This window comes from Talpa occidentalis, unplaced genomic scaffold (assembly GCF_014898055.3).
Source record: "Talpa occidentalis isolate TD23 unplaced genomic scaffold, MPIMG_talOcc4v2.1 talOcc4.5, whole genome shotgun sequence".
NCBI classification, from domain to species: Eukaryota; Metazoa; Chordata; class Mammalia; order Eulipotyphla; family Talpidae; genus Talpa; species Talpa occidentalis.
This window is the reverse complement of record NW_023604861.1, coordinates 98,542,856-98,597,046: the sequence shown is the minus strand read 5'-3', so window position 1 is coordinate 98,597,046 and position 54,191 is coordinate 98,542,856. Positions and strand designations below refer to the sequence as shown.

Sequence of the window (54,191 nt, the reverse complement as noted above, 5' to 3'; positions counted from 1 at the left end):
ACTGGGAAAAGGTCTTTTCAACAAATGGTGCTGGAACAACCTAGTGGGGATACTGAAAGTGGGGGGTGGTATCGGGGGTAAATGGGAAATCTGTACACTTTCTGCTTAATTTTGCTGTGCATGTAAATATTCCATAAAAATAAGCAAATCAAAAGTTCAGTATTGAGGGCCTCCCTGGTGGCGCAGGCAGTTGAGCGCAGCACTGTGAAGCTGTCCACAGCCTCTGAAGCATGGGTTCAATCCCCGCTGGCAGGTGAGAATCCCACATGGCGCAGCAGACCTCTCCTGTCTCGCCTACTGCTCCCCTCAGCAGTGTATCTCATCAGTCTGCCTGTTCTGGTCCCCGCTTTGTCTCTGGTGAATCCTCTCACCCTCCCACACATCTGGCCTGTACCCTGGTTCTTGTGTAAATAAATAAATCTTAAAAAAAAAAGTTCAGAATTGAAAAATACGACCTTTGAAATGACATATGCATTTAATAGGCTTAACAGCTGCTTGGATACAACAGAAAAAAGGATCAGGAAACTCAAAGGCTGGTCAAAATAAATGATCCAAACTGAAGAACTGAAAGAAGCCCAAACCAGCAGAGGAAAGTTTAACAGACTACAGGCCCCAGGGACAAACATGGCCTGTTGCTTGTTATTGTATATAAAGTTTTATTGGAACGCAGACATTCCCATTTGTTTAAGTATTGTCTTTGGCTGCTTTAGTGGCACAATGGCATAGCTTAGAGTAGTTGTGATAGAGACCATATGGTCTGCAAAGATTAACAATCTGGGGCTGCGCCTCCCCGGTGGTGCAGCGGTTGAGCGCTGGGTTGCGAAGCTGCCCACAGCCTCTGCAGGGCCAGTTCGATCCCAGTTCGATCCCGGTTCGATCCCCGGCTGCTCCGCGGCCAATGGCATGCAGACCTCTCCTGCCACCCGCATACCTCGGTCCTTCTGCCTGCTCTGCTCCCCGCACTGGCTCTGGTGAATTCTCTCACCCTCCCGCGCTTCTGACTGTACCTAGTGCTTGTATAAATAATCTTTTTTTTTTTTTTAAAAAAAAACCAATCTGGGGCCTCCCTGGTGGCACAGTGGGTTGAGCGCCGTGCTATGAAGCTGTTCTCTGCAGCACGGGTTCGATTCCTGGCCAGCCAGGAAGATTCCCACATGGCGCGGCAGACTTCTCCTGCCTCACCCGCTGCTCCCCTCAGGAGTGTCTTTGGTCTGTCTGCCTATTCTGCTCCCCATTCTGTTTCTGGTGAATTCTCTCACTCTCCGTGCCTCTGACTATACTCCAGTTCTTGTATAAATAAATAAATCTTAAAAAAAAAAAGATTAACAATCTGGCCATTTAGAGAAAAAGATTGCCAACATTTGGAATAGAGCAGCAAAAATCTATGAAACAATATTACATAGTATGCCACATGTATGATAGGGACTCCAGGAGGAGAGAAGAGAGAATTATTTGAAGAGAGAATGATTATTTTTCAAATTTGATGAAAGAGATCTATCCCTTAGATTTAAGAATCATAACAGACTCAAGCAGGATAAATACAAGGAAGGCTATATAACTAGGTACATCATAACCAAACTAGAAAACAGAGGTAAAGAGAAAATCTTAAATTCACCCAGGAAATACAGTTATTTTATGATCAGAGAAAAAGCAATAAGAAATTTAGCTGACTTCTTAGAACAAAAGAAAGAAGACACTAGAAGGACGACTTTGAAGGACTTAAAGGAAAAAAACCTGTGAACTTAAAAGACTCAATAATAATAATACACTTTAAAAAACTAATGGCCAAAATTAAGACATTTCAGACAAATAAAAGCTTGGGAAATGCATGGCTAGGAGACCTCCACTACAAGAAATATTAAAGGAAGTTCTTCGGGCCAAGGGAAATAATCCCAGATGGAAGCTCAGACCACCAGAAAGAAAGCCCCGGAGAGCACCGGAAACTGCCAACATGCAGACAAGTATAGATGAACTTTTTCACTTAAAAAAAAAAAAAAAAAAAAACTTGACTTTTTAAAAAAATAAGAAGAATGTGGAGTAAAATATATGTAACAGTGTAAAGGACAGAGAGAAATAAATTTTACTGTTGTAAGGCTCCTGTATTACCTTGATGTGTATGATGGCTCAGAGGTACACACGTTTGCAGAGGTCCCATTGCATGTACACTTAAAGACTCGTGTGCATTACTGTATATCAATTGTGTATTTACTAAGCCCTGTTAATATCAAATGGGAGAAATAACAGACATGGCAGAGCTATGTAAGCTGTGCAGCACTCACAGATAAAGCGGATGTTTATGTTTGTTGTGGGGAGTCAGGTCCTGCCCCCTGGAAGAGGCTGTTACAAGCTGAAGATGGAGTTGGGCTGAGGCTCAGCTCACTTCCTGCTCTGCTGACAAAGCAGGAATATGCTTCTGTGACTGACTCCTTCCAGAGCCTGTCTTCCTGCCTCTGTGGAGAGCATGGAGAGGGCCAACCTGACTTGGCCCATGAGACAGAGGACCCCAGACCTGGCCTTCCTGTCCAGGTCCTAATGGAGGGGGGCCTGGCAGTGGAAGACTGTCCCGGTGTTAGGGGGAAAAGGATGTCCTATAACACCCGCACTCCCTGGGACCCTCTCCTGGTGATGGGGGAAAACCCGAACGTCAGCCTGGAAGGGATTTCTGATTTATTCAGTTCGCTGCTGCCATTTTACAGAAATGGGTCTTTGGGCACAGAATGAATAAATTTGAGAAATTGGATTTGGAACCAGGCCTTTTCTTTGTGTCTGTAATTGCTGTCTTGGACCCACTTAAGTTGTGCTCCCTGAACAAAGCCAGAGGATCCATAAATATCCCTTTCTCTGTTCCTTTCTTAAAAACTCTCCTTCTATCAGGATGTTTGTTAGCTCTGGAGAAAGCAGTTGATAAAATGAATTCACACCAAGGTGGAGTGACCGATACCAATTTAAACCTGCCTGGAAGGGCATGCTATTAACCACTTCCGAGAAACACATCCCAAGAGTGTGGCTGCATCCACATGGCAGAGAAGAAAGATTTTGGGGCTGGGGTAGGCAAGGAAGGAGAGAAAAGAATTGCTGGCCAGGAGGCAGGATGGCTTGTCTAGGGCACGTTATTTGATCTCTGTGAAATGAAGGTTGGACACTAGAACAGCTCGGAGACCCTTCATCCCGGTTGTCCTAAACTTTTCACTTACGTAAATTCTTCTGGAGCATTCACTTTACAAGACTGGCTTCATTATCATCTTGGGCTCCTCTTTCTTTTTTATTTTTTTAAGATTTACTTATTTATTTATACAAGCACTGGGTACAGTCAGAAGCGCGGGAGGGTGAGAGAATTCACTAGAGCGGGGAACAGAACAGGCAGACTGATGAAGAGGCACACTCACACACTGCTGAGGAGAGCAGTGGGTGTGGCGGAAGGGGTGGGGGGGAGGGGGTGGGTGGGATCTAACCGGCGCTGAGGAGGCTGTGGGCAGCTTCTCGCAGCCCAGCACTCAACCGCTGCACCACCCAGGGAGGCCCTTGGGCTCCTCTTTAAAAGGCAATTAGCATCTTGAGTATGGGAATCTCCATTTTTCAGGGACCAGGAGGAGGAGGGAGGGGCCTGAACGGGGAGGAAATGGAGTGAGATAGGGGACGAAATAGGGTGGGCTAGGAAGGCCAGGGGGCTGGGCTCTGGGTCCCTTCCTCTCCCCTGAGCTGCCTTAGGTGCTCACTTGGCACATGAGGACAATGGCCGCTCCTTGGACCAGCCCAGCTCAGCAGCACCCTCCCTGGATGTGGGGAGAATGTGGGGAGCTAGTCCCACTTGAGGGCCCAGAGGGAAGTAGGGGACTCAGAGGGGATCTTTCCTCTCAGCTCCCCTCCATCAGTCATTATGTTATAGGACAGGGAGAGGGGCAGCCCAAACCCCGCAAACCTGCCTATTCTAAATGGGTTCTGCCATCCGCCGCATCAGCACAAAACATATGAGACTTTAATGGGAAGGAACTTTAATTAAACTAGGAAATAATACAGGTAAGGCCAAGAGTCTAGTTTCTAAATGAAGCACCCAAAGTTACCCGTCCCCTCGTGGGTAAAAGTCCATCCATATGGGATCGGCCCAGAACAAGGCCCCAAAGCCTGCCACAAGTCTAAAGCATCTTCCAGTGGGGACCCACAGAAAAGGGTCAGAAACTACCAGACAAGCCCGGAAGGAAAAGAGCAAAATCAACATCAAGATAAAAGCTGCCATTGTCACCTCCCCACGGGTCTCACCCACATCTGTGTCACCCCATCCACGACCAAAAGACAAGCGCAGTTTCTTCACGTGTGTCTAGGCTCCATGCGCCTCCTCCAGGTCTCCTGGCTCCATCCTGCTTCCTTCCTCAGTCTCTTTTGCAGCTTCTCCTCTTCCTGCTCAGCTCCACCCTCCCTTGGGTGGGGCAGGGAACCTCCCCCTTTCCTGGGGACCACCCTGTTACAATTAGAGCTGCCTCCTATGTCTTTACCGACTGCCAAATGCCCCTCACCATCTGTGCCTTTGCTCAGGTGCCCCTCCCACCTGGGCTGCCCTTCTTCTCCTCTGCCAGGCACCTTCTCACTGAAGTGGCTCCCCCATGGCTCCCCACAGCCGGTGCACTTCACAGTCACCTCAGTAGTCAGAGATTTTGAACTTATTCAAGGATTTTCTTTATTCCTGGGGAACTGCCTGGGGGAAGAACACTCACTACCTTGTCTCCCTTACCCCCTCACTCCCCATGGGCAGTTGTAAGGTAAATGAGTTAATCAGGCTTTTTCATGCCCTCCCTCCACTAGCCTCTATAACTGGCACCTGCGGTCTGTATTTCTGCCATGATTATGGACACGTGGGCCCAGGGAACATGGGTGTGTGCATGTGTAGGTGTGCACACCTGGGCCTAGAGGGAGGGATAAAAGGGCAGTAGCACTCTGGGTAATTGTGAGATGAGAGGACACAAGACTGGGGGGGGGCGGCGGTAGGGGGTGAGAGAGAGAGAAGATTCATGGGGGGTTGGAAGGCTTTGAGCCTCCCGGCTCCTCTCTCTCCTGGCTTCCCTGCCTCCCAGCCTTCCTGCACAACAGTAGTACCCACACACAGTTGGGGCTCAAGACCTGCATTTTGATCCCTCAGTGAGCTGGCACACATGTGTCTCTAAGCACCCCTGGGGTCCTGGCTTGGCTCAGGAATGGTTTAGGGAGACTGGAAAGGATAAGCTGAGAAGCTACAGAGGCTGAAAAATCTAGATTCATAGGGGTTCACCACACAGGAGCTGGTGAGCTGCGGAAATTTTCCTGTAGCTCCTGAGCCTCATCATAAAATGAGAGCCAGCTCCGGGCCTCCCCGGTGGCGCAGCGGTTGAGCGCTGGGTTGCGAAGCTGCCTGCGGCCTCTGCAGCGCCGGTTCGATCCCCGGCTGCTCCCCGGCCACCAGAGGAGGGTCCCACATGGCACGCAGACCTCTCCTGCCGCCCGCTGCTCCCCTCAGCCGTGTACTTCGGTCCTTCTGCCTGCTCTGTTCCCCGCTCTGGCTCTGGTGAATTCTCTCACCCTCCCGCGCTTCTGACTGTACCCAGTGCATGTATAAACAAAAACAAACAAACAAATAAACATGCCTCTATTTAAAAAAAAAAAAAAAAATGAGAGCCAGCTCCTCTATCACAGGCTTCATGATGAGTAAGCAAAACAGGTATATAAAGGAAAATGCTCAATTAATGACAACTCCACTTACCATTAATACTCCTGTTTCCACCTAAGAGACTCTGAGCAGGCCACTTAACATCCTGTTTTCTCATTGCAAAGGGGAACAGTCCCAGCTCTGCCCGCCTCGACAGACTGTGGTGAAGGTCAGTGGTGGTTGGGTGATGATGATTTCAGGGACCAGGAGGAGGAGTGAAGGGGCTTGAACGGCCTGAGGCAGCTTCCCACAGCCTGGACAGGGGGAGCCGGCCCTGCTGCAGAAGCAGGTGCTGCCCTAACGGTCAACTGGAGTCCAGGGTTGCTGGACTCAGGAGCCTTTGACCTGCCCTGGCACAGGTCCCCTGTGTGAGCCCCAAATTGGTGTGCTCCTCTTTTGCCTTGGGGATTTAAAACTGCTATTTGCAAAATAAAGAGAACAAAGCCACTCTGATGGCAATTATGCGTAATAAAAGGCAGCTTGATGTACTGTCATTAAAAGGTGTGCTCAGGGAATGAGATGAGCAGCTTTGACAGCTGCCTCGGTAAGGACTGTCATGGAATCACAGGCGCCACTCCCTGAGGTCCCTAGGGGCTGGGACAGTAGGAGTCCGCTGCAAGGCATGCCTGCCTGGCCCCTTCCCTGGGCTGCTGATTGTCCTCCAGGGAATGAGGCTCCAGGATGTAAGGGCAGAAATGGGCACAGGGCAGGTTCTCTATGACAGGAGCAGATGGGTGAAGGAGTCCTGGAACCCTCAGTGGCTTTTCAGACTTTTATTGGGATTTACTGGGTACACAGGAGGCAGGGGTGCTGGGGGGCTGGGAGGCCTATCAGCCTTGCAGCCCCCCAGCAAGTCTTCACTCTGTCTGGGCTCTCTGGTGGTCTCTGCTTCTCTGCTCTCCCATTTGTTTTGCTGGCATCCCCCTGACACCGCCCTTATAAGCCCAGTCTCTTAGCCCAGGTGAATCCCATCTACGCATGCTCACACCCTATTCCAGGTGCCCGCCATCAGGCATGCATTCAGGACCGCAGGATTCCGTCATCTACCCTAATGGTGGGGAGGGCAGAAAAGTCTGATACTTTTTCACTTACCCTACACAGGAAAAAAATGCTTGGGAGCAGACATCTGGGGCCACCAGAGGCTGGTCTGGCCTCTAAGAGTGGTTGTGGGGAGCCACTTGCCATCTGCACAGAGAAGCAACCATGTCCTGGGATAGGACCTTACACGCCATCTGAGCCAGGTTTGTCAAATCCTTGGCTGCATGTAACCCTCCTGCACCATCATGCATCTGCTTCTGCTGAACCAAGAAGCACCAGGATCTCCTTATGGTGAAGTAAGTCAGAGGGAGAAAGACAAATACCATGTGATTTTGCCCATGTGGGGAACATAAAGACACAGAGCAAGCATGTAAAACTAAAGCAAACTCTTACGATAGACTAGATTGGTATTTCCCAGAGGGCAAGGGCGTGGGGGTGGGTTAAACAGGCAGAGGGGGTCAATAGTGTGGTGAGGACTGGGGTGGTGTGTGTGGGAGGGGCGCACAGTTGTGAGCTGGAGGCCCTGGCTGAGTGCAGATGGGCTAGGTTGCATTTGGGTTGTTAGTTCAGTGCGTCACAGCTCTGTAAAATGGAGGGAGGCTGCCCTGGAGCTCCACAGGTGCAGAGGAGGAGGGCGAGGTGGAAGGGACTGCACACCCCGCAGTGCCAGGCTTTCTGGCAGGTGCCCCAGTATTCAGTCATGTGACTAAAACCCAGTAGATGTCCCCTGAGCCTGGAAAGCAGGCAGCCCCACGCTGCTCCGAGGCTGGGCCGAGGTGGCCCAGGAGGGGTTCCAGGCATCGAGTTCTCAGGTTGAGGGGTGGGAAGCAATGTCAGGGCTACACTTTCAATCAACAGCAACAGCTGGAGAAGAAGAGTTGGCATGGTGTTCACACTCTGGGTAGCCCTCTGGGTCTGAGGTCAGCCATTTTTGGCTGGGCGGTGACCAACCTATACCAGAGGACCCTTGTCATGTACCAATACGGGGTAACACCAAGGGGTTTTGGGAACCTGCATCCTGAACTCCACTCTGTGCTCTACCTCTCCCCAGAAACCAACTAGGCTGGGCTTCTGGGTTTGTACCCTGTTCTGTTTACTGACCCAGTGTCTCCCTGATGCTCCCCAGCAGTGCTCTAGGCATTGCTAGTGGAGGGAAGATGGAGGAAGAGTGGCAACATTCAGGAAACTGACCAGGGACAGGCCTGCCTACAGGGTGACCTGCTTATTGCATATGGCACCTTAATTTTAAATATTTTATTTTATTTTTTTAAGATTTATTTATTTATGCATACAAGAGCTGGGGTGTAGGCCAGAGGTGCAGGAGGTGAGAGGATTCACCAGAGATAGAGTGGGGAGCAGAACGGGTAGATTGACTGAAATACACTGCTGGCAGGAGCAGTGGACTGAAGAGGTCTGCTGTGCCCTATGTGGGTTACCTCCCTAGCCGGGGATCAAACTCATGCTGCAGTGGCTCTGGATAGCTTCATAGTGCTGAGACTTAACCCCTTCCACCATGAGGGAGGCCCTAGAACATCATTTTGATGGATCATCTCTTCTAAAAGTTTCTTGGGGAAAGGTACAGAAGAGAAAGTTCTTGGATATGTCTTCAGTGTCCCCTTGACACTGAACAGGGAGTTTGCCATGTTCATCCATCCAGATTCTTGTGTCAAATGGCTGTGTCCAGAAAGGATTTGACCACCCTGATAAGTTGACCCTCTCAGCTCCCAGTGGCTAGGACTGCTCCCTTTGCCCTTGCGGGCGTGTCTGGCTCCTGACCTCCCTGTAACATCCTGTTACCCAGAACCCCCACAATCACTGTAAACAAATAAGGCAAATAGGTCAAGGAAACATTAAAAAGTCCCAATTTTAATTACCAGCATGGAGATCACATTCCAGGATGTATTTTAACTGGAGACACCTCCTGGGAAAAAAAAATGAAAATACTAATGAGAAAAAAAGCACCACAACTGTCTCTGCCAAATTCAATTCTAGCAGCAGCTGCCTCCTGTTTGAGAAGACCTACATCTCAGGAATATTAAATTTTTTATTGTTTTCTATTTTTTGGTGGAGAGTATGTTTATTTTATTTTATTTTTTTTTGAACCAGTAGCAGCAGCAGCAGCGGAGAGAGAAATGGAGGAACTGCCAAGCAGGCTGGAGTTGTTCTCCCATCTCGGCTGGGGGAGCATGGATGCATCCTAGCCCCCTTCGCGGGCCTTGCAGGCCACACAGACTCCCATGTCGATGGCATTGCTGTGGGACTTGTGGTATTAGGATGAATGGAGAGATAAAGTGAAGGGGTCAGGGCAAAGTGTGCCCTGCTTGGGGTTCTGGCTGGGGGTTTCTGGCACAGAGCACACAGCTATAGGGTTCATGTCTCATATCGCCATATAGGAGCCATCTGCTAGGAAAGGCACAGAGAAGCAGGTGTGAGCCCCCCCAGCCCAGCCTTCCAAAGACTGGAAGGGACTGAAATGACTTTACCCCTTCATATCCACCCCAGCTCCACACAAGGAGCTTGAGGCTGGTAGCCGACCTGTGGTCACCAGCAGCCAGGCAGGGTGGGCCAGTCCAGCTGCCCCAGGTGCCCACAAAGGCTGCCTGCCTGCCTAGTGACCCAGGGAATGCTCATCCCAGGCGCTCTGACCCATGACCTCTGACTTCTCCTGCTCACAGTGTTCTGGAAATGAAGGTCTGTGCCTTCCTTCCTGTTTGCCAGGGAAATGGGAACCACTCTGGGCCCATCCCAGAGAGAGGGTTAAACAAAGTATGCACGTGACTTGGGGTCTCCCTGGGTGTGCAGGGAGAAACCGCTAAGAGCATTAGGGCAACATTAAGAGGCAGGACCACATGCAGAATATGGCCCCATTTGTATAGAAAATATGCATGAGAAAACATTGAACATCTTATGCCTGTTTATGATTTAACAAATCCAGAGGAGTACCCTAAAAATTGTTAGTAGTGATTGTTTGGGGGAGGGAGACACTTATCTTAGACATTTGGATTGCTGAAATTGTTTACCACATACATGCATATATTTTTTGCATGTATTCTTTTTATTTAAAAAAAAAAAAAACCCAGCTGAAATAGTTACCTCTGGGGACAGAAGCTTGTTTGGGGGAGGAAGATGTAGTTAAGAGATACATTAGCATTGTCTGGAATTTTTAAGTTTTTTTTTTTTTTTTTTAACAAAGAGATATTCTTGAGCAAGTTTTAAAAAATCTTCAAAACCTAGTAAAACTCATGGCTGCAGCTTCTGAGCCCTCTCCCCCAACACCACCTCTACTTCTACCCTGCCTAGGAGGCTCAGATAGGAAGGCAAACCTCTGCCTGCAGCTGGAGGAAAGCCAGCAGATACCTTTGGCTGGACTCCAGCCAGAGTGGTGCTCCAGACCCAGAGAGGGTGCTGTGCAGGCCAGCACTCAGGATGCCAGCCCTGTGAGGGCTCAGAGGTCACAGGCAACTTCAGAGCAACAGGACTGGACCCAGGAGCCCAGATGTAGACGGTGCTCTTGACACTGATCCCTGCTCCTCACCCCTACCCTCAACAGCCAAAGCATCCTTCTAGTCTCCAGAGCCTTTCAGCACTCTCTTGTTGGGTTCCCAAAGTGGCCCTGTCAGAACTCAAGCCCGAAAAAACAGGTTCTACCCCTTTGAGGCTTGACCTAGCACAAGAGGGAGCTTGTGCTTGTGGTCCTGGCCCCTTCCCAGTACTTTCTGCCTTCTCCCTTGCCACCTGCTCTGCTCCTGTGGCTGGTGGGCAGCCTTGTTCAGCACCTGACAGCTCCATCGCTCCCTCAGCTCCTGCCGCCTGCAATGTCATGTCAATTTGAACAGCTGTGATACCAGTTCTGAAACACACCGATTTTCCCCACTTGATCTGCAAAGAGCCCTGGATAAGTCATAGGCCTTCCTTGGGCCTGGGACTCCATATCTGCAGGGCCAAGAAGTTGGCCTCCATCACCCAGAGTTGTAGATGCACAACTCTAGTGGGCTCAACTTCCATTTTCCAGGTGAAGAATCCAAACTTTCATTCTTTCATATACTTGACATTCCACAAATATGTATGATACACTGACTTTCTGCTAACTTCAAGGCACCAGGGTTACCACAGAGTAATCCCTGACTGCACAAGCCCCTTTCCAGGAGACCCACATGCACAGGATGACATCATCAAACAGTCAGGATTTGAGATTGGACTGGCCCATTGTGCCTAAGAGTGGGGCATTTATTGTTTGTGGGGGGTGGTCTCAGAGGGCTGCCCAGCAAGTTGGGCTTGAATATAGTGCCCTTCAGTCCTCTCGGCAGATCTGAAGAGAGAAGCTGTGTTGTAGGATTGCCAGTCGGCTCTGCCAGTCTGGGTCTTGCTCTAGAGCCAGGCAGTGACGGGGAGACTGAAAGCCATTCACCTTGTCAGCATGGGCTGTGCCAGGGCTGCTGGGAAGACAGGCAAAGGCTGTCCCATTGAAGAGCAGCAGGAGAGGGAGCAAGCAGGAGGCACAAGGCAGATCACCTGTGTGCACAGTGCTGGGCGGAAGGCTGTGGCTTCCAGGAATGAACTCCCCACGCACCTCTCCCCAATTGTCCCTGAGTCACCAGCCCCCTTCCCTTCCACTTTGTTTCCTGAGATGCTTCCTGTCCCCCACTGTCCTGTGAGTCACCTCCCACCTTCACCCTCCCACACTGCGTCATCATCATCTTGTCTCCCCAGCTTGCTTCCTGCACACAGTGCATGGATGCTTCCAAAGGGCCCACTGGAGAGAAGAGGGTGGTCATGTGACAGGACCTGCCTCCCCCTCCCAATCCATTTCCCAGGTCTTCTTCTTGGGCCTGGGCCAAGGTGGGGAGACTGAGTTGGAGGGGTGAGGGTGCAAGGCACTGTGTTCCCAAGGCCTCAGACAGACCAGGGGTTTAAAAGGCATGACCCAGCCTGGGGCCTTCCACTCCAGGTCGGCCCCTCCTCAGCCAGCTATGTGCCTCTCTCCCACTACCTAAGGAGTGTTGCTACAGGCACAGCACTGGGTCTCTAAGAGATGAAGAAGCCCCAGGAGGGCTGCTGGGGTTCAGCTTCAGGCCTCTGCCTTGAATTCATTTCTCAGTTACCCCTCAGCTGAACACAGGCCCTGAGGGGCACATGCCTTAAGTGCGCCCCTCCCTGCTGCTCTGTGGCCCCTTTCTGGATCTTGGGGCTCCTTTTACAGCCTGTGGGTGGATGTCCTTTGAGCGCCCTCCAGGACCTGACATCGGAAACTGACACCTGCTTTTGCTCACCGCTCTGTGACTTCAGTCAAATCATTTGAACATCCCAAGCCTCTGTGTCACTTTTTGTAAGGAAATGGAGAGTGAGAGCCCTTGAAGACTGAAGTCTTGATGGGAGAATTGTAACAGCAGAGACTCCGTGGCCCTCGCCATGCATGTGTTACTGTCACACGAAAGATCTCACTGGACCCTCTGAGAAGCCTGTGAGGTGGGTTACTATCATCCCCCGCTTAGAGTTTGAGAAATAGAGGCCCAGCTACAAGGAGAGAGAGGCTTGGGAAGGGGTGAAAGATCACCAGGTGAAAGGCAGGCCAGCTCCCTGGGGAAGACCTCAGGCAGCATCAGGGGAGGTGACCAGGAACATGGGGTGGGCATCTCCGGGAAGCAGATGGGTGGCTGCCTCTCCCCCAGTGCAGGCTTGAGGGGGTAGGGAGATGCTCTGACAGCTGTGCAGATAATCGTCGCTTCTCCATCGCTGCTAATAGCATGTTTAGCTTGCCGACTTCTCTGTTTGCCTGGTGCCTCCCACGGGCCCAGAGCTGGAAGTCTCTGAGCTCCTGCCTGGGGCTGGGCAGCTGTGGTGGAGCTGCCTCCCTCCTCCCTGCTTCCAGGTTCTGGCCATAGCCTGAGACTCTACCCTGGACCTTGACCAGCTCCTACAATTCTTTGCTTTGGCTGCCCCCATCCCCCGGAGCTCCCTCCAGGCTCTGGGAAAATGGAAAGGGGCTCCTGTGAAACCTGGTGCTCCATTGATACCGTAATTTCAGGTTTTCAGGCCTAGTCTCCCAGCCAGGAACGGATCCCAGTCTGCAGAGGCAGCGCTGAGCCCCAGCCACTAGGCCACTGTGGGTTGGTGTTTCACGAAGCCGCAGCAGGAACTTTGCTGATGCTCAGGCAAGCAAGCGAGAAGAGGCAGATTTGCTTAGAGAAAAAAAGGTTATTGAGAAGGAAAGGGATAGAAGTAATGTGGGGCTGCCAGGCTGGTGGAACCAGGCCTGGGAGGGGCAAGGAAGCCCAAGTGGAGTCATGCTTCAGGGAATATAGACCTTCTTTCCCTAGTTAGTCTAAAACCCCACCAGTCTCTCTGTGACTGGTTAGTTCTCGGTGGTCTCACTCACTGCCTAAATGTCTCTGTGCCCAGAACTAAGTCTCTGTGTCCCAGGGCTTATCTTAAGGCTTATCCTTTTTCTTTATCGTCCTTGTCCAGGAATGCCTGTTGCCCCTAGTCCTGGGGTGTTTGATTAGTTCCCTTTGGATTTTTTTTTTTTGTTTTAAAGATTTATTTATTTATGCATACAAGAGCTGGGGTACAGGCCAGAGGTGCGGCATGTTGCTCCCTGGCCGGCTGGGGATCGAACTCGTGCTGTAGTGGCTGCGGATTGCTTTATAGGTAGCATCTTAACCCCATGCGCCACCAGGGTGACCCACCTTTGGAATTTTTTTTTTAAAAGATTTTATTTATTTATGCATACAAGAACTGGGGTACAGGCCAGAGGTGTGGGGGGTGAGAGGATTCACCAGAGACAGAGTGGGGAACAGAACAGGCAGATTGACCGAAATACACTGCTGAGGGGAGCAGCGGGCCAGACAGGAGAGGTCTGCTGTGCCATGTGGGTTGCTCCCTGGCAGGCCGGGGATCGAACTTGTGCTGCAGTGGCTGCGGGTTACTTCATAGGTTGCGTCTTAACCCCTTGTGCCACCAGGGAGGCCCTCCCTTTGGAATTTGTTGCCCTTATCTCCAGAGCCCTCCTTGCTCCTCTGAGGCTTTTCCTATTCTATTCTGACCTTAAGGGCTCTCCACTTGCCCTGTGCCTCACCATCCCTTCCAGGCCTCCATGAAGCTCTTGCTCCCACACAGGGCCAAGTGAAGGAAAATTCTGGGTCTGAATGGCTTCCTTCTGTACAGAGTGGGCCTCATGAAGTGAGCCTTACAGAGTACGCAACCCACCTTCATGTTATGTTTCCATCTCTCCCATGACCACCGTGTCTCCCCTTGCCACGGTGTGACACAACCTACAGCCACATCTGGTCACGCCAGTGGCAGGGCAGACCCCAGCCCCTCAGGAGGAATCATCCCTGAGCCCTCCCTTCAAGGTTAATAGTAAACCTGGGTGACACTATGTGGGGCTGCTTCTCTCCTAGCTTAGCTTTAAACCCCAAGGCTTTAGGTGCTTTCCAAAAAGCCCCGCCACAATTCTCTCCTATAGGGACAAGTCCCTTCAGCTGACTTTGTCTGCTGTCCTTGGCCTGCTGCCTCATACCACAGGTGGCCCTGACTTCCTTGCTCTGGGGCCTAGTTCCTGCCGGACAAAGGTGTCTCACTCGGGGTCTGTGGGCCACCCCCTGTGACCTACCAGCCCAGATAGGGCAGATCCCACAGTGGGCAGCAGAGGGCACCCAGGGGCAAAGAGTACTTGTCTGCCTGTCCCTTCTCTTAGGGAGGCACTTGGCTGCCCATGATGCTCTAGTTCATTGTCTAACACACAGCTCACCCCTGGACTATCCTCTCCAGGAGGACAGGGACTTGGTCCCATTCATCATGAGTGGCCCAGATGGGGTGCTCAGTCACAATTTGCCAACTGAATAAATTTACAAGATTGTGTTCTGTTTTCCCTCAACATTATTACACAGAGAATTTTCCAAGTTTGCCATTTTCCGTTGGCTGCATGGTAAATATTCTGCCTTATTGACACACCATCGTCTTCCCTCTACAACTTGCAAAACATTTGGGCTAATTTCAGTTTTTTACTATTATAAATAATGTTGCTATAAACAGCTGTGCACATATAGCTATTTTTTCCTTTGCAATTATATCTGTGGGAGGAATTCTAAACAGAGGGATCGCTGGGTCAAAGAGCACGGCATATTTATGGCCCTGGGTAGGGTGGGACTGGCTAATCCTCAGGCGGGCCCTAAGGTTTGCCTTAGAGAGAACACTCACAAAAACCCTTTCCTTTGTCGTCTGAAGCCAGCCCTGGTGCCCAGAGGTGCTCTGTCTGGCCCCTGACAAGCCTTGGAGCCAGACACAATGAATGGTAGGCAAGTTGGCGTGTGGGTTTGTGGCAGGGGCAAGAAAGGGGTAGCTGTGGAAGGGTAGGGATGAGGTGGGCCCGTCAGTTCTGGGGCCAGAACCCTATTCTGGGAGCACAGGAAGGTCACCTTCTTTCCTGAACCTTCTTCCTTCTGTGGGGTCAGATTTCTCCTGCCCTGCAAGAAGGAATTATGAGGGGGACAGTCTGATGCCTCAGCTGTTTTAACTTCCTTCCTCTGGGCCCTTCGGTCGGGGGCTGAGTCTGGGGAGAAACAGGAGTTGTTGAAATGGATTTTCAGCAAAATGTCTGTATTACTGCAGAAAATGGATCTGAAGATGTACAATCTCCACCTACGTGCTCTGCCTTCTGCCCCATCCCCTAACTCCATCCCACTTTCTCAGCTTCCTAAGGCTCTTTAACTCATTATTGCCCCCAGATACAGAAGCCTACATGTGGGGATCTACATTAACCCCTTTTGGGCCCTACCCCAGGACTTTCATCCCACTGGGGGAGAAGGTGGCAGATATGTACCCCTCCTGGGCCAACTTCTCCAGTTCTAGAGATTCATTCATAGTGTGGGGGATTGGCCTGCTGAGCAGTGCTGCATTTAAGGGGAGAACCAGAGCTTTGTTGTCAGAGTTTGAGTCACCAACGTAAAGAGCAGTGTGGTGGGCAGAGGGACCTGCTGTTTCTGGAGCAGCCTGCACAAGCAGCAACGGGCTGCAGAGGCACTGGACTCCCATGTTCCTTGAGTGTCCCCTTCAGGGGAAGGAGCAGGTTCTCTCTATTCTTCCTTCTCTAATCCTTTGGGCTTCCAGGCCTCCACTGACCAGAAGTTCTGGGCAGCAGTGCAAAAGGAGCACAGGACTTGGGAGTTCTCATCCAGTTTCTGCCTCTCAGGCCTCAGCTGACTGTCATAACACCGCACTGATACTCCTCAGTGGCTTGGGTAAAGGCCTCAGGTAGCTGATCTGACGCACTGTGGGGTAGGGATCCAGAAGGACCCTGGTCCTGCCTCCCGATGTCGGCCCCTGAGCTGGTGCTAGGAGTCCCTCTAGATTTAGGGGTGAAGCCCCCTTTCTTCAGCTTCCCCCTCCTCTTCCCATGCCCTCTCTGCTTCACAGAGACAGGGAGCTTTTTTTCTGGCTGATGAGGGAAACAATGGCTGTGGGGGCTGTGTGGGTTGTGTGATATTCCTGGACAGGCAGGCATAAGAGGGAGGCGAAATTATTCTGTCTAAAATCTCAGAGATGAGCTCTTCTCCAGAGCTCTCAGAGTGACAGCTTCATGTCTGGGTGGGGAGGCATGAGACAGGCTAGGCCATTTCCAGGGGCAGAGCCAGGCAGGGCAGGGCAGGACCATCCCCAGAGAGGGTCCTGGGAGGCCACCTCAACAAAGTTAACCTTCTGTTTGCCCAGGTGTCACCTTATAAAGAGCCGTGACATCCATTTAACAGCCAGTCCTCACAAGAATCTAGAGGGATCGTCAGCCAGAAGATATTGTAATTAACCCAGTTTACAAATCAGGAAGCTGAGGGGCTGAGGGGTTCATCAATTTACTCATCAGTTAGTGGTAGAACCTGGGCTTGAACCCAGATCTCTGAATCCTGACATCCGGGTCTGCCTGGGACCTCCTCCTAAATGACCACATGGGGGCAATGTTTGCGAAGACTAAGCTGGGGAGGGACCACCCAAGCAAACAGCCACTGCAGTTTATGTTCTGGATCCACAGGCTGAATTTGCCAGTGCCCCTCATCTCACTCCCACCCAACCTCCACCTTCAGGCTGGAGAGGGCAAAGGCTGTCCTTCTGGGACCTCAAGTCCCAGTGGGTGGGCTTAGCAATTCTCTGGGATTTGTAAGGTGTCTCTAGGAATCTGTCGTGCTTCTAGTTCTCTGCCATGATATTTTTTCTTTCCCATTACAGAGGGGCCAGCTAACAATGGCTGGAAACAACCCTCTACAGGCATCTCTACCTCCTTCCCTAGCAACATTTCATTTCCACAGTGGGAATTCTCTAGCGATGGGCTTGTGAGAAGGAGCAGGCAGAGGCTCTTGGTGACCATGGGTGCTACTCACAAAGGCTCAGGTCTCTTTTATCCCAGGCCCATTGTACAAGTTCACATTTACATCCACTTGAATTCAGGTCAAGCCATCTGACTTGCTTTGACCTATAAAATGTGAGTGGGAGAGATATGTGTGTGACTTCTAAGCAGAAACTTTAAGAGCCCCTGTGTGGTCCACTGTGTTCCCTTTCCTTGTTTCTGCAGTCCTGGACATACCTTTGAGATAAAGCCCCCATCAAACTGGGTCACTAAATGACTACAATGCACAGAGCCTTCCTGCTGCCCATGGTAGACATGTTAAATGTGTGAGAAATAAATTTTACTGTTTTAAGTCATTAAGATTTGTGGGCTGTTTGTTACTACAGCATAACTTAGCCTATTCTGACTGATACAGTCGTGAAGCTGGCTATTAAGAACCTTAGCCTGGATTTTAGATTATGACCCAGACCTTTTTAGTAGGCTGGACCCATAATATGTAAACCTGGAAATTTTGTTTTCTACCATGGAATGTGAAAGCAAAGAAATTATTTTTAAAGGGAGAAAAGAAAGCAGATACAGTATAAAAAGTGCTGTCCTCAGCATTCTATTTCCTCCTAAAATCTGGAGGCATACAAATCCCATATCCTTCTACAAAACGTTTCTTTTTTCTATTTTATAAATTTGGGTTAGCTTAGGTTGCTTTCAACCAAGAATCCTAATTCAGAGTGAAAGGGAATTGGAGACAAACCCTCAATTTGTAGTTGAGGCTGATGGGGGATAGGAATAGAAAAAAACTAAAGAAAAGGAGGTGCCACAAGAACAGAAACCTGGCTCACACAAGGAGGTGGGGGCAGAAGAGATTAGCATAACCATAGACACTAGTATACCCAGGCACGGACTGACAGTAGTATTCTGAGGACTGACACTAGTATCCCCAGGCACAGTCTAGAGACAACAAGGTCACTGAGACTCAGCATGGTCATACAGCCACTCAGGACAAATGTTCATCTGCTCCTTTTCTTGGTGAAAAAATCTTTAACTAGTAAAGATTCAATGTAAGTTTTCCTTTCTTGCTCTTCCAATTCCTGTCTCCAAAACAACTACTCTACCAATTTTAAACATTCACAGACTTTCATTATTAAAAATGAGATGATAATTATACTCACTTTTCTATAATTTACTTTTTAATTCACTCATTAGATTGCCCATTGGTGATGTGTCAAGGAGAGAAGTGATGAATGAGGTCCTGGGATGGACTCAAAAGATACATCAGAAAACCCTCCTGGTGGTGGGCCAGGGTGGGTGGGTGGGGGAGAGACTCAGTCAGGCACCTTCCAGGCACCTGGTCCAGCCCCTCCCTGAGGCTGACAGCCCTTCCAGGCAACCAGCTCCTCTGGGCAGCTCTGCACAAGGTGAAGCTTGGCTTTTGTTTACGTTGAAATCTGCTCATCCATGAAGTCCGCCTACATTAATTCCTGGGGCAAACAGCCTTAACAGCCCTCCTGCCCCACAGCGAATCAGGAAGGAGTCAGGCACCTCCAGTATGCTGCAGCCACAATGACCCCTCTGCAAAAGGTGTTTTTTGTTTTTTTTTTTGAAAGATTTATTTATTTATGCATATAAGAACAGGGGTGTAGGCCAGACTTGCGGGGGTGGGGGGAGGAGAGAATTCACCAGAGACAGAGTGGGGAGCAGAACAGGTGGACTGAATGAAATACACTGCTGAGGGGAGGAACGGATGAGACTGGAGAAGTCTGTTGCGGGTGTGGGTTAGCTAGGGATCGAACTCGTGCTGCAATGGCTTTGGATTACTTCACAGTGCTGAGACTTAAGCCCTTGCGCCACCAGGGAGGCCCCCTGCAGAAGGTGTTAACAAATGCCATTGTTGAGCCCTGCATGGAGAGAACCCTGAGGCATAAAAGAAACAGACAGTCAGAGGCAGGCAGGCAATTAAAGTTGGGGGCTGAGTTTTCAATTAACAGGCTCCTCCGCCAGCAGCGGATAATTAATGGATTAGCAAGGCTGTTAGCAAGGCTGTTGCCAGGCAGGATTGGGACAGGCACCCAGAGGTGGGGGAGGACTGGGCTCCAAATTCCACAGGAATGAAAAGGAATCTTTGGGTCTCAGGAAACCCTAAGGCAGCTGAATTGTAGGCTCAGCAGAGGCAAAGTTTGCAGGCTAGAGGGCAGGAGTCAGGCCCAGAAAGGTGGGGGTCATGAAATCAGACTGTCCTCCAGCTGAAAGGATCCTTGTGATGTCATTTTTTTGGATCCAGGTTTCTGGTCTTGTGGCACTGTTACAGGGCAGGGAGAGGGGCACTCCAGGCCCCACAAACTTGACTGCTCAAAACATATGAGACTTTTTTTTTTTTAAAAGATTTATTTATTTATTTATACAAGCACTGGGTACAGTCAGAAGCGTGGGAGGGTGAGAGAATTCACCAGAGCCAGAGCGGGGAACAGAGCAGGCTAGGGATCGAACCGGCGCTGCAGAGGCTGTGGGCAGCTTTGCAGCCCAGCGCTCAACCGCTGCACCACCAGGGGAGGCCCAACACAGGAAAAGCAAAGAATCTAGTTTCTAAATCAAGCACCCAAAGTTACCTGTCCCCTTGTGGGTAAAAATCCACACAAACAGGATTGGCCCAGAGCAAGGCCCCAAAGCCTACCACAGGTCTAAAGCATCTTCCAGTAGGGACCCACAGAAAAGGGTCAGAGACAACCAAACAAGTCTGGGGGGAAAAGAGCAAAATCAAAATCAAGACAAAAACCACCATTGTCACCTCCCCACGGGTCTCTCACCCACATCTGTGTCACCCAGTCCACGACCAAAAGGCAAGTGCAGTTTCTTCACGTGTCTCTCGGCTCCATGTGCCTCCTCCAGGTCTTCTTCTGGCTTCATCCTGCTTCCTTCCTTCCTCCTGCAGCTTCTTCTCTTCTCTTTGCTCAGCTCCACCCTGCCTTGGGTGGGGCAGGGAACCTGGAACCACCCTGTTACAACATGATGCAGAAATGGGAGCTCTGGTGAAACCTTTCCCAGAGTGAACCCAAGGACCCCCACCCTCCAAACCCACTGACTCCAAAAACCACATCTAGAGCTGTTACATTAACATGACCATGCCTCTCTTGGCTATTCCATAGGGGGGCCTTCACATTCCTGATTCATAAATCAGGGGGTAAGAATGACATTCACCAGGAGAGGCTGGAGACTGCTCTCAGCTCCTGGATCCCACACTCCCTCTAATACAGAGGAATGTTGCTGTTATAGAGCAACCCCGATATTAAACGGGTTCCTGGCTGTGGGTCCTCACCCGCGCGCTTTAAAGGGACTTATGAATACTCTACTACAGACACACACAAAAGGGTTAATAAAAGGTTTATTTACAAGAGAAAAAGAAATAAGGAAAATGTACAACTCAGGGAGAAAATAGGGAAATAAAGTCTTTAACGCGTCCTACCCGATCCGACGACCTGGAAACCCAAAGTCACTCTCAGAACTGGCCGGACGCTGCAAGCTGGCGGAGAGCCAAAATGGGGATCCCCCAAAACCCACGTGTCTGCCTTTTATATCCACCTGGCTGCTTAACCCCACCCTCAGGTCCCAGCCACCTTCCCTTGGGTGGTGATGGGATTTGGAGTTCCCAGTGTCTTTGGCTTTGACCTGGGGTGGGGGTGGAGTCCACAAAGCCTATATGGAATTTGCTTTGGGACATCCTTTTCCCCCTAACATTGCCATGGGCCAAAGTCAAAGGCCAGGATATTTGCTTGGCCACAGCTAGAGGTTAGAACTTTTACAGTGCTGAGCAAAGAATCTAAAGGTTGAGCTCATATGGGCATGGGTAAGGTCCATGGACTGCTGGAGGCTTGGCTGTGCCCTCCCAGGGGAGAGGCCAGGCCAGCCCCTCCTTCTCTGGCTTCAACTTTCTTCTGAGCGGTAAAGGCAGAGAGGCTGAGGGCTGTTGCTACCCTTATTGCCCTCCACCAAGGAGCTGGCTGGATCAATGAGTGCTTCTTGTTGAGCTATTGGGTCCCAGAAGGGTTCCCTTGGCTGTTGAAGACCCCAGGCAATGGGAGCTCTTGTGATCTGTCAGGGCATAGATTCTCCCCTTGCCTCTCTCCTGCAGCAGCCCCCAGCTTTGTCTCCTCTCCTGGCCACTCCCTCATCCTATCACCTCCGCATCCTAACCTGTTCCTGTCCAGCCCAACCTGTTCCTTGGCAGGGAGCACACTCCCCCAAGAGAGAAGCAGGGCCAGATCCGGGGAGCAGCTGCGCTTCTCTTTCCCTGGTCTATAGAATCAAACCCAATTTTTTTCAGCTGATCTCATTCCTCCTGCAGTTTCTGATGCCCAAGCAACAGTTTCTGTTCACTTTCCAAATGTGAAGCCCTCTCACCTTTTCTATAGTTGGCTCTCTGATCCGAGCTCACCTGATTTGTTAGAGGCAGAATGTTCCAGGCATAAGCCTTAAAAATGTCCTTCTTAGCCTGTGCACGTTCTACTGGGACTCTTCTCCCTTCAATTCAATTTACTGTTTCCTCCACAAAGTCGCAGCCACAGAGCCTTCTCCAAGCTCACTGTGACTGAGCCTACGGCTCTGGACTCAGATGCAAATCCCATTCGAATGACTTCATGTCCATTGAGGATCCCTGATAAGGGAAGAACTTGACTTTCAATCTATAGCACAGATCAACAGGTTTCTCTCGTCTCTGTCACAAATGAATCTGTTCTGGCTAATGCCAGCTGCTGCCATCCTAACACCCAGATACTGGGCCTCTGCAGTCCAGTGCAGCCACCATGGCCACACGCGGCCGCTGAGCGCTTGAAATGTGGTCAGAAAAACTGGTGTGCTAAGACTATAAAATATATACTGGATTCTGCAGACTTAGGATGAAAAAAGAATGTAAAATAAATCCTTAGTACCTATTAAACACAACAAATAGCTTATTAATTTGTATCACAAAAGATCTCATTAATTTATATTGATCACAAGTTGAAATGATAGTATATTCAAATACTGGGCTATCGAAATTAATTTTACCTGTCATTTTAACTTTTTAAATATTGTTACAGGACAGGGAGAGGAGCACCCCAGAACCCCCAAACTAAATGGGTTCTGCTCTAAATAGGTTTTGCCATCTGCCACATCAAGACAAAACATACAGACCTTTAATGGAAAGGAACTTTAATACAATTAGTGTGCAATACAGACAAGACAAAGAATATAGTTTCCAAATCAAGCACCCAAAGTTACCCATTCATCCCCTCATGGGTAAAGTCCACCGAAACAGGATTGGCCCAAAGCAAGATCGGAAAGCCTGCCATAAGTCTAAAGCGCCTTCTGGCGGGGACCTATAGAAAAGGATCAGAAACAACCAGACAAGTATGGGAAGAAAAGAGCAAAATCAAAATCAAGATAAAAGCTGCCATTAGCTGGGCCTCCCCGGTGGCGCAGCACTTGAGCGCTGGGTTGCGAAGCTGCCCGCGGCCTCTGGGGCGCCGGCTCGATCCCCGGCTGCTCCCCGGCCACCAGAGGAGGGTCCCACATTGCGCGCAGACCTCTCCTGCGGCCCGCTGCTCCCCACAGCAGTGTACTTTGGTCCTTCTGCCTCCTCTGCTCCCCGCTCTGGCTCTGGTGAATTCTCTCACCCTCCCGCGCTTCTGACTGTACCCAGTGCTTGTATAAACAAAACAAACAAACAACCAAACAAATAAATAAAACATGCCTCTATTAAAAAAAAAAAAAAAAGAAAAAAGCTGCCATTAGCTGCTTGTTTTTTTTTTTTTAAAGATTTATTTATTTATGCATACAAGAGCTGGGGTACAGGCCAGAGGTGTGGGGGTAGGGGTAAGAGGATTCACCAGAGACAGAGTGGGGAACAGAACAGGCAGACTAACTGAGGGGAGCAGAGGGCGAAGACAGGAGAGGTCTACTGCGCCATGTGGGTTTCTCCCTGGCTGGCCGGGGATTGAACTCGTGCTGCAGAGGCTGTGGATTGCTTCATAGTGCATTGCTTAACCCCTTGAGCCAACAGGGAGGCCTGAAAAAGCTGCCATTGTTAACCTCCCCACCATCTCTCACCTACATCTGTTTCAACCAGTCCAGGACCAAGAAGCAAGCGCAGCTTCTTCACCTGTCTCTCTGTTCCACCTGCCGCCTCCAGATCTCCTTCTGGCTCTCCATCCAGCTTCCTTCCTTCTCCAGTCTCCTCTTCAGCTTTTTCTCTTGCCTGGTCAGCTCCACCCCCTCTTGGGTGGGGCAGGGAACCTGGAAACTCCCCTTTTCCTGGGGACCACCCTGTTATGATATGGCTACCAGACATTTAGAGTTACACATGCATCATGCATTATATTTCCATTGCACAGAACGCTGTGCAATGCTGGTGCAACGCACCAGGTGGCTCCATCACTCCTGCCACATGGAAGGCTGCCCTTGAAATGCCATGCATTCCTTTCCATTGCTGCAGTAACAACCACCAATTCAGTGGCTTCACACAGCACACATTTATTATCTTTCAGTTCTGGAAGTCAGAAGTCTGACATGGGTGTCACTGAGTTAAAATCAGGATGTCTCCATACCTCTGTTCCTGTCTTGGGGCTGTAATGGAAAAAAACAAAACAAAACAAAAAACAATTGTTACCCCCTTTTCTGGCTTCTCTGAACTGCCGTCATTCCTTAGCTTGTGGCTGCTGTCATCTATGAAGCCATCCGTGAATGCCCAATCTCACTTCAGATCTCTCGGACGCTAACTTCTGCCTCACTCTTCCCCACATGTAAAGGACCTTTGTGATTACATTGGGCAAGTGAATTAATCAGGTTCTTTGTGCCACTAGCCTCGTGTTGATGGAGAAGGCGCTTGGGAATGTGGGCGCAGGGCATGTCTGCCTGATTGTGGACACCTGGAGCATGGGTGTGGGCGTGCGTAAGTGGGCATCCCTGAGCCTGGAGCGAAGATAAAAGCAGCAGCAGCAGCAATGAGAGAAGGAGCGAGCTGTGAGGCTACAGAAGAGGCGAGAGCTCCAACCGATGAGAGAGAACCCAGAGAAAGAGCGCAAACGATTTCCAGGGGCCCCCTGCCTGCCCTGTGCCTGGTTGCCCCCACCACACCAGGTAACCTCACGTATTCATGGGTTGTGACGATTGGGATATGCATATCATTCAGGGCCATTCTTTGTCCTCCCACACACTGGTCCCATATATCTATTTCCTGTCCTCTTCAAACTGGCCAGATCTCAGAGGTGATGGATGTGGGACATCTGCTTCATCTTACCCCCTTTCCTTTTCTACAGCAACCCTGAGAGCTGTTTAGGGATCATGTGACCCCCAAGGAAGATGACCACATTCTGAACTTCCAGGTTGCAGAAGGCAGCAGGAAGCAGTGCCAGATGGAGTCCCAGGTTTCTGACCCAAATGTGATGGCCCATGTGGCTATTGTCTACTCAGCAGCCATTCTCCTTTTCCTCTCCTTCGAAGTCAAGGGCAGTACAATCAATGACATGTCCTCTGGGTGGGGCTTCCCAGACAGCTACTGCTTTCCTCTGGGAGACAGCAGCTTTGCCCTTCATCTTCCTCTTATTTCCCTCTGCGGCAATGAAGCTTTGCCTAAAAGCTACATCATTCACTGTGTGATCACAAGGAAAGTGGCACCTGCTGAGGGTGGCAGAGTGGAAGGCTGAAAGGACACTGTTTCCAGATAACCTCACCCCAATCCCAGTTGCTTAATCACTATGATTTCCCAGCCTCTGGATTTATTAATTGAGAAAAAAAACACACCCCTATTTGCTTAAGAAACTGTTGTTAGGTTTCTGTATATGTAATTGTAACTGATCTTCATCCATATCCTGTGAGAATTCTGGTCACAGAAGGAGTTTTCTGATAGGAAAGGAAAGGGCTCAGGGACTCTCTGATCTCACCATTTTACTCAGGGTCCAATTTCCTCTTCAGTTTGCAAGGAGAGATGGGAGATCAGCAGAACTGGGTCTTTAGTGCTCTGGTGGGTGAATTCTAGGAGGATTCATTCCCTCATCACAGAGGATGAGAGCCCAAAGGAGGATGGTCACTGTTGGAGGCATTCTTTTCATTTTTTTTTTTAAAAGATTTATTTATTTATTTATACAAGCACTGGGTACGGTCAGAAGTGCGGGAGGGTGAGAGAATTCACCAGAGCAAGAGCAGGGAGCAGAACAGGCAGACTGATGAAATACACTGCTGAGGGGAGCAGTGGGCGGCAGGAGAGGTCTGCGCGCCATGCGGGACCCTCCTCCGGTGGCCGGGGATCGAACCGGCACTGCAGAGGCTGCGGGCAGCTTCGCAACCCAGCGCTCAACCGCTGCGCCATCGGGGAGGCCCCGTTCTTTTCATTTTAATGATAAAGAAACTGAGCAATGTGTCAGGGCACAGTTGGCTGCAAATAAAGAAACTAATGGGTGCTTAACTGAACAGGAATTTATTTTACTCACATGACACATGTATATGGTCCCAGGATTGTCCGCAGCCCAAATAAAGAATTAGATTGAAAAGTCTGAGATATTCTTAGTATTTTCTTCATTGTTGCAAGATGGCTGCCATAGCTCCAACATCACATCCTCACTTAATGAACAAAACCGGAAAGAAGGGAGAATGACAGAGGGGAAATACAAGAAAAGGGGCCTTCTTTATAGAGGAAAATCTTTCCCAAAAGGACTTCAGAGATGTCCCTTTTCTTTCTCCTGCCTGGGAAGAGGTCACACGTTTGCTCCCAGTTGCAGTGGAGGTTGCCCAGGCAAGTATTTAATAAAGGGCAGAGACGCTGCCACAACTGATCCATCCTCAGACTGAGCAGGATTAGAACCCCAACCCCCTCTTACTGATCTCTGACTGGGAAGAACCTATGTATTTTGGAATAGTAGAGGCTGCTGGGCATTTAATAGAGTATCAGAATCCTGTGCTAGTTTATGCTCTTCATGTCAGCCATAGTTTTCCTGTGTTCTCTTCTGGAGACTGAGCAAGCTTGTGTGTATTGTTCAATTTTAGTCAGTGAGATATGACAGAAAAGCTGCTGGATGATTCTGAGAAAAGTTCCCTCACTCTAAAAAAAGATGTATCCACGAAGAGGTGATCTCATGTGGCTGCTGTCATGTCTAGATGATGCCTGTGACAGTCATCTTGTGACCATGATGGGAGCTGAACTGAGAGCAGAGTTGGACCACTGGGGAGGGCAGTGTGGTTAGGTGGAGGGGACTCTGTTGATGTCACTGCAGTACTGAACTATTTGGCATTGGACTGTCCTTACCTTGCAGTTTCTTTGTGCAGGACACCCATGTCCCTTAATGTTTAACCCCCTTTGAGTTGGGGCTTCTGTTCCTTACAGCTGAAAATACTCTAACAAACCCATATGGTCCCCTCTACTCCATTTCCTGCTCCAAGGCAGGTGCAGGTCAGTACCAAGCAGCCCCACTCTGGAGGAAATCTTTTCCACAGTTGAAGCTCAGTCTCCTTAGCTGGCTGCTGATTACATAACCACTCTGCCCACCTCAGCCATAAAGCCAAGAACTGAATTCAAAACTCCAGGCAGTGGGGAGGAGTGGCTTGGAGGGAGGCGTTGTGAGGGCTGCATAAAGGAAAGCCATTCCTGACCTCCTGAACCTCTTGTGCTGCTAGCTATGGCCGTACCCAGCCCAACATCACCCGTCTTGGGAGACAATGCTAGCAGTCGCCCAATAGCTGCTGGGGGTGGGAAGAATGGAGGTGGGGTGTAGAAAGCTGGTACTTAGGTGCTGCAAGGGCCTGGAGCTGGCTCAGAATGGGTTTCCATTGAAGGAGTGTCACCATTCTGTCTTCACAGCTTGCCTGGTACAGGATGAATACAGACCAGTTAAGTACTTTTCTGGCAACTGATTATATAGATTTACTTCCATATGAGCTCTCTATTGCAATGACCCCGGACCCCAAGAGGGCCCTCTGCACAGAAATTTGTGTTGAGAACACTCCGAGCATGCTGGTCTTCTTGCTTTCTACGAAAGGGACTCTTTGGCAAGGAGAAGGGCTTAGGAGGAGGCACTTTTTGCAGACTTTTCTTTCTTGGAGGAGATGCTAGAGGGCCTGAATGTCCCCACGTCCCGAAGTTACTCATCTTTAGCTGCCGAGTGAAGTCTGAAAATTGCCGATCTGATCTGCCATCCCCTTGCCCAGAGACTCCAATGGTTCCTGCTGCCCCCAAGATTGCCAAGTCTGAGCCAGGTAGCAAGGAAATGTCCTGTGGTTCCAGCTTCAGGTTGATGAGCTTTTGCTTGTGCTGTTTCTTGTGTCAGAATTCCCTTAATGTGCCCAGGTGCTTATGTGACTCCAATGTGGCCATCAGAGTGAGAGGGATTGGCTCAGGCATGGGCATGTGACTCTGGCTGCAGAGGGTCAGATCTAGGTTTTTGTTGGAACCTCTGGGAAAGGGATATCCACACCCAGGTGAACTGGAAAGTATACAGCTGGCATTGCTGGCGACCCAAGAGGCTAAGAGTGAAAGTAACCCAGAGGAAAACAGATTGGAACAGTATCAAGAGACATCCTGATGACATAATATGAGCACCTGAATCCACCTACACCTGAAACCTACTCTGCACTTTTCACTTATTTGAGTCAATAAATTATCTTTGCTTAAAAACAAAACCAGAATTTGAGCTGGGTTTCCTGTCACTCACAAATAAGTCATTATAAAGGCATGACTCTAGAAGGCAGAATTATTTCTTCTACTGCTCCCCATATGCTATTCTTACCATGCTTACCCACTTTAGCAGTGTTTGCTGTTTCTTTTGCTACCTGCCCAACTGAATTTTCCCCTCATGCATGAGTGGACACTGCTGCAGCCTTGGCTTCCACTGGACCTCAGGTGTGGTTCATGATACATTATTTTTCATGTAACCTGTTACACAAGAATGTGTTCTGAGAAAATAGTGTCCCAAGTGATTTTATGCAAATGTCATAGATTAAAATGACATTGAGCACACCTAGGCTGTGTGGTATAGGCAATTGGAAACACATGTATATGTGTAGAGGCAGGACTGGACACAGTGCAGGTTTTCTTTGATCCCATGTAGACCGGGTAAAGGAGGAGTCAGAGTCCTCAGTGGTTTTGCAGGTTTTTATTGGGATTACCAGGTATACGGCAGACAGCGGGGCTGGGGGGCAGCAGGTCTTCACTCTATGGGCTCTCCGGCGTTCTCTCGGCTTCTGCTTCTCTTGCTTCTCTCTCGGCTTCTGCTTGGCTTCTACTGGTGTCCCTGTGACACGGCCCTTAAAAGCACAGTCTTAGCCCAGGTGAATCCCATCTACCTATGCCCACACCCTACTCCAGGTGCCCGCCATCAGGCATGCATTCAGGACCGCAAGGATCCATCATCTATCCTGATGGCGGGAGGGCAGAAAAGCCTGACATTTTTCCTTACCCTACAATATGCAAGTTCATTGTTGACTGAATCATTGTTAAGCGATGCATGACTGTTCTCAAGTGGAGTTAAACTCCTCAGCACATTATCTTTGACCCACTAAATCTCCCTTTAAAAAAGGATTTTTTATTTATGTATACAGGAACTGGGGTGCAGGCCAGAGTTACAGGGGGTGAGAGGATTCACCAGAGACAGAGTGGGGTGTAGAACAGGCAGATAGACCGAAATATACTGCTGAGGGGAGCAGCAGGCGAGGCAGGAGAGGTCTGCCTCGCCATGTGGGTCAGCTCTCTGGCAGGGGATCAAACTCATGCTGCAGTGGCTGCTGATAGCCTGATAGCACTAACTTTAACCCCTGTGCCACCAGAGAGGCCCTCTCCCTTCTTGTTTTACTTTCTTTCATCTCTGTACTCCACTTCCTCTGCCTTCCACACAGTAATGGTCCCCCCTCCCATTTTATGTATGCTTGCAAGATGGATATTGTCTTTGTGTTTTTTTATTTCTGCAAATGGTAGTCTCCTTGTTTTCAAACTGCTTCTCACTTTTTAAACTCAGCATTGTTTTAAAACCCATCCATGTTGCTGTGTGTGCATTAAATCTCTTCTTGCTGCTGCATAATCCTCCATAGTGTGAACTACTCGCACTTCCTGTTGTCCCAGAGATAGACACCTAGGGTGCCTCCATCAATCCCTGCTCCCAAGCCACCACAGTGAACATGGCAATACACACCCTATGGGCCTGTGTCAATTGCTTTTGTGCCTATAGCTGGAAATGAAATTGCAGTGTTGGTTTGTATGGAACGTGCACTGTTAACTAAGCTACTCCACAATGGCTATGCTGGTCTACTCTCTCACAGGTGTCCTCACCAACGCCCCCACATCTTCACCCAACCCACCCCTTGTCTTTATCCAGTTAAGTTTGACTCGTGTAACAGATACTGGTGTGTAACAAGTTACCACAAACTCAGTGGCTTAAAATAACACATTTTTTCTCTCCCATTTTCTGGGCACAGTTTAACATCCCCTTCTCACTTGATTAGGTTCAACCCACCTAGGAATCTTCCTGGTGCTAAACTTGATGACAACTGCTTAGAGGCTTTAATTACACCAGTCAATTCCCTTCACCTTTTCCATATAGTATAACCCAGTTAAGGGTTGACATCCCATCACCTTTGATACACTGCATCTGTTAGAAGCAGGGTACAAGCCCTGCACGTATCCACGGGGTGAGGCTTACTTAGGGGCTTGGGCACTGGGACTTATCTTAAAATTCTATCTACCGCACAGGTGTAAGATATTTTCCTTTTTAAATTGGGATAAAATATACAACATAACTTACCGTCTTAACTATTTCTAAATGCACAGTTCAATTGTGTCACGAATGTTCACACTGCTGTGAGACCCTCAGCACTCTCCCTCTCAAGACTACTTTTCATTTGCTCATGAAGAGCTCACTCCCTGGCAACCTCTTGCCAGAACCTTGCCCACCTCAGGCGACCCCTCACATCTCCAAGGGCCCCTAGGTACCTGCCGGGCCATGCTGGGAAGAGCACACTAGCAAGTGCACAGGCCCTCACTCATGAGCACTAAAAGCCAATCTCTTCCTGGGCTTCCCCTGGCGGCGCAGCGGTTGAGCGCTGGGCTGCGGGGCTGCCCGCACTGCCGTTAAGGGTCCCACAAAAAAACCAAAAACAAAACAAAAAAACCCCCAAACCAATCCCTTCCTCAGTCAGCTCCCCCTCCCCAGCTCAGGTGGTCAGCCAAGCCCTGGTACGGGTCACGTGGCCACACAGCGTGCTGCGTGGCGGAGGCGGGGCTGGGCACCGTGGGGGCGGGACTTCGGGCCCTGTGTGAGTTCCAATTGGCTGTTAGGGCTGCCTTCCCAGGCTGCTCGTAGAGGCCGCAGGTCTACCTTCCGGTCTGTGTGGCCTGTGCTGCTGCTTGGCGGGAGTTGGTGGCAGGTGTGAGGTAAGGACTGAGGTGCGGCTTTCGGTCTGGCCCAGGATTATCCAGGGCCTTTCCTGCTCAGAGAGCCGGGCTGGCGCCCCTTCCCAGGCCTAGTCGGGGTTGGCCGGAACCCTGTGGGGCCTGTATGCTTGGCGCGAATGAATCCCGCTGGGGCGCTCATGGCCTGAGGGCGGCCTTGGAGAGCCCCGCTTTTCTTTATCCTGTGACTCCTGGCACCCCAGACCCACAGAGGGGCTTCCGGGACATTCACCTTTGCTCAGGGGACGCTCACCGTGGGTCTGGTGAGGTAGAGGTTTCTGAGGGCCCCGGCCCCCATCCCTCACGTGGGCTGGCCGAGGGTGAAGAGGTCACCTTCAACCTGTGGTTCGTTGTGGGGCACGGACATTCCAGATGGAGGTGTGGGTTTGGATGTTACCCTGTGAGCACTCGCAGCAGACGCGGCTGTGCCTCGGGGCCGGGCATGGCGGGAGATGGCTGTGGTGGCAGATGGGAAGGCAAAAACAGCCAGCCGAGCCCTGTGGGGGTGCATGCCAGAGATGCCAAGCTTCAGGTCTGTTTTTTTTTTAAAAAGATTTATTTATTTATTTATTTATACAAGCACTGGGTACAGTCAGAAGGGAGGGAGGGTGAGAGAATTCACCAGAGACAGAGCGGGGCGGGAGGGGGTGGCAGAACAGGCAGAAGGACCGAAGTACACTGCTGAGGGGAGCAGCGGGAGGCAGGAGAGGTCTGCACGCCATGTGGGACCCTCACCTGGTGGCCGGGGATCGAACCGGCGCTGCAGAGGCCGCGGGCAGCTTTGCAGCCCAGCGCTCAACCGCTGCGCCACCGGGGAGGCCCCTCAGGTCTGTTTTTTAACAGTGTCCATTGGAAGCCCAGATTTTTTATGTAATTACTTGTCTAGCTTTAAATGTTAATTTTTAAAAAAAATTTTTTAAAAAAGATTATTTATACAAGAACCAGGGTACAGACCAGATGTGCAGGAGGGTGAGAGGAATCACTGGAGACAGAGCGGGGAACCGAACAGGCAGACTGACGAAATACACTGCTGATGGGAGCAGTGGCTGGACAAGAGAGGTCTGAGCGCCATGTGGGACCCTCCCCTGCTGGCTGGAATCGAACTGGCGCTGCAGAGGCTGTGGACAGCTTCACAGCCCAGCGCTCAACCACCAACGCTACCAGGGGAGGCCCTAAATGTTAATGTTAATTCATCAAGTTTTAGAATATTGCATAACCAAAGAAAATACATATGTGAACTATATTTCATCCTTTGGATGCCACTTTGCCATCTCTGGTAGCAAAGGAAGGGGGCAACTAGGAAGGAACAACAACATGGACAGATCCCCATTTGGGGACTTGGGCGCTAGAAAGTTACACCCCAGAAACTGACCTCTGAATTGTGTGTGCTGAGTAGTTGACTTAGTTGGTGAACAGATGTTACCCTTGGTTTTTGACCTGTTGGGGTTAGCACAGAACTAGTCAGATTAGATTTTGAGAGTGGGGATGATCTGAGGCTGGGGAGCTGACATCTTCCCTGAAAAGCAGGCCGGACTCCCCAAATTGTAGCCTTGACATGGGAGCTTCCTGCGCTAAAGGCCTGTGAATGGGGCTGTGAGAACATTTTCAAAGTGCATGTAGGATGAATCTATCAGAACGAGTGTACTTTAGGAATCGTTGTCCTGGTACCATTTGGCTTCATGGTTCTAAACTGGGCAAATTGGGAGAAGTTGAAACATCCAGAAGAATTCTGAAAAGATGTTACAGTCAGTCATCTAGCACTCCCTGGGTCCCTTCTCCGTGCAGAACAGAATGCAGGCATACAGAAATGAGTCAGTTGTAGCCCTTTCCTCAGGACACTTTAATAGAATGTATGGAAGTGAAATCTCAGTTTAGAAGAGGCTCCTTGGCCAACAAGCTTGGACCAGGGGAACCAAGGAAGACCTGGAGTGTGATCCATAGGTGACATGGGCTTTGGACCATGAGCAGAATTTGGTGGGAAGGCAGGGAAGGAAAGTACTCCTATGTGCGTAGTGTGGTGGGGGTAGCAATAACATAAATAACTGGACCAGCCCACCCATCAGGGACAAGGTGAGAGATCAGGACAGAGGGCTTTTTAGAGCTAAATTTTTGGATCAGGAGGGGCTCAGAACTGTTTTATATAAGAGGGATGTTATTGGTTCAGGGGAATATTGGGGTAGGGGGAGTAGGGGACTGAGGAGATACCAAGTAGGCTATTCTGCAGAAAGTGCTTTGTAAGAGGTAATTGATTGTGGAAAAATCTGTTTTGTCTCCAACTAGATGAGCATTCATTGGGAACACATGTGTGTGATCTATCTGTAATGTGAACTCTCAACTGCCCCTCACCTGGTGTTTGGACCACATTTCTGTAATGATGAGTCGATTAAGGGCTGTCCTTTGGTGTAGAGAAGATCATTAAACAGGACCTGATGGCTTTGTGGCAATGGTTCTGTTCCTCTTTGGTAGTCTTATGCATCCTCATTCCAATCCAGCCATATATTTTTTTTCCCTCTGAAGGGATCTGAGTCTCCCAGCTGTGCTGGGAGATGGCAGTTGGTTATTGATATGACAACCAATCTTCAAGTTAGCCGTTGGGAGCCCTTGAGCTGGACACTGTGAGACCTTTGAAGGATAGGTGGCTCCTTGGTAGGACCATCAGGTTTGGGATGGGGCTTTGATCTGGGTCAGCCCCAGCTTCCAGCCCAGGTTTCCACTACTACTGGCCTGAGTGTTGTCTGTTTCATCCCAGGAACCCCTGGTTGTAGCCCAGACTCCCATTACCCGCTCTAACCTTCTACCTCTTCCCAGGTCCGTTTCCTGTGGAGAAGGAGAGAGGTGAGGTGGCTGGTTCCCAGACCTTGTAGGCCCTTGTGGACACCATGTTGGACTCCAAACCCAGACTCCAAGCCCCGCAGAGGAGTAGTCAGAATAGCCGGGAGGTAGTATAACCCTTCCCATTCCCAGAACACCGTCTGCTTCCTTCCTCCCACCTTGTGCCCTTTACTCTTAGATCTTCCCTTCCTGTGCTAAGGACGTTGAGTCCTCTCATCTCTCCTTATGGCCATTTTCCAGACCAGCCTGTGGTCCTCAGGCTTTGGGATGAAGCTGGAGGCTGTCACCCCATTTTTAGGGAAATACCGCCCCTTTGTGGGTCGTTGTTGCCAGACTTGCACTCCTAAGAGTTGGGTAAGTGATGAAGGCTGTGCCCCCACCCTGGGAAGTGTGGGGTAGCTTGGTCTAGGGATCTGTGACTCTGGGAAACAGCTTCCTTTATATCCTTCCAAGCTCAGCCTTCCCCTGCCCATGCCTCTGCCCTTTCAAGTGATTGGATATACTATATTGGTTGTATTCTTGGCCTGTGGCTGGCCTTCAGGCCTGGGAGAGCTTGGTGGGAAAGTGCAGAGGGATCTGAGAGGAGGTAGGATGTGGCCAGAGGTTTGTGATCTGACCATGTCTACTGCATGAGTCCTGTTGTTCAGTTTTGGGGACTCTGCTCACTCAGCGTCCCCCAGCACTTAACACATGCTTCAGTCCTCTTTTGCATCCATGCCATCTGCTGATATTGATGAGAACCAGGGTTCTGGTGGAGATCCAGGCTGTTTGTTCTCTGCTGTTGACTATTGCATTTCTCAGAAACTTTAATATGCTACCCTGGTGCGGGCAGGGGTACAGTGGGAGCGGGGGGAATTCTCTGTAGAGAATGCGGCCCTTCCGTTATCATGATAGAACATTTCCTCCTGAGCTAGCTTTAGGATTTGGGGTCAATCTTTTGGGAAGGTTGTGTTATAATCCTGTCTTCTAGTAGACTTGATAGTTTATTAGGCAAAGGCCACAGAAGACAGAGCAGGGGTTTTCCTTTGCTAGTTTCAAAGGACCCCCCCAAGGACATGCTGTCTCTACTCCCTCTCGGGCAGGAATCCCTTTTCCACAGAAGCATAACAGATCTAGGCTTCTGCAGTGTGATCCTGGTGAAGGAGGAGAACACCAGGTAGATCAAGGGGAGGGAGGTGTGGGGGGGATGGGGCATGGAGGTGGGCAGGGCCCCTGGGTGCCAGGGGCAGGGCCCCTGGGGCTGGACCCCTGCTTAGTGGTGTCATTTTCTTCCTTGATGGAAAAAGGAAGGGCCTCTGCTCTTTTCTCTTAGCCATAGATGGGGTAAGGCAGGCTTACAACTCTCCTGTAGTTCCTCTTATGAGTATGTATGGCTTACCCGCTGTATGTCAGGCCCTGAACCTGTGCCCTGCTCAGCAGGGAGAGGGGTGGGATTGGGCCTGCTCTATAATAAACCAAGCTCTGGTGTTCTTGGGCTGTGAGCTTGGGGTTCCTGGGCAATGTACCTGGAGTGTGATCCCTTCCTGATGGAACAGCACTCTGTTTGCCCTGGTGGGGGTGGTGGGCCCTCTGGAAGCTCTCCTCCTCCCCTTCCCTGGGAACTCTCCCCAGGTTTCGGGGCTGGCTTGTTCGGAGGCTCTGCTATTTCTTATGGTCACTGGAGCAGCACATACCCCCATGTGATGATGCCCCACAGAAGATCATGGAAAACACTAGGTGAGGAGGCAGGGACTGGGGTTTGGTTGGCACTTCCGGGGTTTCTTGAGGAGATAAGGGCTCCAGGCAGGGTGGGTGAGAGGTCTGGCGGGCTGAGTGTTACTGTTGCCTGGGGCTCTTCTTTAAAGAGGGCGGGTGAAGACTGGAGGCTGGAGACTGTGCCCTGGGTGACCTGCTCCAACCTGTTACTCTTCTCTCACACTAGGGTGCAGAATGTCCTCTCAGGGAGGGCTCCAGGAGGGACTGGTGAAGGCCAGGTGCCCAGCCTTGTGAAGAAAGAGGTGCAGCGCATCCTGGGACATGTCCAGGCCCCATCCCACTCCTTCCTACTTAGGTAACTTTGTGCTGAGGGGCAGACTGAGTCCTCTGCCCTTCTGGAGAGTGGGTGTTGGCTAGGCTAGGGGAGGACTGGACTCTTCTTCTGGGGAGTCAGAGGGTGTGTTGGCCAGAGAGCCTGAGGGAGCCCTTGAGCTGGATTCTGCGAGACCTTGAAGGACAGGTAGCTCCTTGGTGGGATCATCAGGACTTGCTGCCCAGGGCTTCTGTTCTCTGCTCTTGATCCCAATAAATCGTGTTGTCATTCCCTACTTAAAACCTTTCAATTGGTTTTTACCACACTCAAAAAGCAGCCCAAACTTCTGGTCTGGCCCTGCACATCTGGTGCCTTCATTTTTCGATCTCATCTCCAACAGCTCTCTCACTTGTCTGTTTCCAACCACATCAACTTTTTAAAAAAATGTTCATTTATTTATGCACACAAGAACTAGGATACAGGCCAGAGGTGTGGAGGGTGAGAGGATTCACCAGAGACAGAGTGGGGAGCAGAAGAGGCGGACTGACTGACGTACACTGCTGAGGGCAGCAGCGGGCGAGTCAGGAGAGTCCTGCTGCGCTATGTAGGTTGCTCCCTGGTCGGCCTGGGATTGAACTCGTGCTGCAGTGGCTGCAGACAGCTTCATAGGTTGCATCTTAACCCCTTGCACCACCAGGGAGGCCCTCTTTTTTTAAAAAAATATTTATGCATGCAAAAACTGGGGAACAGGCCAGAGGTATATGTATGGAGGGGGGGTTGTGTGAGAAAATTCACCAGAGACAGAGCAGGTAATGGAACAGGTAGATCAACTGAAATACACTGCTGAGGGAAGCAGCAGGCAAGTCAGAGGGTCTGCTGCGCCCTGTGGGTAGCTCCCTGGCCTGGGATCTTGTGCTGCAGAGGCTGTGGTTAGCTTCATAGGTTGCATCTTAACCCCTTGTGCCACCAGGGAGGCCCCACATCAGCTTCTTGAGTAAAACCTCTCCTGGGGATAGGGCTTTGATCTGATTCAGTCCCCAGCTTCCAGCCCACTGCAGGCCTGGGTACTGTCTGTCCTGTGGGTAGGAATTAAGGGGGTTACCCACAAGAGCTCCTGGTTGTGGCTGACTCCATCTTTCTACCTCTTCCCAGATCAGTTTCCGGTGGAGCAGGAGAGAGGGAGGTGGTAGTTTCCCAGATCTTATAGATCTTATGCTTCTTCCCACATTAATCCTGCTGTTACCACCTGCTGCCTCCCACATTTGACACAGGTTTGAGCTTTCTTGGATGTAGGACATTGTTCCAAGGAATGAAGAGGTACAAGGTCAGAATGAACAGAGGTACACTTGGCAGCAGGAAGGACAGACTAGGGCTAGGACTAAGAATACCTAGCAGGAAGGAAAAGACCTGTAAGTCAGGGGCAAAACAAGGCAAAGGAGCAACCTTAGCGTATGAGGATGGGGGAAACAGGATGAGCTGTTGCCAGCTTTGCTTAAGGAGTTGATGTGGTTGGAAACAGACAAGTGAGAGAGCTGTTGGAGATGAGATCGAAAAATGAAGGCACCAGATGTGCAGGGCCAGACCAGAAGTTTGGGCTGCTTTTTGAGTGTGGTAAAAACCAATGGAAAGGTTTTAAATAGGGAATGATAACTTGATTAATTGGGATCAAGAGTAGAGAACATAAGACCATCTGGGAGGCAAGTCCAGGTGAGACGTGACAATGGCTGGACGGTGTCACAGGGAGACTGGAAAAAAGGACTGAGTGTTAGGAAGTCAGCCTTACTCACTGATGGGCTGGAAAGTGGTAGCACAGCCGGGAAAAGGGGGCACTCACGGGAGAGCCGGGTTTCTGGTACATCTTATGCATGGAAAAGGCAGGCTTAGGAGTGAATCGGCCCTCCAAAAATGTTTTGGACAGAGTTTCAGATCTCTGAGATGCTGGTGGAGTCACTAGGAAGCGGTCACTTCTAGGAGCCTGGAGCTCATGAGAGTTTGGGCTAGAGACATGCATTGGCAAAGCTTCAGCATGTAGATATTTAGAACCAGGGGGTGAATGAGTCACTAGCAAAAGAGGGCACAGGGTCGTGCATGTGGGGCTCAGCTGTCTTGAAAGTGCTGAGAAGTCAGCTGAGCTTGGCTAGCCCTCTACACATTTCTTTGACTCTGTTGAGACTTCCAGTTCCTTGACCCTCAGTGCTTTGATCTGACCACCTTTTCATACAGACATCAGCCCCTCCTGCCTATTCTTCCTGGCTCGCTTCCATCCTGGGGCTTGTCATGATAATGCCCCTGTGAAGAAGGCACTAGGCACAGCCCTGTTCTGTTTGAACCCAGCTACCTGCCTTCTCTGTACCTAAGCAGCCAAACTGCTGGAGAAAGACATCTGGTACACCAGTTTTCTCTAAGCATGTGAGTCCCAAAGAGGCACCAGGTCTCCCCAAGGCCCCCATCTAGGCTGCTTCTCAGACCCTCCATTGTCAGCTCACGCCTCACCAGTGAGGCATCCTGGTGCTCTGAGAAATAGAAGCCACCAATGAAGACATGCTGCGGGTCCATCATCTCCCTGCTTCCTGCATTTACACGTCACTTGACGCTGATCCTCATCAGTCCTCTGGACGACCCACTCCTGAGTTTTGCCCCTTCAGTTACCCCCTTTCCTGTTGGTATTACTAACCTCCCTATTTATTTCACCTTCCCCAGCAGTTTGCAAAAATCGGGCTGGGTTATGCCTGCAGTCTTGGTCTTCTCATGTCCATTGGGGTAGATGGAGGCAGGGAGGTGCTATGAAGCTGACACCAAGAAGCTGCACCATGAGGTCTTCTTGGGAGAGTCTTAGCACCTCGCAGGCGTGGGCTCTAGTGTTAGGCTGCCTTCCAGTCTCAGCACCACTTCTCAGCTTTCTGTCACTGTTAGCAGCTTCTGTAACCTCTCTGAGCCTCACTTTCCTTCCCTGTAAAGTGGAGACAGTAATAATCATTGCCTCTGAGGAGGGCCTCTGAGATGCTGAGGGGTCCTGCCTCTCGGGTGGGACCTGCATGCTTCAGACACACTCTCTCTGCAGGCTCTTCAGCTGGGCACTGCTGCGGTTCCTGAACCGCCTCTTCCTGAACGTGCAGCTCCACAAAGGCCAGATGAAGATGGTCCACAAGGCTGCACAGGGAGTAAGGCCCGTCCTCCATCGGGATGGGGATGCAGGGAGCGGGGGCTGGGCCCAGCCCTTAAGTCAGGACAAGCCATGTCAGCTGGTGGGAAAAATCCATTGCTCTTTGATGACCTTCTCTTGTGTCTCACGGTCCCGCTCCCCCGGGGCTGCCTCTAACGTCTTTCCATCATGGTCTCAACCATTACATCAGTGCATTACCTTAAAATTGTCGACAGCGCTCCTCTACTTTTGGGAAATGCGCTCAGAGGAAGAACTGCACAGCTGAGCCCTCTCTCCCTCTGGGGCTGCCCTGGGTCTGGAGGTGCAGGGTTCAGCTCCCTGAGTCTTCAGCATGGGGGGTGGGTTGGCACTTCCCTCTGCCTCTCCCCGGAGTAGGGCTCGCCGATGGTCCTCCTCTCCACCCACAAATCACTCCTGGACGGGATCCTGCTGCCCTTTGTACTGCTCTCCCAGGGCCTGGGTGTGCTCCGTGTGGCTTGGGACCCACGTGCCTGCTCCCCTATCCTCAGGTAAAGAAAGCCTGTCCCCAGACTGGGGTAAGGGTGTGGGGACATGTATGGGGGTGTGCTGTAGCAGCCCCTCAGAAGCCCTCTTCCTGACCTCTCTGCTCCCAACCTCTGCCAGCTCAGCCTGTGGGATAAGATGGGACCTACAGCCATGCCAGGCCTGAGGGTACTCAGGCAGGCCTCGGGCTAACCCTGGGTGAGCCAAGGCTTTTACTAACCTCATACTGCGTCCCGTCTCCTGAGCCCCTTCCCTCATTAGGTTCTGTCCTCTGTCCCACAGAGCTCTGCTGAGGAAACTTGGGGGGCTTTTTCTGCCTCCAGAGGCCAACTTCCCCTTGGACAGCTCTGAGGGAGTCCTTGCAAGGGCTGTGGTTCGTGCGGTGAGTGCATATAGTGGTTGTGTATGGGGCCAGGCCCAGGGTCTTATTGCTGCTCTGGCCTTGACATCTGCCACCCTTGCCCCTTCTAGGCTATGGAGCAGCTACTGATCAGCAGGCAGCCCCTGCTCATCTTTCTGGAGGAAATCCCTGGGGTCCAGGGGCCGAGGCTGTCAGCCCTGGGCCAAGCATGGCTGGGACTGGTGGTCCAAGCAGTTCAGGGGGGCATTGTTCCAGATGCTATGCTGGTGCCAGCAGCTATCACCTATGACCTGGTTCCTGATGCATCTCGTGAAGTACACCATGTGAGACCCTCCTGGCCCTGGGGACCATCTCCAGAGGGCAGCACATTACTGTTTCCTGTGGCTAAAGTCCCCCTTAGACTTGGGTCAAAGGTGTTGGTACAAAGGAAATTCAATCCCCTACAATTCATCCTGCAATACCTACCTAGGCTGTTAGCATCATCTTATTTCATCCTCAAAAAATGTCACTAAGGAGGGATTTCTCCTGTTTTATGGGTGAGAAAACTAGGGTCAAGATTGTCATGCACCAGTTTGGACCTGAGATCAAGATGAGCCGAGAAAGCGGTGCCCTGGATGAGCCAGCTCACACAGCTCTCCCTCCCCGCAGGCCTGGGTCCCGCTGGGGCTGTGGGCAGGAGCTCTGGCTGTCCTGCGGAGCCTGCGAGCCTGGGGCTGCAGCCGTAGGATCTGTGCCCGTGTGCATCTGGCCCAGCCCTTCTCCCTGAAGGTAGGGTAACTGCTGGGCAAGGCTGAGATCCCTGGGGTCTGTCTTGGAACCTCTGCAGGGATAGCCTTGCCTACCTCAGCTGGGCTGTGGCGGGTTTCCTGATGGGCCAGGGCAGGCCACCTGAAAGCCTTGTCCTGAGCAGGAATATACCATCAATGCCAGAAGCTGCTGGGGCAGCAGGCAGACCCTGGAGCAGCTGCTGCAGCCCATCGTGCTGGGCCAATGGTAGGGGCAGCGATGCATGTGGGTTTTGGGGGCAAGACAGGCACAGCCCTTTGGCCCTCACTTGTTGGCTGGCTCCCTTCCCCTCACACACACAAACATCACCAGCTCTAGCTTTCCCTCACCAAATATTCTTGGTCATCTAGAACAGTGCCCTGGGGCTGGGATGGAGAAATATCCCTCACCTTTGAGAAAACTGGGCTCCCCATGACTGATTGTAGATTTGGTCCCTTCAACCTGTGATTTGTGTCTTTATCCCAGTACTGTTGTCCCAGACACTGAGAAGGAACAGGAGTGGACCCCGGTAACTGGGCCCCTTCTGGCCCTCAAGGCAGAGGACCAGCTCCTGGTCAGGAGGCTGAGCCGTCACGTCCTGAATGGTAAGGGGGAATTAGGTCTGGGCTTGGGGGGGAGAATCCTGCAGTCCCTCCTCCCTGGACCAGCCCATTATCAGGGCCCTTAATCCCAAGTGGGTTTCTGTACCTGAACCTGGGAGCTTCCAGACAGCTATGTGAGCTTACACCCAGCCTGGCCTGGGGCTTGTTACTTTTCTGAGTCTGGTCTCTTTCAGTTGTAAATATGAGCTGTAACTGAATTGAATAATGCATGTAAGGGACTTCACACAGTGCCTAGCTCAGGATGAACCCTTAACAGAATTATCTTTGTTACTGTGTAAATGTCTCTCTGAGCCAGACACTGTGGACTAGTGGGTGGGCCTATGAGAGCAGGGAAGGTCCAAGCTCCCTGCCTGGCTCTAGGCACGTATTTGATAAATGCCAGTGCTCTACTGGGGAGGGTAGCACTCACGGAAAGACCTGCACTGCCCTTCCCTGGAATTGGGTGGGTGGGTGGGGTGGCTGCTGCCTGGGAGGCAGTGGGGAGTGTTCTTGTCTGGGAAAACTTGCCGGGTGCTGCAAGGCCCAAGCAGTGTTCCTCGATCCCGGCCCCAGCCAGTGTCATGAGCTCGGCAGTGATGAGCACAGCCATCATGGCAACGCTGCTGCTGTTCAGGCACCAGAAGGTAGGCACAGTGTGGTGGGGGGCAAGGGCAAAGGGTGGCCCTCATGCTCACTCTCCCCACTGCCCTCCCAGGGTGTGTTCCTGTCGCAGCTCCTGGGGGAGTTCTCCTGGCTGACGGAAGAGACACTGCTGCGTGGCTTTGATGTGGGCTTCTCAGGGCAGCTGCGTTGCCTGGTGCAGCACACGCTGAGCCTGCTGCGGACACATGTGGCCCTGCTACGTGTCCACCAGGGGGACTTGGTGGTGGTTCCAAGGCATGGCCCAGGTCTCATGCACCTGGCGCGTCTGAGTGCTGAGCTGCTGCCTGCCTTCCTGAGTGAGGCGGTGGGCGGTGAGTCCCCAAGCCTCAGGGAGGGTGGGGTGCATGCAGGGTTGAGGGGAATGGCTGCCTTTCTTATCTGTGCCCTATCCCCAGCCTGTGCTGTGAGAGGGCTGCTGGCAGGCAGAGTGCCGCCTGAGGGGCCCTGGGAGCTGCAGGGCATCGAGCTGCTGAGCCAGAATGAGCTGTACCGTCAGATCCTGCTGTTGCTGCACTTGCTGCCCCAGGACCTGCTGCTGCTGCAGGTCAGGACTTTCCCACCAGCCTGGCTCTGTCCTGGATCTCCCCCTCATGGCTGTAGGTAGGGCTCCATCTGCCCCCATGGCCTGACTCTGTTGAAGCCACTTGGATGATTTTTATTCCCAGCCCTGCCAGTCTTCCTACTGCTACTGTCAAGAGGTGCTAGACCGTCTTATCCAGTGTGGGCTCCTGGTTGCTGAGGAGGTAGGCGGGACAGCTGGAGACAGAGCCCCTGCCTGGGGCCTAGACACTTTCGGCCTCCCATCCCAAGTGATAGGCCACATCTGTCCACTCCTGTACACATGGCAGGACTGGATAAATGTGTGTCTGAGCTTCTCTGCACACCTGCTGCCCCTGCCTCCCACTTACCCATAGGGCTGTGACCCTTGAGGGTGGGTGTTCACTTCCTTTAACTCTGCAAATTGGCTCAGCAGGTGTCATGGTCAGGTGTGCCTTGGTCTGCCATGTGCTTGGTCTGGGGGTGCTCAGGGCTGAACATGGGCCAGCCTGACAGGGATTAATGGCTCCCATGGCCCCCAGACCCCAGGCTCCCGGCCAGCCTGTGACACAGGGCGACAGCGTTTGAGTGCAAAGCTGCTGTGGAAACCAAGTGGGGATTTTACTGATAGCGACAGTGATGACTTTGAGGAGGCTGAGGGCCGCTATTTCAGGGTACGTTGGGAGAAGCCAGGGGAGGGAGGGGAGGGAGGCAGTGGACTTGATTTCACCCCACCTGTGCCCCTCCAGCTTAGTCAGCAGTCTCGCTGTCCTGACTTCTTCCTCTTCCTCTGCCGCCTGCTCAGCCCACTGCTCAAGGCCTTTGCACAGGCCGCTGTCTTCCTCCACAAGGGACAGCTCCCTGACACAGGTAAGGCCTACACTTCTCTGGCTGTCCTCAGGCAGAGGCTGAGCTCAGGGCAGGGGCTTGGCTTGTGTGCGGCCCCGGGTCTAGGCCTTTTCTCTCCCATAGAGTTGGGCTATGTGGAGCAACTGTTCCAGTTCCTGCAGACCACTGCCCAGGAAGAAGGGTTCTTTGGTAAGTGTCCAGCACCAGTCAGACTCCCAGGTTGTAGGGTTGGCTGTTGGCTGCTGCCCCCTGCTGGACAGTGACAGTCCAACTCCAGGAAGAAGGGCTAGAGTGCCCAGGGCCTCTGGCTCCAGTCTGAACTGTGGTCTTGGTGGGTTCTTGCAATGAGGAAGAGAGAAACCTGTGCCTGCCTGCCTTCACTATAGCCTTCACCTCTCTCTTCCTCCAGAGTGTGCAGACCCAAATCTTGCCATCAGTGCAATCTGGACCTTTAGAGACCTAGGGGTAAGTCTCCCCATGCTCTTGTTCCCCTTTCTGCTAGATGTTCAGGAGAGCCCTGCTGTGCCCACCCTGGGATTTATCCAGTGTCCCCCAAGAATAGATGTGGTGACAGTAGTTAGAGAAGGTAGGATTGTTTTCCTGGCCCTCTGTCCCACCAAACACTGGCTCCTCCTACTCCCAGGTGGAATACTGGGGGTGGTTTGAGAGGCAGCACTTGTACCCCAGAACTGAGGCCTGGTCAGAGATGTCATGCCAGTTTTCTGGGAGTGGGCTTAGCTCCTATGGGGAGTGCTCATAGCCCTTCCCCATGCTCAGGTGCTGCAGCAGATGCCCAGCTCTGCAGGCCCTGTGCTCCATCTGTCTCCTACCTTTGCCATCCGAGAGAATCAGGAAAAGCTGGAACAGTTCATCCGGCAGTTCATTTGTAACTAGAAATGTGGGGTGGCACTCCTACTGAAGACTCAGCCACAGACCACAGCTGTGCCCTGGAGACTGGGAGGATGATGCACGCCCTTAGCTGGACTATAAAATCTTTGAGGTTTGGTCATCTCTTGCCTCCTCCATCTTTTGGTGTGATAAACGAGAGGACCGGCTGAGCCATCTTTTCCCAAGCCCAGCAATTTCTTTGGGGTTGGTGGGGTGTGCATGTGTATGTCCATCTGCTCTCTCTTGCTCCACCCTGTGAGAATATCCTACCTGGCTCCTAGAAACAAACCCTAAAAAACACACAGTAGTAGAACCCAAGCTGCTGCTTTAGCCTGAGACATTTATTGAGAAAGCACTCCAGCTCTTCTCCCTTACCAGGAAGAAGAGGCTTGAAGGGTCTCTCCCTGTGCAAGTCCAGGGCTTGTGGTAGGAGCCTTCATACCACCTTGTTGATGATGACCCCTAGTTCTTCAATCTCACACTGGACTTCATCACCTTTCTGTAACAGAGTGGCCGTGGGGCTATCAGCCCTCCAGTGTGACACACACAGTGCTGGCTTTCTCAGGTCTGAGCCAAGTCTTCAGGCTTTCTGGGCTTTTGGTCCCCCTCCTCCTTTAAGCCAACCTACCTTGAGAAAGACAGGCGGTTTCCTGAACACACCAACACCCGGGGGGGTTCCGGTCAGAATCACGTCCCCTGGGTAAAGAGTGACGAACCTGGGACAAAAAGGTTAGGCAAGACTAGGTGCTGAGGGGGCCAGTCAGGGATGGAGGATGGGAAGGGGCTCCATTGCAACTTACTGGGAGACCCAGGCTATCAGCTCCTCTGTCTTAAACACCATCTGGTTGGTGTTGCTGCTCTGGACCACCTCTCCATTCACTCGGCAGCAGATCTTTAAGTTGTGTGGATCTGAAACGCAATTAACACCACCTTGGGGTTCTCTTTCTCTCCAAGCCCACTGTCCTCTATACCCAGCTGGTGAATTGCTAGGTGATGGGGCTCTCACTGGCCTCCCTGTACGCTGTGCCTACTCCAACTCAGCATTTTCTGCCCAGACCCTGATCTCCTCAGATCTTCGTGTATCTCCCCCCCCCACCCCCCAAGTATAGTGCCTGTCAGTGAGTTGAGGGAAGTCCCAGACCCTCAGGGAAAGAAAAGTTGAAAAATTTTTGGCTTTAAACAGCACTTCGTTTTTTAGTGGCTGTGTTTTATACTCACAAGCACACCTGAAGGCAGCCAGAAGACAATTTAACATCACTGATGTGTGCACAGGGTGATGTGGGGCTGAATCACCTGGACACACTCCTGCCCAGATGGCTGAGTTCTGCCCTCTGTCTCCTGGCTCATTGTACCCTTGCTTGTGGCTGGTGCTGCCCTGAGGATGTGGTGACTGGGTAAGGTCCCATTAGTACTCCTGTAGCTGCCTTGTTGTGGAAAGTGTATGGGCCTGATGACAGCCATTCTCTGTGATGCTCAAGGCCAGCTTGGCTTCCCTCAAACTCAGATTCTTCTAGGTAGTGACAGCTAGAGGAAGCCTGATCCACTTACCAGGGGAACAGTTCTTTGCAATTCACTTCCAACTGTAGATGTCCTACCTCTATGGTAGTTCTCTAGAGTGGGAGTAGGGAAAGAAGCCCCCTGGAGAACCTGTGGCCCAGGCTGAGACTTGCCCTCTCAGGAGTTAGCAAAAGGCAGCTGGGGAGGGGATTCCACACAGAGCTGCACCCCACACTCCCACTTCCTGGCATTCTGCTTTTTTTTCCTTTACTCTGATGCATCTGCAAGAGTAGGAAGGAGAGTCCCAAGTGGGTTGTCAGAGACCTACCTGCCACACTGTCCTTGGTCACCAAGGCAGGGCCGAGGGGGCAGAAAGTGTCAAAGGTTTTTCCCAGCAGCCACTGCCTTCCATTGCGTCTCATTTGCCAGTCACGAGCACTCACGTCATGTGCCACAGTGAAGCCGGCCACATGAGCCATGGCATCTGTGGCCTATAGGGGCAGGGGATTTGCTAGTTTGCAGGTTAGATCAGTGACACCAATCCCCATAACAAAGGATGTCACAGCTAGGGTGCTAGGCGAAGGGCAAGGCAGAGTCTGGGAGCAAGTAGGTGTGGACACTTCCCATTGTCAGAGCAGATGGCACCACCCCTCCCACCTCACCTTGATGTGCTTGCCTTTCTTCCCAATCACCACGGCCAGCTCCACCTCCCAGTCCACCTCCTGCAGAGTGGAAAATGAGCAGTGAGCTGCTTCCTGTATTGAGGCCCTTCCTGTACTGAGGGTGCATACACTGCCTCAGGGTCTGGCTCTCCAACAGTGGGGATCAGCAGACCACTTTTGTAATCACCACAGTGGATGCAGGTGCATCTCCCCATTGTGACTGCAGAACAATCCCTATCTGCGGACAGTTTAAAAGTCACTTTTGATACCTCCAAAAAAGGATGGAGACCGAGTCATAAGAGCTAATCCACTGTGCACCAGATTTCTAAGTGCTTCAATGTATGGACTTACTTAAGTGATGCAATAAAGATCAGTAGTTAATAACGTGGGTAAAAGTCTTAGAGAGTTCACCAAAAACACAAAAAGTGAGAACATGCTCACAGCCTTTCATAATCAGCAAAGTGCAACTACAGCGTTCTAATGGCAACAGCCAGGGCTACTGTCAGAAGCATACCTGACACTCAGTGTTGATCTCTAGAACTGCTTCCACTAGAAAAGACTGGTTCCTTGGGGGAAATAACTAATACTCTAAGTCAGTGAGCAGAAGATGACCCTGGACTATCTTGGCCAGAAAGCAAGGAAGGTTCAAAGTGATGGGCTGCACTGGTCAGAGTGAGACCATTTGAGTGTCAAAAAGAATGTAAGTGATGGGGGCCTCCCCGGTGGCGCAATGGGCTGAGCGCCTTGCTGTGAAGCTGTTCGCAGCCTCTGCAGCGCGGGTTCGATTCCTGGCCTGCCAGGGAGCAACTCACATGGCGCAGCAGCACCCCCCCTGCCTCGCCCGCTGCCCCCCCAGCAGCGCCCTCGGTCCGTCTGCCTGTTTTGTTCTCTGCTCTGGCTCTGGTGAATTCTCTCACCCTCCGGTGCTTCTGACTGTACCCAGTGCTTGTATAAAATAAATAAATCTTAAAAAAAAAAAAATTCTTAAAAAAATAAATTTCTGTTGTTTATAAGCCACCTAGGCTACGGTATTTTGTTACAGCAGCCCAAACCAACCAAAACCTATATAGTAACTCTTAGCAAAAAAATATTTAACCTGACTCTAATAAGGGAACAACTGGACAAATCCAGACTGGAACTTGCTGTGATTCAACCTGCCTGTTTTCTCATAAGGTCACTCATGAAAGAGAGACAGGGGTGGGGAATGTTTGAGATCAGGAATCAGAAAACTCTGGCCTGTGGGGTGAATCCAGCTTGCTGTTTGTTTTTGTAAAGTCTTCCTGGGACACAGGCATGTTCATTAATTTATGCATCAGCCACAGCTGCAAAGTTGAATTGTTGCAACGGAGACTAGATAGAACCTAAAACCGTGTTTATTAACTGGCTTTTTGAGAAAGTTTATGGATTTCTGATCTAAATTAAAGTCATGAAAGAGAGATAACCATGTGTGGCCTTGACTGACCCTAGATATAAAAGCAAAAAAACAGTTCCCAAATTTAAACTCATCTTTGGGGGTATTTACATAAATTCCCAATTGGATTACATGGTGAGTATTATGTTAATTTTCTTAGTTGGACTATACGGTAATGGTATAATCCCATTTCTGTTTAATGTGCTAGTGAGTGACAAGGACTCCATTAGGCTGAGTGGCCTGAGGGACTGAGGAAGGACTAGGGAGGCACTAACCTGGCTCTCCGGTGGGAGGACCACCTCATCATAGGGCCCCACGATGGAGCTGGCAAACTTGCTGAAGATGATGGGCTCCTTAGGCACAGGCACATTCTGCTCTTTACAGTGGTCCACGTAATTCATGCCCACACACACTACTTTGTCTGGCCGTGTGACTGGGGCCAGGAAGGTCACCTCTGACCGTGGCAGGATGGGCAACTGGGCAGCCAGCGCTCTGCAGAGACCAAAGCAGGAGAGAGGCTGGTTGGAGCAGGCTGGTAATCCTGGGGTGCACTGGGGATGTCTTACAGCAGCTCCAAGTTGTGCTTTATAAAATTTGTTTCCTGTACCTATTAACCATCAGAGCCAGTGTGAGAACCAAGTCTGGTTATTGTCCTTTGATACTGGGATGCTGTTTATTGTTTTTCCAGTGTTGATTCTTTCCCATGTAGGTAATACATGTCCAGGTAAGAGAATTCAAAAGGTGCAAATGGGAATAATGGAAAGGCCTCTCTTCTAGTCACTCCAACCACTGTGTTCTCTTATATTTAGCTACTTTAAGTATACTCTTCTAGCATTCATTCATTTTTTTTAGTTTCAGATGTGCAGCACTGGAAATCAACATGTGTCTATACTACATTCAGCCCACTACTATCTCCTACTCTTTATGCAAATGAAAGCATACTACATTCACCTCTTAAATATACAAATATATTTTGGAGATCTTTTTTTTTTGATTTATTTATTTAAACAAGAACTGGGGTATAGGTCAGAGGCATGGGAGGGTGAGAGAATTCACCAGAGACAGAACGGGAAGCAGAACAGGCAGATGGATCAAAGACACTGCTGAGGGGATCAGCGGGCAAGGCAGGAGAGGTCTGCTGTGCCATGTGGGTATCTCCCTGGCCGGCCGGGAATCAAACTCGCGCTGCAGAGGCTGCGGACAGCTTCACAGCGTGACTCTAAACTCGCTGCACCACCAGGGAGGCCTTGGAGATCTTTTCATTACTGTATATAGCATCCTCTTTTTTTGTATGGCTGCATATCACTGCACTGTACAGATACACAGCTTGCTGCACGCTCCCTTATTGAGGGCTCTGAAAGTAGTTTCCAATCTTTTGAGATTATGACAATATGATAAACTGTTAGAAACATTGTGTATTGGCAAACATCTACGTTTTGCCAATTTAGCAACTGAAGATACTATCTGAGAGTGGCTGCAGGATAGACCAGGTTCTGTACTGCTCCCGCTTCAGGGAGTTCATACCTAATCCAGCCAAATCCAAGAACCAACTTTAAGGAAACTTCGTTGCACTCCTCTAAGGAGTCAAAAATCGAATCACCTCCCCAGCATCACAAGTGCCTCTCAGGGCCCCAGTTCTGGATCCCTTAGGCAGCCAGGGACTTAATTCCCTGGAAAATGCAGTGTGAGGAAGTATAGTTCTAGCTGTACCCCCAAATGTATGGTCTTGGGTTAATAACATGCCCTGGGCCTTAATTTCCCCCTCTGTAAACTGCGGATGTTCTAAGGCACTTCACTAAAAACAGGTGAGAGAAAAATGGGGTTATCTGCTGGACAGGGCTAAGGGTTGGATGGAGAGGGGGAACAGAGGAGCAGCTGCAGGTGATGCTGCGTGCTGATTTACCTTCTTGCCACAGACAGCGTGGTTTCTCCTTGCTCCAGGAACTCCGTCATCGTCTTGGGCAGTGTAGGGTCAAAGGCGTTGAGGTTGATGACTCCCCCACCATTCCCTGACTCCAGGCCCAGGTGAGGTCCCATCAGGTGGGATGTCTGAAACTGCACCAGTCTCATGTCTCTGGAGGGCTGACAGCACCACCTCTGAGCCTGCAGCAGAGCTGTGAGCAATCTTCTACCAGAGACCAGCATCAGAACCTAGGGAGAAAAATGTGGGTCAAAGGGGACAGCAGAGGGAGCGTGGAACCTTCATCAAGATCCTGGAAGTTCCTGGAGTTACGGTCCCAAGCTCCTTCACACCATCAGTCATTCCTGTCACACCAAAAGGAAAATGTTCCAGATTTATAAAGTTATTTCACCCTGTTACACTTTATAATTTTTTTCTCAACTCAATGCATGCAATGAAACATCCTCAGTTTCTAGAAGAGTCACTACTTCATTCCAGGGACTTAGCTAGTTGCCAGGATTCCAGTGTTCCTTCAACCAACACTTTCTGAAAGATTGCACTATACTTGGCATCACTGAGGCACTGGGATCAGCCCTGCCATCCTGCTTGCATGGGAGACCAATGCCATAAGTAAAATTCAGCATTTAGGACTATGGCTATGAAGACCAAGGTCCTGCCTTTGTCTACTTTCTTGAGGAAGTGATGATGGGCTGAACTGGCTTGGGTAAAAATGAGTAAGAATAGGAATCAGCTAAGGGGGGGTGGGGGGAGCAGCATGTGCAGTTGACCAGTGGTAAACTGGTTTCACTGCTGCCACAGGCAAATTTTTAAACAATTGATCCTGTTAGTCTACTTAAAATGCTTGCCCCATTGCTCACATGACCAAGCCAGAACCCCTGACAGGCTGCCCTAGTCTTCTAGGCAACCCTGCCCTCCCACCTCTCCAGACAGTAATTATTTCAATTTTTTTTTTTTTTTCTGTTGGAGCACATGCTGCCCGAGGAAGAAGTTGCAAAGGGCAAAAACGCTGAACCTGATAGTATCTTCTCTCTGGGTTCTGAGGCCATGTCAGTCTTTTACACTGCTGAGTTGACAGAGCCCAGCACTACACCTGGCACACAGAAGGTGCTCAGCTATTCTTTGTTGAATGAGTAAATGCCAGAAGCTGGGACTTTTTACTACTTAGAAAAGCTTGGTGAATAACACTTTGGGAGGTGTGGCTGGGCCTTCCCTCCTCAAATCACTTAGAAGGTATCAGCTGTGCTCATGCCCTGATTTGAGTTCCAGGCTCCACTCAAGACAAACCCTATTTTGTTTCTAATCTAAGTTTGGCTCCATGCCTACCACTCCCTCCCTTGAACTGTACCTGGCTTTTAAAAGTAGCCCTTTACACTCAGGCACCTGGAGGTAGTACCAGACTTCTGGTCCTCACCCTGATGATCCCATCTGCCTTGTTCAGTTAAAGACTCATTAGACCCAGGCCAATCATCATACCCCTTGCTGGTGGATGAGTCTGACCAGAAAACCAAGGGCTTACATAAGCACCAACCATGCTACTGTCAAAAGACTGATCAAGCCAATGTATATGCACACAAACTAAAATAACAGTAATTGCTCCTGCCAAATGCCAGGCCTTATTTTAAGTGCTTTACCTACAATGTCTGATTTAACTGGCTTGACAATTGTGGAAGATAGGTGCTGTTAGTCCCATTTTGCAGATGGAAAAAACTAAGGCTTAGAGAGCCTTCAGAGATTTGCCCAAGTTCCCAAAGAAAGGGAAGAGCTGGAACTTAAACCCAAGTCCAGGTGACACTGGTTTGGGCTAACAGGTCCTGGGGTAGTAGAGGGTGGGCCCTCCAACACAGGCTCTAGAGGCCTATGGACACATGTCTGCTATGACTGGGAAAACCGGCCTGCTGGCTGCTGCCTTGGGGATAAGGCTGATCACCTGCTCTCCAAGATAATCACCAGGTCCTGCGGACTGTGCCCTTTCCACATGACAATCATATGCAGGTTCTTATTCTGCCCTACAGGAACCCCTCAAGTAAAGGGTCCTATTTTACAGAAGGGGGCACAGAGATTTAAAGAGGTAAAATCATGTGCCAACATAGAAGTCAGAAAGTGCCCCCCCAAGCTTCTGCAGTAACCCCTATGCAACAGGGCCGGGGCTCGATCCGATGCTGAAAAAAGCTCCTCAAGGAGGCAGAAACAGCACAAGCACCGCAACAGAGAGGCTTGAGTTTGCACGCAGGTCCGCGCCCATCGTCCACCCGGCCCAGACCCGTGCTAGAACCTCCAGTATCCCTATATGCCCAGCTCCGTCCCCGCCTCGCAGCGCGCGCTCAGTGGAACGAACTGAGCGTTCCGCCCGGGGCGACCCGGAACCTGGGCAGAGGGCTGTCCTCGGAGAGGGGTCAGGAGAGAGACTGCGGGCCGGCGCCTCGCCGCCTGGCCCAGGGTACACCTCCCAGCCCGGCCCAGAGCCAACCTACCTGGCGGAGATGGCTGGTGCTGTCGGCTCCCTGCGCGATCGGGCTAAGGCTCTAGGGGTCCGGAGCCAAGGACACCGGACGTCTGGGTACAGGCACCGCGTCCCAAAGCCCGTGACCAGCGCCGCCAGCGGCAGGCGCCTTTAAATAAGACAGGCGCGGAGGCGGGCGCTCTCTAGTGACGTCACCGACGGCAGCCAATAGAAGGGCTCCCCTTTCGTTCCCGGCCGTCTAGTCGCGTCTAGTCGCGCCTAGTCGTGGAGGGGGCGGCCCCGGCATGGAGGCTGAGCGCCCTCCCCGGCTGCTTTCAGGCGGCAGAGCTGGACGTTTGGACTTGGCTGCTGGGGACCTTTGCGGGGTGCGGAGCCGAGTTCCCGGAGGGGCTCACTAGGCGAACTGCGTTTGCAGAAACCTGAGAGTGTTTCCCGAAATTTTGCGACCAAGGTCCCTCTGCCCTTGTCCACGACTGTCCCTGCCTCTGGGCCAGGAGGCCGGCTCATTGTTGGGCCTGTGAAAAGTTGACTTCGCTGGAGCCATTTTAAAATTTAAAAGGGTTAGAGCAAGCCACTACAGCAAAAACTACTTGTTAGCTGTAAATTCCATCAAGTCCCCAGACCGCAGCTCCAAGAGCCCAGCGAGAACTAGGATTTCCTTTTTTTTTCCTTAAAGAAAGTTAGAGTGAACTTTTACCTGCTTAATGTGCGGCCCTGCCACCTGACCATTTTGCTTGTCACCTAACCCAGAGGAGAGGCATCCAGCCCCCAGGCCCAGCTCTCAGCCTTTTAGAAAACATGGAGTTGTTTTACTTCATTTTGTTGTTAGAAAACATACAAATTACAAGAAAGACATATTGTAGACATCAAAGGAATGGGCACTTTGATTCAAAAAGGAATGTTCCACAAATGTCACCTTGGCAAAACTGGAGGAGTCTACAGTGTTACCCAGAACGCTATTAGCATTGTTGTAAACAGTCAAGTTAATGGTAAGATTCTTGCCAAGAAATTAATCGGAAGCACATTAAGTACTCTAAAAGCTGAGATAACTTCCCTAAACATGAAGGAAAATGATCAGAAAAAGATGGAAGTCAAAGAGAAAGTTCTTGGTTTCAGCTGAAATGCCAGCCTGCCCCACCCAGAGAAATGGAGAGATTGGTTCTCCATTGCTGAGAACCAGTGGAAGGGAGCCTGAGCTGCTGGACCCTATTCTTTATGAATTCATGGCCTAATAAATAAAAGAATCCTAGATTGTGTTTCTCATAGTGGAGCAGAAGCATGTTGTCCCCTCCCTTAAAGTGTTACTTAAAGCGCACTTAGGAAAACATACTAGTACAGACTATCCAAAAGGAAGCATGGTGTGAAAAAGAATTAAAAAATGATGAAATTAGCAGTGTTCGGTGGAAAAAAAATAGACAACTTTAATTAATTGTAAGTTTAATATATGTGTAATTGAAGTAGAGGAGAGGGAGAAGGGAACAGAAAAAAATATTTGAAGAAATATAATCAAGCATTTCTAAATTTGATGAAAATTATAAACCCACTATCCAAAAATCTTTTTTTTAAAAAGATTTATTTATTTATACAAGCACTGGGTACAGTCAGAAGCGCGGGAGGGTGAGAGAATTCACCAGAGTCAGAGCGGGGAGCAGAGCAGGCAGAAGGACTGAAGTACACTGCTGAGGGGAGCAGCGGGTGGCAGGAGAGGTCTGCGCGCCATGTGGGACCCTCCTCCTGTGGCCGGGGAGCAGCCGGGGATCGAACCAGCGCTGCAGAGGCTGCAGGCAGCTTCGCAACCCAGCGCTCAACCGCTGCGCCACTGGGGAGGCCCTATCCAAAAATCTTAAAGAAGTCTGGCAAGATGGTGACAGAGTGAAGATGCAGGGCTCACCTCCTCCACATATTCACAAATTACAATAAAACAAAGTCAACAAATAGTGACTATTGCATATATCAGGAACAGTGGTGCAAAGAGGTGGGGTAGGAAAAATGGTCAATTGTGTCTGCAGTGATGCTGGGGTCATGTAACTCGAGAGGAAGGGGTGGTTGCTGTAGAGAGCCCCTCTTATTAACTCAGGGATACACTCCCACTTTGATACTTTGGAAACTCCACATGACACGAGTGAAGGGGGTGCACAGAGTTGGTGTGTAGGAAAGAGGGAACGTTACCGGAGAACTAGTAGCAAGGATTCAGAGTGATGATTACTGGCTTGAACCTGAGACTCCTAATCTAGAAGAGTTGGGACCCAAATCAGTGGGGAGAGCCAGACCTGATCATTTATGTCTTCTCATAGAAGAGGCGTATTTGCACCCTGAGGCTGTGATAGGTGAAACAACTAACTTACCCTTACCTAGGACCAAAACTGAGACACTGAGACACTGAATTACTAATCTCACTAATCAGAACACAAGTACTTACATCTTAATTATAGGCACAAGAGCTCCAAGGTGAGGCTCCATAAAAGAAAAGGAAAGAGAACAATTCTTGTCTCACCTGATGTACAGTCCTCAGCCAGTGTGACAGCTAGTGCTCAAGCACAGTCTAGAGGTGGAGGCTGACATGAGCGTTATACTAAGATATTTTGACTGAGGAGTTGGCCTCAGGAGGGGATCACTGTAGCTCCCC

The 54,191-nt window shown here is 50.7% G+C and overlaps 2 protein-coding genes across 3 annotated transcripts; one reads left to right on the top strand and one right to left on the bottom strand.

The window, feature by feature from the left end:
* Window positions 1-30,321: 30,321 nt before the first annotated feature.
* GPAT2 (glycerol-3-phosphate acyltransferase 2, mitochondrial) lies at window positions 30,322-46,729 on the top strand. Of its 2 annotated transcripts, XM_037527858.2 has the most exons (22): window positions 30,322-30,423; window positions 33,250-33,380; window positions 33,514-33,627; window positions 34,356-34,429; window positions 34,885-34,989; window positions 35,195-35,323; window positions 38,343-38,442; window positions 38,820-38,953; window positions 39,231-39,330; window positions 39,420-39,632; window positions 39,958-40,077; window positions 40,220-40,302; window positions 40,561-40,679; window positions 41,250-41,320; window positions 41,392-41,650; window positions 41,735-41,883; window positions 42,005-42,082; window positions 42,419-42,550; window positions 42,626-42,746; window positions 42,849-42,914; window positions 43,135-43,190; window positions 43,503-46,729. In XM_037527858.2, exons 2-22 carry the CDS (start codon window positions 33,321-33,323, stop codon window positions 43,617-43,619), a joined length of 2,400 nt encoding a protein of 799 aa, XP_037383755.1. In that variant the 5' UTR covers window positions 30,322-30,423; window positions 33,250-33,320; the 3' UTR covers window positions 43,620-46,729. The 2 variants fall into 2 exon arrangements, with proteins under 2 accessions (XP_037383755.1, XP_037383756.1); XM_037527859.2 differs by lacking the exon at window positions 33,514-33,627.
* LOC119259217 (fumarylacetoacetate hydrolase domain-containing protein 2A) lies at window positions 41,170-51,718 on the bottom strand. Its single transcript, XM_037527860.2, has 8 exons — window positions 51,576-51,718; window positions 49,087-49,334; window positions 47,459-47,675; window positions 45,773-45,832; window positions 45,439-45,601; window positions 44,414-44,522; window positions 44,242-44,329; window positions 41,170-44,112 (listed from the first exon to the last, which is right to left on the bottom strand). Exons 2-8 carry the CDS (start codon window positions 49,326-49,328, stop codon window positions 44,050-44,052), a joined length of 942 nt encoding a protein of 313 aa, XP_037383757.1. The 5' UTR covers window positions 49,329-49,334; window positions 51,576-51,718; the 3' UTR covers window positions 41,170-44,049.
* Window positions 51,719-54,191: the final 2,473 nt, after the last annotated feature.

Bases quoted from the DNA above. Each gene is read 5' to 3' on its own strand.
- GPAT2 (XM_037527858.2), top strand. From the start codon at position 33,321: ATGTTGGACTCCAAACCCAGACTCCAAGCCCCGCAGAGGAGTAGTCAG. The intron at 33,381-33,513 runs GTAGTATAACCC...GCCATTTTCCAG, and splicing joins GTAGTCAGAATAGCCGGGAG to ACCAGCCTGTGGTCCTCAGG. The intron at 35,324-38,342 runs GTAACTTTGTGC...CTCTCTCTGCAG, and splicing joins TCCCACTCCTTCCTACTTAG to GCTCTTCAGCTGGGCACTGC.
- LOC119259217 (XM_037527860.2), bottom strand. From the start codon at position 49,328: ATGCTGGTCTCTGGTAGAAGATTGCTCACAGCTCTGCTGCAGGCTCAG. The intron at 47,676-49,086 runs GTAAATCAGCAC...TGGTCTCTGCAG, and splicing joins ACGCTGTCTGTGGCAAGAAG to AGCGCTGGCTGCCCAGTTGC. The intron at 45,602-45,772 runs GTGAGGTGGGAG...CTGCCCCTATAG, and splicing joins AGAAAGGCAAGCACATCAAG to GCCACAGATGCCATGGCTCA.